The sequence below is a fragment of the Myotis yumanensis genome, unplaced genomic scaffold, assembly GCF_028538775.1.
Source record: "Myotis yumanensis isolate MYYU_CA2020_CCGP unplaced genomic scaffold, mMyoYum1.0.hap1 SCAF_16, whole genome shotgun sequence".
NCBI lineage: Eukaryota > Metazoa > Chordata > Mammalia > Chiroptera > Vespertilionidae > Myotis > Myotis yumanensis.
Genome location: NW_027223767.1, coordinates 10,328,898 through 10,399,826, shown reverse-complemented (window position 1 = coordinate 10,399,826; position 70,929 = coordinate 10,328,898). Strand labels below are relative to the sequence as shown.

The window sequence follows — 70,929 nt, the reverse complement described above, 5'->3', positions numbered from 1 at the left end:
TTATTCAATATATATTTGTTCAATGTCCACTACATGTCAGCCCTGCCCTAGCATAGGATGTTGCTATAAAAATTGGCAAAGCCCATGTCCTCAAGGCAATTTCAGTGAATGGAGGCAGACATACACAAACAAATAAGTCAATAAACAATTTAGCAGTAAGTGCTAAAGAGAAAAATAAAGCAGAGTAAAGGGGAAAGGGAGTATTGTACCAAGCCAGCTTCTACAATATGGTGACATTTGGGTAGAAGTTTGAGGGAAGTGAAAATACAAGCAGTATCGATATCTAGAAAAAGAGTATTTCAGGCAAAGGGATCAGAAACCGCAAGTCCCTGAGGTGGGAGTACACCTGTTTAAGGAATAGCAAGGAAAATGGGAGCAAAATGGACAAGGGGGAGAGAGTCGGAAATGAGGTAGGGAGAGTCAGATAATGTAAGATCTTATGGAGACTTTGGCTTTTATAATCTGACTGAGATAAACCAGGGAAGAAATTTAGGAAGTGGAGCAATGTAGTCTGACTGAAGGTTTAAAAGAACCACTCAGATTCCTGTGCTGAATGTAGATTTTAGACAACAAGGGGGAGCAGGGAGTAGGCAATTTCCATAATGTAGATGGAATATAATGGTGGTTTGGGACATGTTCCAGTTCCAGTAGCTACATAAAAAATTACCCCACACATAAGGCTTAAAACAATCTTTTTATTATGCTCATGAGTTCTATGGGTAAGGAAGTTGGAATGTGGAAGGGAGGCTGCAGTCTCTGTTCTATAATATGTGGAGATTCTGAGAGTCCCAAGTCTGGGGGAGATTCAACAGGTAGGGGCAAATATTATATCTCATAATAAAGGTTAGAGAAAGGATTGTTAAGAAGGGTGGCTAAATATGAAGTGGTATTTTGAAGTAGACATGGGGCCACGGGAAGCTTTTTTAAAAGATGGGAGAGACCATATTTGTGCTGAGGACAAGAATCCTAGAGTTAGTCAAAATGATGCAAGAGAGGGAAGGGATAATTGTGGGACACAGGCAAAAGAGGTTGGAGTCCAGAGGCCAGGTGGAAAGGTTGGACTCTGGTGGAAGCAGGGACACCTCATGTATTAGGCAAGAAGACAGAGAGTGAGGACAGCATGCATGTTAGTGGTAGATTTGATGGTGGAAAGATGAAGGAATTTCTATTTGCTTGCTTTTATTTTCTTAACTAGAGGCCCAGTGCATGAAATTTGTGTACTGGGTGGGGGGTGGTGTCCCTCAACCCGGCCTGCATCCTCTCCAGTCTGCGACACCTTGAGGGCGGTCCGACTGCCGGTTTAGGACATCCCTCTCACAATCGAGGACCTCTGGCTCCTAACTGCTCGCCTGCCAGCCTGCCTGATTGCCCCTAACTACTTCTTTCTGCCAGTCGAACCGCTCCCCTGCTGGCCTGATTGACGCTAACTGCTCCCCTGCCAGCCTTACCGCCCCCAACTGCCCTCCCCTGCCAGCCTGACCACCCCCAACTGCCCTCCCCTGCTGGCCTGATCATCCACAACTGCCCTCCCCTGCCAGTCCGATCACCCCCAACTGCTCTCCCCTGTCGGCCTGATCACCCCCAACTGCCCTCCCATGCTGGCCTGATCACCCACAACTGCCCTCCCCTGCCGTGACCTACCTCCTCTGTGTGAAACAGTGGAGACGCTGGGACCCGCCTCCTCTGCGTGAGATGGCGGAGACACCCAGACCAGCCTTCTCTGTGCCATGTGGAGCCATGGGATGCCCAGGCCTCACTGCGTGGAGCGACCGCTGGGCCCCACCTCCACTGTGCGTGCGGCCATCTTGTGGCGACGTCACGTGCAAGGGCATAAGGACCACTTAGACTTTTATTAGTATAGATGAAGTATGAGGCAAGATCTTTGGCTGAGAGAAGGGCAGTGGAGGAGATGTAGTGAATATACAGATAGAAGATGTGAAGTTCATTTTGAAGGCTTGCCCAGAAATACTGTTATAATCATGGAGTTAAATGAGATCAGTTCAGGAGACTTGTATGTTTTTCTCCAGCAACTTTAGTTGCTTGGAGGTGACCATAGAAAAGATGAAGAGTGGAATATAGGGAGAGGGGGCAAAGGAGTTAAGTGAGTGATTATAATACTAAACCATGAAAGTTAAGCTTGGAACAGGAAGAAATGAGAATATGAGAAGACATAGAACAATGAAAAAGTGGTATGGGTCAATGGATAGGCAGTTGTGATGATGTCAAAGAATTGCAGGGATGGAATATCTGGAGTAGGTGAGCTGGAACAAAGGAGATATTGGATAGAGATCGAATGAAATAAATCCTTCTTGGTTGTGGTGTGTAATGCTTTTTATATACTGTTGGATATAGTTTTCTAATATTTTGTTGGGGATTTTTGCATCTATGTTCATGATATATATTGGTTTGTAGTTTTTCTGCCTTGTAATGTCTTTATCTTGTTTTGTTATTGGACTCACAGAATGAGTTTGAAAATCTCTTTGTTTTTATTTTCTTAAAGACATTGTGGCAAATTGGTATAATTTCTCTTAAATGATTGGTAGAATTAACTAATAAAAACATTTGGGCCTGGTATTTTCTTGGGAAAGCTTATTAATTACTGATTAATTTCTTTAATAGATATATGCCTATTCAGATTATCTATTTCTCCTTATATGCTTTGGTAATTTGTGCAGAGGCTGAATGGCATGCTTGAAATTGGGATTTTTGTGAAGGTACAGATATTGATAATGATAAAGTCAGTGATGACTATATGACTTATCACTCTAAAATTTGAACTTGCTTTGAGTAACAGGAGAGGTAAGACATGTATTAACTGAAGAGGAGAGATAAGGTAAGATGCATTAACTGAGTAGGAGACATAAGATAAGATGGAATAACTGAACAGAAGAGATAAGACAGATGCAGTAATTGGAGAGGAGAGATAAGAAAGGATGCAATAGAGAGGCCCAGAAGCCACTGTGAGAGGTGCTGGGTGGGTGCCGTGGCAGGCCGCTCTAACAGTGCCTTTTTTTTTTTTTTTTTTTTTTGTTAATCCTCACCCAAGGATATTTTTCCATTGATTTTTTTAGAGAGAGTGGAAGTTGGGGGTGGGGGTTAAAAACAGAGCAAGAAACATTGATGTGAGACATATCCATTTTTTTGCCTTCCCCATGCACCCTAACCAGGGCTGGGGATTGAGGCAGTAACCAAGCATCCAACCAGATCAAGAAGTTGAACTCTATCAGCACCCAGGAAGCCCCGTTTTCATTGCAGTTGATGTCTCCTTGCCCCCCAGCTCCTCTGGGCAGTGGGAATAAATTATTAGCTGATCAATATTTTATCTGGGAGGAGCAGCTGCTGCCCACGACTGAGCGAGGAGCTGCTGCCCCACAAGCAGCCGCTGCCCGCAACCACCTGAGGAGCAGCTGTGCAACCCGCCACCATGCCCATTGTTGCAGCCTCAGGCCCCATGCGATGTGGCACCTAGATCCTTTCGTGAGAGCAAAAATGGGGAGAAAGAAGAAAAACCCCCAAAGGAAATAAAAGGAGAAATCGCCAGAAAGGAACTAAATGAAATGGAGGCATGCAATATGTCAGAAAAAGAATTCAGAATAAGGGTGATAGGATTCATAAACCAGATGGATGAGAAAATCAACAACCTGTAAGAATCAGAAGGAAATAAAGAGTGATATAGCTACAATAAAAAAAACAATATGGAAGCTTTCAACAGTAGACTAGAAGAAGCAGAGTACCGAATTAACGAATTAGAAGACAGGGAAGCAAAACACAACCTGAACTGCAATTGGAGAAAAAAATTAGAAGACAGAAAGAGAGCCTGAGGGAGCTTTGGTACAACATGACACGAAGCAACATATGTATAATAAGGGTGCCAGAATAACAAGAGGAGCAAGGGTTAGAAAACCTATTTGAAGAAATAATGTCAGAAAACTTCCCCAATTTTGGGAAGAAAAAGTTACACAAGCACAGAGAGTCCCAAACAAGATGAACCCCAAAAGACCAACACCAAGACATGTCATAATTACAATGGAAAATGTTAACAATGAAGAGAGAATCTTAAAGGCTGCAAGAGAGATACAGAGAGTTACCTACAAGGGAGCTCCCATTAGATTATCAAATGATTTCTCAACAGTAACACATCAGGCCAGAAAGGAATGGAATGAAATATACAAAGTGGTGCAAAGCAAGGGACTGAATCCAAGAATACTCTTTCCAGCAAGGCTATCATTCAAAATTGAAGGGGAAATCAGAACCTTTACAGACAAAATAAAAAAGGCTAAGGGAGTTTATCACTACCAAGCCAGCAATTCAAGAAATGTTAAAGGGACTGTTGTAAAAAGAAAAAAAAAGGGGGCGGGGGAGAAGGAACACAGGCATAAAAAATAAAAATGGCTACAAACAAATACCTATCAATAATAACTTTAAATGTAAATGTCCTAATTTCTCCAATCAAAAGACATTGAGTGGCTGAATGGATAAGAAAACATGACCCATATATATGCTGTCTATAAGAGACCCACCTCAGAACAAGAGACTCACACAGACTGAAAGTGAAGGGATGGAAAAATATTTTTTAGGCAAATGGAAATGAAGAAAAAAAAGCTGGGGTAGCAATACTTATATCTGACAAAATAGACCTCAGAGTGAAGGCCATAACAAAAAATAAGGAAGGCTACTTCATAATACTAAAGGGATCAATACAATAAGAGGATATAACTCTGGTAAACATATATACACCCAATGCAGGAGCACCAAAATACATAAAAAAAACTTCTGGAAGATATCAAGGGAGAGTTCGACTGCAATATGATTATAGTAGGGGACTTTAATACCCACTGACATCACTGAATAAATGCTCTAGACAAAAAAATCAGCAAATAGCAATCCTAAATGACTCACTAGATCAGATGGTCTTAATTGACATCTTCAAAACATTTTACCCCAAAGCTACAGAATATACATTCTTCTCAAGTGCACATGGGACATTTTCAAAGGTAGACCACATAATGGGTCACAGGCAAAGTCTCTCCAAATTCAAGATGGAAATTATATTAAGCATCTTTGCAGACCACAATGGCATAATATTAGGAACCAACTACAATAAAAACAATAAAAAAAGTTCAAACACTTGGAGGCTAAATTGCATGTTATTAAACAATTATTGGGTTACCAAAGAGATTAAAGAAGAAATTAAAACCATCCTGGAAATGAATGATAATGAAAACACAACAATCTAAAACCTATGGGACACAGTGAAAGCAGTTCTAAGAGGGAAGTTCATAGCATTACAGGCCTACCTCAAAAAAACAAGAAAAACTGGTAATTATCTAACTCTACAACTTAAAGAATTAGAAAGAGAGCAACAAGAAAAGCCCAGCGTGAACAGAAGGAAGGAGATAATAAAGATCAGAGCAGAAATAAATGACATAGAGACAAAAAAAAAATACAAAAAAATCAATGAAACCAAGAGCTGGTTCTTTGAAAGGATAAACAAGATTGATGATTCTCTAGCCAGGCTCACCAAGAAGCAAAGAGAGAGGTAACAACCAAAATCAGAAATGAAAGAGGCAAAATAACAACCAACTCCACAGAAATACAAAATATTGTAAAAAAAAAAAAAAATACTATGAACAACTCTACTCCAACAAACTAAACAACCTAGAGGAAATGGACATATTCCTAGAAAAACACAACCTTCCAAAACTCAATCAGGAAAAATAAAAAAATCTCAACAGGCTGATAACTAAGGAGGAAATTGAAGCAGTCATCAAAAAGCTTCCAGCAAACAAAAGCCCAGGGCCAGACGGCTTCACAGGAGAGTTTACCAAACATTCAATGAAGAACTAAAACTTATTCTTCTCAGACTATTCTAAAACAATTCAAGAGGAAGGCACACTTCCAAGCTCTTTCTATGAAGCCAGCATAACCCTAATCCCAAACCAGATAAAGACACCACAAAGAGAATTACAGGCCAATATCCCTGATGAACATAGATGCTAAACTCCTCAACAAAACTTTAGCAAATTGGATCTAGCATTACATTAGAAAGATTATACACCATGACCAAGTGGGATTTATTCCAGGGATGCAAGGCTCGTATAATATCTGCAAATCAATAAATGTGATACATAACATAAACAAATTGAGAGACAAAAACCCATAATCATCAATTGATGCAGGGAAGGCATTTGACAAAATCCAACACCCTTTCCTGATAAAAACTCTCAGCAAAGTGGGAATAGAGGGATCGTACTTCATCATAATAAAAGCCTATATGACAAACCTACAGCCAACATACTCAATGGGCAAAAACTAAAACCATTTTCCCTAAGAACAGGAACAAGGCAGGGATGCCCACTTTCACCACTCCTGTTTGGCATAGTACTGGAAGTGCTAGCCAAAGCAATCAGACAAGAAGAAGAAATAAAAGGCATCCAAGTTGGAAAAGAAGAAGTAAAATTGTCATTATTTGCAGAAGACATGATATTGTACATAGAAAACCCTAAAGACTCCATCAAAAAAATACTAGAACTAATAAATGAATTCGGCAATGTAGCAGGATACAAAATTAACACCCAGAAATCTATGGCTTTTTTACACACCAACTAGAGGCCCAATGCACAAAATTTGAGCAAGGGTAGGCCTTCGCAGCCCCAGCTGCTGGGACCCTCATAGCCCTGGCTGCCTCATGACTCCAGCTGCCTCATGGCCCCACCCCCTGCCTGTACCCTCCTTGGCCTGGTGCTGCCTGTGTCCACTGTCACACCCCCCTGGTTCCACAGAGCCCCCCGGTTGTTCGCCCCACAGAGGGTGGCCTGGGCCTCCCTCTTTGGGGTGATCACAAAGTCTCCCTTCCCCCCCATCGACTGCTCTCCAGCCAATGTCCTGGGCCTCCCTCTACAGGGCGATTGATCGCGGAGCCTTCCATCTCTATCGATTGCCCCCTCAGAGGGTGGCCTGGGCCTCTCTCTTTGGGGAAATCTCAGAGCCCCCTTATTGATCGCCCTGCTGGCCGATGTCCTGGGCCTCCCTCTGCAGGGTGATTGTGGGGCAATGGCAGCCGCCCCCCCACCAGTCACATTGCACCCGCCTTGGCTGGCCTGGCACCAGTGTGCGTCATAACGTGGTCGTCCAGAAGGTCTTCTGGACAGTCGTTCTACTGTTCAGTCGTTTGGTCGATTTGCATTATGCTTTTATTATTATAGATAATGAACTCACAGAAAGAGAAACTAAAAAAAATTCCATTTACCATTGCAACAAGAAAATTAAGATACCCAGGAATAAATTTAACCAAGGAGGTAAATGACCTATACTCAGAAAATTACAGGACGCTGAAAAAAAAAAAGATAGAGGAAGACATAAACAAATAGGAGAGTATAGTGTGTTCATGGATTAGAAGAATCAACATCATTAAAATGTCCATATTACCCAAAGCAATCTATAGATTCAATGCAATCCCCATTAAAATACCAATGGCATACTTCAAAGACCTAGAAGAGTGATGGCGAACCTTTTGAGTTCGGTGTATCAGCATTTTGAAAAACCCTAACTTAACTCTGGTGCTGTGTCACATATAGAAATTTTTTTATATTTGCAACCATAGTAAAACAAAGACTTATATTTTTGATATTTATTTTATATATTTAAATGCCATTTAACAAAGAAAAATCAACCAAAAAAATGAGTTTGCGTGTCACCTCTGACACACTTGTCATAGGTTCGCCATCACTGACCTAGAACAAACTCTCCAAAAATTCATCTGGAGTAAAAAAATATCCTGAATAGCTGCAGCAATCTTTAGAAAGAAAAACAAAGTTGGAGGGATTACAATACCAGATATCAAGCAATATTACAAAGCCACTGTTCACAAAACTGCCTGGTATTGGCACAAAAACAGACATCTAGACCAATGGAACAGAACAGAGAACCCAGATATTGACCCAAGCCATTATGCTCACTTAATATTTGACAAAGAAGGCAAGAGCATACTATGCAGTCAAGACAGTCTCTTCAATAAATGGTGCTGGGAAAATTGGACAGATACATGCAAAAAATTAAACTAGACCACCAACTTACACCATACACAAAAATAAACTCAAAATGGACAAAGGACTTAAACGTAAGATAGGAAACCATAAAAGTCCTAGAAGAAGCCATAGGCAGAAAAATAGCAGACATTTGTCGTAGCAATATCTTTACTGACAGAGCTCCTAGGGCAATAGAAACTAAGGAGAAAATAAACAAATAGGACTACATTCAAATAAAAAGCTTTTGCACAACAAAAGAAGCCATTAACAAAACAATGAGAGAGCCACTGCATGGGAGAACATATTTGCCAATGTTATCTCAGATAAGAGTTTAATCTCCAAAATTTATAGCAAACTCATACAACTTAACAAAAAGAAGATTAACAATCCAATTAAAAAAATGGGCAAAGGACCGAAATAGACACTTTTTGAAAGAGGACATACAGAAGGCCATGAGACATATGAAAACATGCTCAAAGTCACTAATCATCTGAGAGATGCAAATCAAAATGACCATGAGTTACCATCTCACATCTATCAGAATGGCTATCGTCAACAAATCAAACAAGTGCTGGAGAGGATTCAGAGAAAAAGGAACCCTTTTGCACTGCTGGTGTGAATGCAGACTGGTGCATCCACTGTGGAAAACAGTATGGCGTTTCCTCAAAAAATTAAAAATGGAACTTCCATTTGACCCAGTGATCCCACTTCTAGGAATATAGTCCAAGAAAACAGAAACACCAATCAGAAAGGATATATGCACCCCTATGTTCATAGCAGCAAAGTTTACCATAGCTAAGATTTGGAAACAGCCTAAGTGCCCATCAGTAGATGAGTGGATTAGAAAACGGTGGTACATCTACACAATGGAATACTATGTTGCTGTAAAAAAGAAGGAATTCTTACCATTTGCAACAGCATAGATGGAACTGGAAAGCATTATGCTAAGTAAAATAAGTCAGTCAGAGAAAGATAAATATCACATGATCTCACTCATTTGTGGAATATAATGAACAACATAAACTGATGAACAAAAATAGAACCAGAATCATAGAAACATCGAACAGACTGTCCAACCTATGAGGGAAGGCAGGGGTGAGGGGGTAAGAGATCAACCAAAGGACTTGTATGCATGCATATAAGTATAACCAATGGACACTGATGGGGTGTGTGTGATGGTGGTGAGGGCATGTGCTGGGGGGTGGGAGCAGCCGGGGAGTGGTCAATGGGGGGAAAAGGAAACTTATGTAATACGTTAAACAATAAAGAATTTAAATTTAAAAACAAGAAAAGAAAAGATGCAATAAATGAGAGGGAGGGAGAGAGAGAACAAGATGTAATAACTTGAGAGAACAGGAGAGATAAGCCAGGATGGAATAACTGAGAAGGAGAGATAAGAAAGGATGTGAGTTCAATCCCCGGTTAGGGTGGTTGGGGTGCATATAGGTGGAACTGATCAATGTTTCTTTTTCTCTCTCCCATTATCCCTTCCTCTCTCTCTAAAATCAATAAAAACACAGCCTTGTGTGAGGATTTTAAAAAATTAAAAAGAAGAGAGAATGACCAGATGTATAATATGCAATTGGAAGGTCGATTTAATTAAGGATTGAGAAGTATTCATTTGATTTAGCAGCAAAGAAGTCATAGGATCATGTGAAATCCATGTAGATAGAGTGGTGGGAGCAAAAGCCAGATTGGAGTCAGTAGAAGAGAAGGAGGGAGGTGAGTAAATGGAGACAAAGTGTTCCCACAATTCTTGAGAAATTTTGTTGGAAAGAAGGGAAATGAGACAATAACTAGAGAAAATAGGATTAAAGGAGAGCTTACGAAAGGGTCCAGTAGAGTGGGAAAGATTGGAATAAAAGTGAAGGAAAAGCATGGTCCATTCTATAAATATACTAAGTCTGAGAAAAGTGATGAAATTCAGAGGAGCTGGCCCTAAATTGGAGGAGAGACCTCCACAGTGAAAGGAAGAAGATGGCTTGGCAGTAGAAATGTAAGACCATTTTCATCCAATGGCATCTACTTTTTCTTTTAAGAAGGATGTGAGATTATTTTCTACAATCAAAGGGACAAATGGAAATTTGAAGAGGGTGGGTAAGATTTCAAATAGAGAGAAATACAGTGATTGAGCAGGCTGACAATGTAACTCCAGCACTGAAGGCCCAGTGGGTTAGTGGTTGGGAATATATAGTGGTACCATTTTCTCTGAAGTTTGGAATAGTAAATTATCAGATTCATTTAGCTGTAGTGTTTTTACACTCAAGTATAAATAGAGGGGTAGGAAATGGCAACGAATTTTACAGTGTTGTCAAGAAAGTAGACAAAAAGATAGATGATGAATGCGTCCTTACTTGGGAGAGAAATAAAAGTAAAATAGCGGCTGTTGAAAATGAAAAAAAGTAAAAGGCAAGGATAATGGAAGTGTCGATGGTGTTGAAGACCTGTTATATTGGGAATAGCCCAACAAGCAAGCTAGAAAATCAGGAAGGAGATGTTTGGTTTGGTGACTTTGAAGCTTGGATATTTTCGGGAGTAAGGTTGTGGAAGAGGAAGATGGAAGAGAAGGCAGTGGAGGGTGAGAGTCAGTGTTTCGGATGAATGATTCATGTGGACATTGAAGTCTCCCAAGAATGTGGTAAGACTATGAAGAGAGAAGAGGTGCCAAAATCTTTGATGAATGAAAAGTGTTATAGTAATTTTTATGGTACTTAATGTTGGGACCTTAGAATGTAAGACCTAAAGCATGTAACCCTGTGTGGACTGTTATAGTAATTATTATAGTGCCTAATGTTAGATATAGGAATACTGTGTGAGACCCAAGAATGCACCCTTGTAACCCCACTAGTACTGGTAAACAACCTATCTGATGGGAATGCCCAAAGCCTGTACACACTCATAGATTAGCAGATCCAGGGTGGATCCACATATGGCAGCCACTGATAACACACACACCAACGAAGACGATGTCTACAGAGGGGTATATAATCAGACAGTCTGATCGACCCAGCAGCTCATAGCTCTCCTGTCGCCAGAGCATGAGGACCTGTGTGTGCTCACGTCTGGGTTCCCAGCACAAAACTCTGCCCAATTAACTGTCAATCGACGAAGGAGCCAGCAGCCAACAGTGCCGTCTACCCCTTTGTGTGTGTCAGCAAGCACCGCTGGGTGGATCCTTCCCAGCATCTGAGACCCATCAGGAACTGGTAAATAAACCCCCTGTGTGCTTGCATCTAACCTGTTTGTCTGTGTGTAATTTCTCTGGCTCGGCTCAAATCTTGGTGCTGTCTCTGTGAAAGTGTCTGACCAGAAGGTATTGGCGCAAGCCTCAAGCGGATGGTCCAGACCACCTGTGCATGTCCCACTTAGGAGCAGCACCTATATGGGAACCCCCCGCACCTCGACATAGGTGACAGGCCTTAAATATATAAGAAATAGAAGCTTATTTGGGACAAAAAGTCAGTAGATGATAGCGATAGAGATGTGAAATAGCCAAATAGCATGAATCTCAAAGAAGGAAGAGCTTCTAAAACAGTTTAAGCAGCAGTGGAGACCGAGGGTGAGGCGTGATTTTGTGTCTAACTCAGGACTAAGGAGTTCTTAAAGCAGCGGTTCTCAACCTGTGGGTTGTGACCCCTTTGGGGGTCGAACGACCCTTTCACAGGGGTCGCCTAAGACCATCGGAAAACACATGTATAACTACATATTGTTTTTGTGATTAGTCACTATGCTTTAATTATGTTCAATTTGTAACAATGAAATTGGGGGTCACCACAACATGAGGAACTGTATTAAAGGGTCTTGGCATTAGGAAGGTTGAGAACCACTGTCTTAAAGCATGAGAGGATAATGGTTATCTCTTAAGAGAGCTTCCAGGGAAGCTTTGTTTTCAGGGAGGGGCAGATTTCAATGTAAGCCAAGCAATGAGGGCAATGTTCCAAGGAACGTAAGAAATCCCATGTTTTTCCAGGATGGTCAGTATTAGGTGAGGGTACAACTAAGATTGGCTACTGTTATCATATTCTACCTTCTTTTCCTACCTCTTGCTAAACATTTGCCTATTTATTCATTTCCTCATTAAATGAATAACCAAATGAAATGACAATGTGGAATTGGACTAATAGGTTGTAACTTTTAGCAGATAATTGGATAATATATTAAGGCCAGGTGTTTTATAAATTATTTTAAAGTTAGCTCAAGATGTAGTGTTAAAGCAATCAATCCAATGTTCACTACAAAATAAGGGAAGCCAGAGGGAAACTTCCCCAGGATCTGAAGTCCAGAAGTGTTCAGCTGAATAATTTAACCTATTAGATAACAAGATTTGATTCATTTTATATTGTTTCTCTTAAATAGGTTGTATAGTGTTCTTGTAAGATCTCTGTTAAGTTTTAATGGACAAGATTCTTGCTTGCTTCCTGTCTGCCAAAAAAAATGAGATAAATAGAAGGCCCATGCTACCCTCAGCACGTGTAAATCTGTAGTAGTAATGTCACAGATTATACCTTTTAATTATACATATAATGAAGGTTATTATACATTATAATCATGAATTGTCATAACACCGTAGAAAGGTACAATGTAGTGACCTAAAGACAAAATAATGAGAGTAGGAAACTGACTTTTAAAAAATATTAATTGGCCTTCTTTTGCTATCAGAAGTTCTATGAGGAAGCCTTGTAAAAGATGCAGCAGTTTTCAAAGAAAAGAACAAATACTTAAAATATGTTTATTCTTAATGCCTGTTTACCTTCTAATGTAATACCAAGAGAGGAGGCTCAGTATAATGAACAACTAAACATCTGCAGGTCACAAAAAAGAAAAATCTCATATTTAAAAAGGACCGGTGCCCTGGCTGGTGTTTCTCAGTGGTTGGAGTATTGGCCCATGCACCGAAGGGTCTTGGGTTCAATTTCTGATCAAGGACACATACCTGAATTGTGGGTTTGCCCCCTGCCCCCAATTGGGGCTCATGCAGGAGGCAGCCAGTCGATGTGTCTCTCTCACATTGATGTTTCTCTCTCTCTCTTTCCCTCTCTTCCACTATCTCTAAAAAGCAATGGAAAAAATATCCTCATGTGAGGATTAAATAAATAAATAAATAAATAGGACCATAAAATCTAGAACATATTTCCCCCTTAAGGGATTCTAATGTCAACTTAATAGTTCATATCATTATAGGGGAGAGTTTGTATTTTAAAGTGTCTTATCCAAATTTTTTACTTTCTGTTTTATTTTGTGTTGGTACCGTATTTTTACTCAGCTTTGGGATCAAGCCTGTTTACTTCATTAAGAGAAATCTGCCAAGTGAGGTTTAACAGGTACTCTGTGTTCTGTATGCCTAAGGTCTGCCTCTAGGGTTCACCTGCTCCCCACAGGGGCATGTATGGGTTAGAGCACTTACTAGTCAGGATTGACCTGGCTGCTATACTCTTATTTTTGGTGACTAAATCCTTCTCCATTAGATGCAAGCAAAATGTTTGTTTTTTTACTTGTTGCCTAAAATGGTAAATTTGATACTGGGGTGGGGGGGCGGGAAGAAACACAAATTCTTTGCAAATAAATTTTTTATTTGCAAAAACTGTAAGTACAAAACAGAGTGACAAAGATTTTCACATTCTGTGTATTTCTTTGGTCACCTTTCAATATTTGGGTGAATTACTCTTCACTTATGATTTTTGTGTGAACCTCGCGGCTCTTCACCCGCAGCTTGTTGACCTGGGACTCGGCAATGTCAGCCCGCTCCTCGGCCTCTTCCAGCTCGTGCTGGAGCTTGCGGAACTTGGAGAGGTTGACGTTGGATTGTTCCTCCTGAGAATGAATGGAAATGCATTCATGAGTGAATAGAGTTCAGAATTTCTAGTTTCTTAAGTGAGTGGGTCTTGAATTTTCTTTTCACTTCAAAATGATTCACTCCAGCAAACCTTTTTAAAAACCTAGAGAAATGATCTGGAACATTTTTTCTTTTGTATTAACGTCTCTCATGCATCTTGAACTCATGGATAACACGGAGGGACAGGTCTCCAAGGTGCTCTAAAAGTTCTCCTTTTAGAACTTCTAACATCTTAGAGCAGCGGTTCTCAACCTGTGGGTCGCGACCCCTTTGGGGGTCAAACGACCCTTTCACAGGGGTCGCCTAAATACATCCTGCATATCAGATATTTACATTATGATTCATAACAGTAGCAACATTACAGTTATGAAGTAGCAACGAAAATAATTTTATGGTTGGGGGTCACCACAACATGAGGAACTGTATTAAAGGGTCGCGGCATTAAGAAGGTTGAGAACCACTGTCTTAGAGCTACTCCTAAAGTGCCAACTTTCCAGCCTCTTCTTTCTTCACAATCCTGAGAATGGAACCAGACCTTTAAAAATGCAGACATGGCCCTGGCTGGTTTGGGTCAATGGATAGAGTGTTGGCCCGAGGACTGAAGCGTCCCGGGTTTGATTCTAGTCAAGGGCAACTACTTCAGTTGTAAGTGTGATCCCTGCCCTGGTGGAGGCACATGTGGGAGGCAACCAATCGATGTGTCTCTCTCACATCAATGTTTCTCTCTCTCTGTCTCTCTCCCTCCCTTCCACTTCCTCTAAAAATCAATGGGAAAATATCCTCAGGTGAGGATTAACAACAACAAAAATGCAGACATGCAATCTATATTATACCGAACCAATAGCCTTGAGTATAAATTATTGCAATTTAAGGCAGTTTGGGAATTAAACAAGAAGTTGATTATTTCCTAAAATAGAGTGGTCTCTGATTATGTTTAAATATATAGCAATGAATTTGAGAAGCCCAGTCCTGGTTTAGTCTCTAGTAATCATACTTTTTTAAAAGGCTCATTTAGAACCATCCAAAATATGTCATTCAAATTTAGAACATTAATAAAACTTAAATAACTAAATAATAGAGTTTGAAAAAAACCCTCAGATCTTCCTCTTACAGATAAAGAAAGTTGGAGCTAGAGAAAGGTTAACTAAGTCCTCTCTGTCTCTCTCTGACCTTAGAGGTTTAGAGGTCAAGGGGAAAATAAAAATTATAAATGAACACAAGAACTAATTTATGATATGTAATTCTGTATAGCCATACTTTTATACTTAGGACATTGATGTTACTTGATCATTATTTCCCATGAATCACAGGCTGGGGAAATGCGATAAGGTGGAATGCTAAGAATTCATGGTGTATATAATGATATTTCAAACAATGTTTCCAATATAGAATTCCTGTTTTCTTCTTGCCCTGCAAATCTGTTCTTCCCTTAGCTTTATATTTTAATAATACACCACCCACCTAGTTAATCAAACCATAACTTGACAAATTATCTTTGATTTCCTTTTCTCACCTCCCAAGTGCTACCTATTAGCATATCTTGTAGTTTCTACCTACAAAATAGCTCTACTTCTGTCTGTATGCGTCACTACTATCCTAACCCAAGCCATGGGACCACCTGAAAAGCCTCCTAGAATGTTTTGCTGTACCTACCTATGTTACCCAAAAATCATCCTCCATCTAGTAGCCAAAATACTCTTTAAAAAAATATAAACCAGGGCATGACTGACCAAATGCAAAAATCCTGTGGCTTCCAGTGTCCCATTATGCTTAGAAAAAAGCCAGACTTCTTATTATGACCTAGAAGACCATGTGATCCTCCTCCTGCCAGCTCTTCAGCTCTATCTCTCCTGCAACTTCCCTCATTATTCTACTTCTTGAACCAGTCTCTTCCACATAAAAGCTTTGCATTTGCTCTTCTCCATCCCTAGAACAAAAATTTTCCCTGGCTTATCAAGTGGTTGGTTTCTTCTCATTCTTTAGACCTTCATTGAACCATTTCCCTTTAATCTTTCCTCATTTTACCCTTTTTTCTTTCATCCCTTTAACCACATTAGCTTGGACATATCTGAGAACTGGAGGCTGCCTAATTACCATGAGAGATTGTGAACTCACCGCTTCCTCAGCTTGTCTCTTGTAAGCTTTCACCTTTGCTTGCAGTTTATCCACCAGATCCTGGAGCCTTAGTACATTCTTGCGGTCTTCCTCAGTCTGAAATGATTATATTTGAAAGAGTGAGTTTCTTGAAAGTACAAATACCATCATATTTTATTGTATATTTGGTTTTTAATCCTCTGTAGACAGGGGTGAAAACCTCGACAGGCCATTTTCCTTACTTGGTAAGTGAGTTCCTTTACTCTTCTTTCATGTTTGCGTAGACTCTTGACAGTTTCAACATTGCGCTTCTGTTCACCTTCAACTTCTGCTTCAAGTTCACGTACCTGCAAGAAAATGGGAATTTTAAAGACATTTATTACAATGCATTCATTTAAGGGATTTCTACTCTTCAAATGGCCTGTAGTACTTCTTTTACTCTGCTTTAATTGTAGTTATTGATACCCTAGTCTAATCTCCCCCTTATAAGCTCTTGGCAGCAAGGAATATCTCTCATTCATCTCTATGCCACACATCATCCAGTGGTGTTAGGTATTGAAAAATAATGCATTGGATAGGAATGAGATGCGAAATATGCTGATCAGAAGACCCACCCTGGCCTCCAGTTTCTGGATCTGCTTCTTCCCGCCCTTCAGGGCCAGCTGCTCAGCCTCATCCAGACGGTGCTGCAGGTCCTTCACCGTCTGCTCCATGTTCTTCTTCATCCGCTCCAGGTGGGCACTGGTGTCCTGCTCCTTCTTCAGCTCCTCAGCCATCATGGCTGCCTAATTAGCAGTAAATTAAAACCGTTCAGAAAGCTGAGATAGCACATTAAGATTCAGATTTGACCACCACTGTGTTGCCCTCTGCTCACATCAGTGATGGCCTTCTTGGCCTTCTCTTCTGCGTTGCGAGCTTCCTGGACAATGTCCTCCATCTCTCCCTGGATTTGGGAAATGTCTGTTTCCAGCTTCTTCTTGGTGTTGATCAGGCTGGTGTTCTGGTTAAAACATCACATTTAAAAATATTAAACACCTGAGAGAAAAATTAGGATGCCCGCTGTTCTAATGAAATCACAAACTAGTTAATTAACTAATTGGTGTCCCTCCTTCTTACATAAAGTATCTCAGGTGACAATGTATTTTTAAAAGACAGTCAAGACTTGATGTCAAAATTAAGATAAGCAAAATATTGTTAATCCAAAAATATTAAATGTTTTAAATTTTATCCTCCATGAAACATTATGAATAAATTTTTACATAATACAAAAATGTGAGCAAGAATTTGATTTTCCTTCTTCTGTATTTTTCACTCTTCTCCTATTCTATCTATTCACCTGGGTGTGCAGGAGCTGGACACGCTCACTGGCATCCAGCAGCTCCTGTTCTGCGATTTTTCTGCTCCTCTCCGTCTGCTCCAGAGTGGCCCTCAGCTCCTCAATCTCAGCCTGCAGCAGGTTGGCTCTGCGCTCAACCATGGCCAGCTGCTCCTTCAGGTCCTCCTGGCCCCGGAGAGCGTCATCCAGGTGTAGCTGGGTGTCCTGTGGGATGAAGGATCATTGAGACATCTTGTTCTCAGGGCTTCAGCACCCCACCTGCTCTGGGGCCATCTCTTGACCCCATTTACCTTGAGAATGCCTTGTGTGTTCCTGTAGTTCTTCAGGGCCTCAGCAGCCATGCGATTGGCATGGTTCAGCTGGATTTCCATTTCATTAAGGTCTCCCTCCATCTTCTTCTTGATCCTGATGGCATCATTCCTGCTCCTGATCTCAGCATCCAGCGAGCTCTGCATGGACTCCACCACTCTAATGTGGTTTCTCTTCATCTGGTCAATCTCCTCATCCTTCTCAGCAATTTTCCTGTCAATTTCAGACTTGACTTGGTTCAACTCCAGCTGGATGCGCAGGATCTTTCCCTCTTCATGTTCAAGAGATGCCTGAATGACAGCAAGGGTGACATTAGCAGGGAATGGAAGTATGTAGTATTCTAGAAATAGGAATGAGTTTCTACTTTTTTGCCACCATAGCATATCTTTATTCTATTATAGAAATTTCTACAATGTTCTATTGTAGGTTTTATATATGTCTATCTCCCCAGCTAGATAGTGCCCTTGAGGGCAAGGCCCTTAACTTCATCTTTGTTTTCTCAATGTCTAGCACAGTTCCTGACATACAATTATGCTACTTGTATACATGGTCAATTCTCCATCCCCATACTCATATGCAGAGAAATTAGGGTCGATTACACACAAGAATTGGTGAATCAAGAGTGTACAATAATATGTCTACCTCTGCCTCCTCTAAAGCAGCCTGAAGTTCAGACTTTTCTTGCTCAATTTGCTTCTTTAATTTTTCCAGTTCATGGATACGTTTCCCTCCTTCTGCAATCTGCTCAGTGAGATCAGAAATCTCCTCTGTTGGTGAACAAAAATAGAGAAAATTGTTCATTGAGGGAAAGCATTATTTAACTATTTGTTAAAGAAAAGGTGAAATGTGCTCACGTTGCAAATTCTTATTTTCCCTCTTTAAGGTTTCAAGATGGTCTAAGGATTCCTCGTAAGCATTCTTAATTTTGAATAGCTCTGTGCTGAGGGAGCGGGACTCCTTCTGGGAAGCTTCAAGTTCAGCATGAGTTTCTTCATACTTCTGTTTCCATTCAGCCAGGATCTGAGGGGCGAGGAATGGTCAAGAAATTTAGTGGAGAAAGTTTAATGTAATGAAACCATTTATTCTAGCATCTCTGAGAGTTGAGATGATCTGGGACTGAAAAATTATGATGAATGAGAACAGTGGAAACCACAAGAACATATCCCTCCCCCCACTCCCCCAACCTACCCATGAAGCAGGAGCTACTGAGAATAGTCCTCAGATGCTTTGAATAAGGCACACTGACGGTAGCATGCTAGCTTGAATTATATGTTGGATGCTGAGGCAGAAGCTTCTGCAGAAATTACCTTGTCAAAGTTCCTCTGCTTCTTGTCCAGGGCTGCGCAGGCAGCATTAGATCTCTCCACATCAAGCATGAGGTCCTCCACTTCATTCTGGAGCCGCTGCTTGGTCTTCTCAAGGGAGGCACACTTGGCATTCACGGCTTCTACGTGTTCCTCGGCGTCCTGCAGACGCTGGGCCAGCTTCTTCCTGAAAAGTGAAATAGGGACAATAGAAGTGAATGGTCATCAGCAGAACTCGGTGTTCAAAGTGGGTACAAGAGAGTGATTTCCACAGTCAGACTCTTACTACCATGCTTTTCAAACTTGTTTTGGAGGTCCAGTTCTGTATTAACTCCTTCCCACTCTCTTACCAACCAAATGCTGAAAATAACCCAAATTTCAATATCTCTGTACTTCATACTAGTAGTCTGACTTTAAGGCAATCCATGATCAGCCCAATGCAACATTTTACCCTTCAAGGTAGCTGATTCATTACTCCTTTATAGAATCTTAATATCTACCTTGAATTACTGTTATTTATATCTCTTCTCCACTGAATTTTGATCTCCAGAGGGTAGAATCTATATTTTGCTAATCTTTGTGCTAGTATTCTTGTAGGCTGTCATACATTTTAAGTACTGAGATGTTATATTAATTGAATTTAAATAAAATATACTTGATTTTTGTCTAATTGTATCCCCTATTTTCTTAGTTTTTCATAAATCCTTTAATAAAAAGCTTTCCCAAATCAATATAAATTTTGCTTTGAGAGCTCAACTCAGAATCTCTTCCATAGCATCTAACAAAGCATTGTAATTCCAATGATATGGATGTACATTAGCCATAGAGTAAATGAATAGATCTCTTCTTAAACTTTCTGTTGAATAAGTAAGTCTATTCTGTCCAGATTCTCCCTCTTATAGTTCAGTGTTGGACTTTATATTGCATTGTATATTTATGAAACAGTTTTCTTTCTTATTAAGATATTTTACCTACTTTTTATTTTATTGTCTTTAACAATATACTTATGCCCCCACTTTTTCAATATAGCCATATTTTCACATCTCAAAGGGAGGAGCTATGCTTTAAAGCCTAATTATTTTTCTTTCATAGGCCTATCATCTTGGAGCAATATTTTTGTTAGTTGCTCAGAAAGAGGAGAGGCACAAGAGAGTATAATTAATTGTTATTCTATCTACAACTGTCCCCCCTTTTAAAAACAACCATTCAGCTCCCTCTTCCCTTATGTCCTTTCTAAAAAAAAACTACTTTCCCTTCGTTTTTTTCTTTGTTTTCAGAGCAATGGATATTTGCTCACTTACTAGAGGTAGCAGATGCACTCTGTTAAGAGAGATGCTTCATTTTAACTAAGTCTAGAACATACTTGGCCTCCTCCAGCTCCTCTGTGCGCTGGATGGCGTCCGTCTCGTATTTGGTCCTCCACTGGGCAACTTCACTATTGGCCTTGGACATTGCCCTCTGCAGCTCAGCCTTGGCTTCCTGCTCCTCCTCATACTGTTCCCGCAGCAGGTCACAGTCGTGGCGGGAGGACTGCAGGGCGTGGGCCAGAGCACTCTTGGCCTGAAAACATAGAGATTGGCAATTTAATTATATATGTTTAAAGTTATATTTAGTACCTACATTCCTATAGGTCACCAGAAGAAAACAATGATAATGACCAGAACAATAAAAATAAGGCTTACCTTTATCTCCTCTTCAAGTTGCCTTTTTAGCTCCTCAATCTGTTGTGTGAATGCTTGTTTGCCCCTTGAGAGCTGAGAAAGCATCGAGTCCTTTTCATCCAGCTGGCGTGAAAATTCACCTATAAAGACCAAGATCCAGAAAATTCAACTGTACTGTGGAAATTAAAGCTCTACATTAAAACTGGAGCAGGGCAAGGGAGCTGAGTCAAAATATAATGGAAAGCATGCATTACAACAAACCACCAACACCCACTTCAACCCTGACAAGAAAGTTTATGTAAATATGAGAAGTATGGAAAACCTTGAGGCAGATTACATGCTTATGAACAACACAAAGATTTTCTTGATCTTTTGATCACCATAGAAATTGTTAAGAAACATGTGAAAAGTAAATCAAACCAACAGAACATTCCAGTGCCTTTTGTGAAAGGCAATAGTGTTGTACTAGTTTTTCTTCCATTGAATCAAAAAATTTTTCTGTAGAAACAGGAGGCTTTGAGTAGTTCCCTTTGTAAGTAGAAGTGATGTTCAAAAGGAAATTATGGAATTATTTCTATATTAAGAAATGGTCAAGTATCCTTCCACTCCCAGAAGGAGTTGATGTATGGGATAACTAATTGTATCATAAACAAAATGGCATTTATTTCCAATTCTTTAAGCACCATAATTCAGAAAATACATTATATTAAATATAGAGAAAAAATTTTCAACACCACTATTGAACTGGTTACCTGGAAGCCTTATCTTTGACATTTAATAAGAATCACAACTTGCATATTTTATATACCACTAAATTACTAGCAGTAAGCATGTATTGAGGAAGAGAAACTACAAGGAGCATTTTTATTCTTTTAGAATACAGTTTTTCTTTTTCATAAGTGTACTTATCATCTGTATAACAATAATAAAACCCCCACTTTGAGCTTTGTTCTTGAAAGAACAACATTTGAATAATATGAAAGTGAAGTGGTTCCAAATACTTTGATCTGCATATTGCTTTAATAGTCCAGATGACCTATAAAACAATTTCCTTCATGTTACCCAGGGGATGGAGAACTGTAGTAGAAAGATGGATAAGTTGATTGGGGGAGGAATGAATGCAGAAACTCCCCAGTTTGGATATTCAAAGTGCTCTGAACCTCACTGAATGTTCCTTGGCTGGGTTGTGGTCCTGAATATTTCCCTACTTCCCCGGGGTTAGCTACTAGCAATTGGAAAGACTTCAGGAAAAAGACTGCAGTAAGCCTCTTGGACAGGTCATTTCATCACTACCATAACTTATCATCTTTAAAATTGGGATAACATTCTAAGGTAATGAGGATAATAAAGTAATAACTTGTTGGAGCATCTTGAAAAGTGAAAATAAATATTGTGAGGATACAGTTTTTATTTAATGATTTTCATTAGAGTCAAGTCTGCTTTAAAATGTTAAAAAAACAAAAAGCCTGAATCTCTTTATTATTTAAAAACAAAAAGGAAGAAAGCTGTTCATGCCTGTGGTCAATAACGTGCTCATATGAGTGAGCACCTCTCAGGAAGAGAATATATGATCTCAAGTAAGTCAGTGCAGAGTTGTTGTTTGCGTTTTTTGTTGTTGTTGTTGTTGTTTTAACAAATTGAGCATCCGAGGTAAATTTGTCATTGAAGGTCAACACTAGTAAGTGGCCCACCTGATTCCGTCTGCAGGCGAGCTCGCTGAGCCGTCAGGTCGTTGATCAGCCGCTGCTGCTCTTCTTCCTTTGTCTTAATTTCACTCAGTTGATCCTCTAGAGTGCGGCACATCTTTTCAAGGTTTCCCTGTGTTCCAAAAGTGGCGGAAGACATCATAAGCAAGTATTTGGACCATAGAAATTGTTATTAATCCCAAGCATTCCGTAGGAGCTTCAGTACTCATCTATTTTGAGAATCAACTACTTTTACAAACAAAAAAAACTTAGGCCTTAGACTCTGATGGAAAGAGTAACAAGATACTACTTGGGAATTTGTCTTTACTCAACTGGCTTACTTGTAAGAGAGTAATTATATTTGATTCAGCTCATGAGTTCTTTTTGAGAAGCAAATTATGTATTTGTGCTTAAAAGAAAATCAAAAAGCCTAATCAAGGTGAGATGTTTTAAAAATCTCAAAATGTATAGTTGAATTGTACTTTTTATTTGAAAGAGCTTCAGTTTTCACTATGCACATTCTTTGGATATGACTCAGCTCCCATAAAGAGTGAGCACTTTGCCCTGTCACACCTGAGTTGCCCCTCCCTCTGACCAGTCTCTTGCCAATGAAAGGCTCATTCACGTTTCTTACAGAAATCTCTTAAAGATATTATTTCTGCTTTGCCTGTTAGCTCATTTTGTTCAATAGATTCCACGTATGAGTGAAATCATATGATATTTGTCTTTCTCTGATTGGCTTATTTCACTTAGTATAATGCTCTCCAGGTCCATCCATGCTTAAATCATGACTGTACCTTGGCTTTGGAGACACTCTCCATGTTACTAGAGAGGTCATCGATTTCCATCTTCATCTCACTCTTCTCCTTCTCTAGTTTCTGCTTGACCCTCTGCAGGTTGTCTATCTGCTCCCCAAGTTCAGCCACACTGTCCGCGTGCTTCTTCCTCAGGGTGGCTGCCGTGGCTTCATGCTGCAGGGTGGCCTCCTCCAGGTCCCTGCGCATTTTCTGGAACTCAGCCTCCCGCTTCTTGTTCATCTCGATCTGGGCTGAAGTTGCCCCACCAGCTTCCTCCAGCCGCTCGCTGATCTCCTCCAGTTCCCGGGAGAGGTCAGAGCGCTGCTTCTCTGCTTTGGCCCTAGAGGCCCGCTCTGCCTCGATTTCCTCCTCCAGCTCCTCAATGCGGGCCTGGGAGTGATGAAAAACACAAACTTAGCTTGTGTTAGTAATTTTATCATGTTGAATTTCACTGGTGGAAACCAAGTATATACCTGTAACTCCTTGATCTTCTTCTGCAGCTGCATCCCAAGGGCCTGTTCATCCTCAATCTTGCTTTGCAGATTGCTCATTTCAAACTCTTTTCTATTAGAAAAGCACTTGTTGTTAGTCACATAAATATTGATATTAATTTCCCCCATTAAACTTTTGTCTTTGCCGCTTACTTTTTAAACTTTTCATCAAGTTGCTGTTTGTCATTTTCAACATCCATTATGGATTCTTGGGCCAATTTTAGGTCTCCCTCCAGTTTCCTCTTTGCTCTTTCTAGATCCATCCGGATTTTCTTTTCTTGTTCCAAAGATCCTTCAAGCTAAAAGTTAATAATCCATGAATACAGTTCCTGGCATGTTACCACCTTTTGTCCCAAGTTGAACTTATAAACATTTAACTCATGTAATCAGCAAATTATTTTGATTTTTCTTTGAATTAGACAAATTTATCCCATCTATTACTTTTTATTGCTATTTATCTAGTCCAAGGATTCATCATTTACAAAGTGAAATGCACCTCATTACAACATTGTTATAGTAAACTACTAGGGAGACCTCTTGTCATCTCTGTCTCCCCACTGGAATTCATTGTGTTTGATGCTTTACCACATGGGATAAACACCATAGCAATATATCCAAACCATGACCTTTGTCAAGTCCTCCCTTACTCAGACATTTACAGTGGATTCTTCATTCAATATCAGAACATGTTTGAAGCCAAATTTATCTCCCATGTTCTCCTTTGTCACTGTGAGAGAAAATCTTATGGATCATTATTGCTTCTTTGCTCTTGCTACACTTCTCATTTAGAGAACATTCTCTCTTCTATATCTTCATAGCCTCTCTTCTTTCAAGCTCAGATAAAGACCCATTTTGTTTATACAGTTTTTTCTTCCGTCTTTCCCCCTAATTTATTTTACCCATATTATCTGTTACAACTAACTTTCTTTCTTTATTTTTTTTTTTTTACTAACATGTCCATATTAGTTCTTATAGCAGGAGTAGAGGCCCGGTGCCCAAATTCATGCATGGGTGGGGTCCCTCAGCCTGGCCGGCAAGCAGGGCCAGTGTGGGGGAGGGACTGCAGTAGGTTGGCTGGCTGTGGGAGGTTGGCTGTGGGAGCACACTGACCACCTGGAGGTAGCTCCTGCATTGAGCATCTTTCCCCTGGTGGTCAGTGTGTGTCATAGAGACTGGTCGACCGGTCATTCTGGTTGTTTTGGTCACTTGGTCGTAATGGTCGCTTAGGCTTTTATATATATAGATAATGTCCTATACTGTTTATTCATTGAACACTCCTGAAAGTACTCATTACACGGTAAGAATCCAAACTCATGCCCACTTAGTTACAAAATTAAAAAAAAATAATTTTACATGATGTTAAGCTTACATCATCCACTTGTTGTTCAAGCTTGGTTTTAGCTTTGGTCAGGGTGTTGACTTTGTCCTCTTCTGCCTGCAGGTCATCCAGCGTCTGCTGGTGGGCCTCTTGGAGGGCCTTCTTCTCCTTGGTCAGCTTAGCTATCGTTTCGTCCAGGCCTGCCATCTCTTCTGTGAGGTTTTTCACCTAGGAAGTCAAGGAAGAGATTATTTCTACTATAAAGCAGCTAATTGGATGGTAGAACCTCTATAGAGTATAGCAGAATATGTCTCTTACCTTGTTCTCTGTGGCATGTTTCTCCTTTTCAACCTTGGCCAGTGTTAGCTCAAGGTCATCAATGTCTTTCTTCAGTTCAGAACATTCGTCCTCCAGTTTCCTCTTCTTGGCCGTCAGCTCAGCATTGATCTCTTCCTCATCCTCAGCTCTCTCAGTCACCTCTTTGATTTTGGCTTCAAGTTGGATTTTGGTTTTGATCAGCTGGTCACACCTTTCCTCTGCATCAGCCAAGCTATCTGCTTCCTAAGAAGGAACAATAGACACTTTTCTATTTTAGTTCTCTGCATATTTTCAGATTATATTAATATTTTGAAAGCAAAATTAAATTGTGTTTTAAAACATTAGGTTAATTTTTATTAGCTTCCCATCATTTAGGAAACATTTATTGGGCACTTACCACACTGATGACAAAATAAAGGAATTTAAGTCATGGTTCTTGGTGAAATTATGACACAGTTTTATTTCCAGTGATGGTGTTCAGGGCACACCACCTCAAAACATGGCCCTTTGGCATACTGAAAATCTTAAGCTGAAGGAGTTTGAGAAGGAAGGTCGTTTGACCTCATCCCCTCATTCTTCTTTCCATAAATTTCCCATGTGAGGAGGAAAGGAGACATTTTTATCACCAGAGATGGGGATTTGGGAGCTAACAAGGCTGTATACATAAGCCTTATTAAACTGATCCTTAACTTGCTAGTTACTTCTTCGCCATTAACTACCCTTAGCACAAACCCGTGTATCTTGTTCATTCTTTTAGTAATATTGTATATGAAAATTTATAGAACATTCTAAGCATTTGTGAATTAGGAAAGATTGATAATAAGTCTCTTGGTAAGGTGGAATCTAGAATTTCCCCTAGCAATTGCTTAAATAAAATTTTAGCATCAGATTACAAAAATGGGTTCTGACACTCACAGATTGAACCTGGAGTTGTAGTTCGTTTTTCTCTTGCATCAGAGCAACCATTTTTTCTTCCAGCTCTTTTCTCTTGGCCTCAGCCTTTGCAAGGTTTTCTTTGGTTTTCTCAAACTCTTCCTTCATGTTGGCCATCTCCTTCTCTGTCTCAGCACTCTTGAGGAGGGGCTTGATCTTGAAATACAGCTTCATCCAGGGCCAGTGCTTCACATTCATGAAGGCGCGGACATTGTACTGGATGCAGAAGATGGACTCTCTGTGATAGGAGCAGAAATTTTCAGTCAGGTTATAACAGGAATCAGAATTACAAGGCCTATGCTGATGGAGTTTAGTAAAGTACCCCTATTAATACCTTCTTTCCACCATCTTCTGGTACTCCACTCTTGCCAAGAACCCTCTGCACCTGGCCTGGGTTCGGGTAATCAGCTGGGCCAGCTTTTCATCTCGCATCTCCTCTAGGAGCCCCAGAAGACCAGCTTTGAAAAAGACCTGTGCATGAGCAGAATTGTAGATCAGAAACTTTACATCAACTTCAAAGCGACAGGAATAGCGTCAGTTAGACTTCAGAGACTATTACCTTGGTGTGACCAAATTTATACTGAGTGTGGTCAATGTCAATGGACCCAAGGAGCTTCTCAGAAGCCTTCTTGCTGTCAATGAATTGTCCTTCAGGGATAGCACTTGCATTTAATACCTTGTATCTGTTTAACAAATAAATGATATAGCTGTTGTCATGAACAAGAAGTCTTCCTGCCTTATTATAGAAACATAGCTGTTGAGTAGTATAACAAACATAAACAAGAAATCATATCTACTTCTTTATTCTCCATATATTCAAAGGGTGTCAAACTTTTGGTATTTCAATACAGAGTCAGTTAAATTTGTTTCATATATATGTATATTAACGTATCTTTGTTGTTGAAATTATTACAGATATCCTCTTTTTCCCCATTGACCCCCTCCACCCTACTCCTTCCCACTTCCCAGGCCTTCACAGAACTATTGTCTGTGTCCACTATTGTCAATGCATATAAGTTCTTTGGTTAATCTCTTCCCACCCCCACCTCCTTCCCTCTGAGGTTGGTCAGTGTGTTGCATGCTTCCATGTCTCTGGATCTATTCTGTTTGTCAATTTCTTTTGTTTATTAGATTCCACATATAAGTGAGATCATGTGATACTTGTCTTTCTCTGACTGGCTTATTTCGCTTAGCATAATACTCTACAGGTCCTTCCATGCTGTCTCAAAGGGTAATAGATCCTCTTTTTATAGCTGCATAGTATTCCATTATGTAAATGTACCACACCTTTTTTATCCATTCACCTACCGATGGGCAGTTGGTATGTTTCAGATCTTAGCTATTGTAAATAATGCTTCTATGAACATAGGGGTGCATATATTTTTTCTGATTAGTGTTTTGGGATTCTTAGGAAATATTCCTAGAATCAGGATCACTAATGAGCCTTTCACTGAAAAAATAACATATATAAGAGAAATCTCTTAAAATAATTCATGGTGAGAAAGTCTGACCTCTGTTTGAAGTCTGCATAAATGATTCTGCTTGGGAATCCCTTCCTACAGATGCGGATGCCTTCCAGCACACCATTACACCTCAGCTGGTGCAGGACAAGTTCATGCTCCATGGCCCCTAAATGAAAGATACACATGCCTCATTTCATGGTCTAGCACAAACACACCAGCTTGTCTGGATATCAGAGCTGTCTTACCGGGAGTTTTGGTTTCATTGGGGATGATGCACCGTACAAAGTGGGGGTGTGTGCTCCTCAGGTTGCTCATCAGCTTATTCAAATTCTCCTGTGAAACCATATGAATATTTGGTTTAAAAAGTACACTATTTTCAGACATTCATATATACAGACATAATCATGCTCCATGGCATTCATTTAATACTTCTTAAATTTTTAATTATTTTTACATTTTATTTTTCAATTACAGTTTATATTCAATAATATTTTGTCTTCTTTTTAGGTGTACAGCATAATGGTTAGACAAGCATATACTTTACACAGTGTTCCCCCTGATATTTCCAGTACCCATACAGATTAGAATTTGCAAAGAGTTAACTCTGAAATTTCCACATTCCTAAAATGGTCTTTTATTGCCTATATTTGTGCATTATATATAGAGATTTTGTGTCCTAAATGTTGAAGTGGTTGTTCACTGATGTTGAGTGTGATAGAATACGTTGTCAATTTAGTATGACATTCTAAACATATGGAAATACTTCCAGCCACTCTTTTTGCCTAGATAGGTGATCTGGTTTTACAAATAAGTCAATATCTTTCTCCAAATCTCCATTTCTTTCTTTACCTGACTTGCATTTGTATCTCCTTCCCTATCACATGCTTATTCCTTATCATAGTTAGAGAGCTCTGTCCTCCTTCTGGTTCCACAGTGAGTAGCCTTCTAATGCCTTGTTCTGGAACTGGCAGAAAACTGACAGCCATGTTACCAAGTGTGAGATGTTTTCCAAGGAAATCCTGGTTTTTTGGAATAACTAGAGCTTCAGTTTTTGCCAGCTGGATTGTCAAAAGAAAAGTAAATTTTCCTTAAAGGGCTATTTTTTAAATCATATCTGGGTTTTTTTGTGTGTGTGTGTGTGTGTGTGTTTTTAGATCAGCTTCCAATTCCTACCACTATTCTATCCTCAGATTTTGAAATCTCTTCATTTCAGTCTATGCCAATATTCGCCTAAGCACCTGCATCATTTGGAGGCTCCCAAAAGCTCAAGAAAATGGCATGTTTTGCTTAATCCTACCCCATTAGAAACTTATGAGTGTCAAATGACCTCATTTCCTGGCCCCCAAATTGAATTTTACCATCTGATACTTATTTCTGCAATTCACGCTCATCCCTCCTGAGGCCTGTGTCTCCTATGTTATACTGAGTATCTCTTCCAAAGTGCCATAAGACTCAGTTCTACCTGCTGACCTCTCTCCTTGAGTCATACCCAGTATTATAATCCTTGAAACATTAGTTCCCCTTTCCCACACAGTAAAGTTAAGTTTAATTTCCTGAATCTAATTAGAGAAAATGAAGTTTGTACCCTGAAGAGAGCAGACACGGTCTGAAAGGAAGAACCCTTCTTCTTGGCAGCTTTCTTTCCAGCAGCAGCATTAGCCTCTAAGGGGAACCGAGAAAGCACAACGTTCATAGTACAGGCTTCCTCACATGAGGTTTCAGACATTCAGTAAAAGAGAATTCTATCGAAAATTACCTGCTTCAGCGGCGGCTGCTGCCCCAGAGAAGAGGTAGGCTAGAACCTTCAGGGAACACTTCTGGTACAGCCCGAGCACAGTCTCATTCAGGGGGTCCTTGTTCTTGTCAAGCCAACCGGCAATGTTGTAGTCCACGGTGCCCGCGTAGTGCACCAGCGAGAAGTGGGCCTCAACCTTGCCTTTGACGACCTTGGGCTTCTGGAAGTTGTTGGACTTTCCAAGATGCTGCTCATACAGCTTGTTCTTGAAGGAGGTGTCTGTGGCCTTGGGGAACATGCACTCCTCCTCCAGGATGGAGAAGATGCCCATGGGCTAGAAGGAGCATAACAGGCTGTACCTCAGTATTCAGTACCAGTCTATTCCAATGACTCCATTGTCTGCAGGAGCCAAAGCCACTTTGGTGCTGCTGCTCTGTTACTAGAACACTGGACTGTAAGTGCTGTGAGAGCAAGGCTCTTGGTCTGTTCGGTGCAATGACAGAGCAGCACTAGACATATGGTATGTGCTTAATTAATATTTGTTGAACAACAGTACATGGAATGAAATTATGTGTATATCAAACAGCAGTGTGGTGGTTGCCAGAGGGAAGGGGGTTGAGGGAGAAGGGGGTCTTAATATAAGGTGACAGGAGAAAAATGGACTTTGGGTGGTGGGCACAAAGTGCAATATATAGATCTTGTAACATAGAAACCCACACCTGAAATCTATGTTCATATTGACCAATGTCATCCCAATAAATTTAATGAAAATTTTTAAAAAATTATGTGTATATAAATGTAGCTCACTTTTAGCAATAGGTTTACCAAAAATTTCATGTACATAGACATCAAATAATATAAGTAATATTTTAAACAATCATATCTATATTTCTCAGTAGCCACCCCCTTTGAACATTTGACCAGTGATCAAAACGTCATGGGAAAAAAATTTTAAGTTAATGTTGTTTTTACAGTGACATTGAACCCCACTGTTCCATGGGTCTTTGGACAAACCAGAAGGGTATGAAATGCCACAGTCCCTGCTGGGCTCCCATCATATTCTTGGGGATAACTGAGCCCTGGGGTCTTAACCACCCAGAGACCTCTCTAGGAGCTTTCCAAACACTTAGCCTTTATGCACAAGGGGATTCTACTATTAGAGGGCTTACAGCCTGGGGCAGTGGGCTTACGGGCAGCAGTGTATTAGCAGGAAAGAGTTAGAGCGAAGAGGTGATGGCCCCACGTAAAGAGGAGCTATCCCTGTGGAGTAGTATTTCTTTACCTTCTCGATGAGCTCAATGCAGGCAGCCAGGTCCATCCCGAAGTCAATGAACTCCCACTCGATGCCTTCCTTCTTGTACTCCTCCTGCTCCAGCACGAACATGTGGTGGTTGAAAAACTGTTGCAGTTTCTCGTTGGTGAAGTTGATGCACAGCTGCTCCAGGCTGTTGAACTAAATATAAGTATAAAATACAAATTACCATTAATTTTATAATAAAAGCTTCTATTGGATAGGGGCTTTTCTGAATTGGTAAGCCCAACTGCCCTCAGGATGGTATGGTTTCATCCTGCCTGTCTTTTTTGCTGCTGTGGGTGAGGAAGTGTTAGCACCCTCGTTGGAAGTATCTCCTAAGTAGGAATAAACAGGGTCTGAATGATACTCTTTATGCAATAAAACAATTATTTGGTTTTCACAATATATATTTTTACTTATAGGTTTCATAGGAAGTTATCTCTCTGATTATGTCGTATAACTAAGGTTGATACATCTGAGTCACTATGGTCTATGTGTTGTTATTAATAATAGGAATAAAAATTCAGTAGCTAACCTTTGTTGAACGTTTACTATATGCTAGACACTGTGCTAAGTGCTTATATAAATTATTGCATTTGATCCTCACAGCTGCCTTTCAAAGTGGTACTGTTTGTCCATTTCATGGGTGAGGAAACACTGAGAGAGGTATGTAACCTGAGCAAGATCCTGCTGGTTAGGGGCATGGTGGGGCTCCAAAGCTTTGACACCAGAGCCAGTGTTTGTACCCAGTACTAGAACTTGAGGAGATCTGCTCTGCTTTACCACTCAGGACACCTAGACCTAAAAACAATTGTGAATGCTATTGTGTTAGAATAGTGTCATTATACACAGAAGTTGAGGAGGTTCTACCATACAGAAGAACCTTGCAAACATTATACGAAGTGAAAGAAACTGATCATAAAGGGCCATGTATTGTATGGTTCCATTTCTATGGAATGTCCAGAATAGGCAAATCCATAGAGACAGAAAGGACATTAGTAGTACCAAGGGCTGGGGGAGCGAGAAGTGAGGAATGACTTAATGGAATAGGGTTTCTTATTGGGGTGATGAAAATGTTCTAAAAATGATTATTGTGATGGTTGCACATATCTGTAAATACATTAAAAACCATTGCGTTAAATAGGCAAATTTAATGGTATGTGAATTATATTAATAAATCTATTAAAAAACATAAAAGACATTGCAAGTATGCAGTGTTGTTAGTTTTCTTATTTTAAAAAAGTGTGATAGGTTCTTGTTCCTGCTTGGTGCCAGATTATTCCTTCCCATGTGGGCTTGGGAATTTCTGGAAATGCTCTTGTTCCTAAAACTGAGAGAGATTCCTCCAGTGTCTACCAGACAGGAAAAGGTATAGGAATTCGACTCATGGATCAGACACATCTGAGATATTGCTATCAGGTAGAGGACTTCACTTCGGTACCCTTGTTTCCTAAGCTATATTCGAGGTATTCTCTCTCAGGCAGATGAATTTGAGTTACTTTGCAATACCACATTCATCCTCTATACCTGGATATTTCAGGGCAGATAGGAGCCTTGAAATCTCCCTTTGAATTTGTCATTGTCTTCCCCACTGGCATCTTTGTTGTCCTCATTACCTTCTTTATCACTTACCGAGTACTATGTGCTTGCAGTTTATGCTTAGGGATTAAGATACAACAAGCTCGTAACTGGCATAATGATCTCAGAAGTAAGTGTGCTATTTGGAGTGATATGTGATTTACCTATCGGTCCTAGTTGAATTTGTCCTGTGATTGGTCAGATACCATTCCCATCATCCAAGTTTACTTAGGTAGGAATTGACAGAGTTGGAGTTTGAGTCCAGACCTGTCTCATTCCAAGTTCGCGCCCTTTTATGGACTTTCAGTCTTCTTTCACATGCCTATTTAGTGTGTAGTACAGCTATTTCTCATAGACCTTTTTCGATATTGATTGCAGCAGCATGATTTGTAAACTTCCCTGCTCAAAGTTTCTGATGACTCACATCAAAGATCTCAAAGCCAGCGATGTCCAAGACCCCAATGAAGAACTGCCTGGGCTGCTTGGTGTCCAGCTGCTGGTTGATGCGGGTGACCATCCACAGGAACATCTTCTCGTAGACGGCTTTGGCCAGAGCACCCACCGAATTGATCACCTTCAGAGTAATAACTTGCTGTTATTAAAGACATGTTGGGAAGGCTTAGGATATGTGTCATTCATTAAGGTCGTGGGCTTACCTGCTGTACAGTTTGGCCTTTGGTGACATACTCGTTGCCGACCTTGACCCTGGGGTAGCAAAGGGCTTTGAGCAGATCAGCAGAGTTCAGACCCTGGAGATAGGCCGCTTTGTCAGCAACTGTAGAGACACAATTTAGGAACACAACATGATTTGATGTGCACCCCACTAGTCAGAGTAGAGAGTGCATCACTATAGAAAGTCTGTGCAGGAGTACATTTCTGTATGTCCATCAGAAGCTCAGTTGTAAATGAGACATGAGTTAGGAATGGGCTTTTTTGCATAGACTCTCCTGTTAAACCCAGATGTAGCTACATTTTTATACCTTCAGTGCCATCTGGCTCAGCTTGCTCCTCACGCTGCTTTTGCTTGAATTTCATGTTCCCATAATGCATTACTGCCCCTGTGAGCTTATAGATGGCACCTCTTTCTTCAGAAGTGAAGCCCAGGATGTCAATGGCACTCTACCGGGAGAAATGAGAGGGTAAAGATTAGGGCAGAAGAGACTAACTTATTTAGGAGAATTTATACTATATACTTACCACACCTACAGTAGGTTGCTATTGTCATTCCCATGCATAATGTATTTTTATAAAACCTGCATGTGTCACTTACATCCGTGGCTATCAACTCTTCTTGGTCATCAATGCTGGGGACTGTGATCTCCCCTTGACTGACAAAGGCATAGTCATATGGGTTCGTGGTGATCAGGAGCATTTCTGGGTACATAGAATTCAGGAGATACATTGTACATTACAGGTTGTTGTTAATAAAAAAGATTAACTTCCATCTGTGAATTTAAGGTCTTTCTTACCAATCAGTTCTGGCTTCTTGTTAGACATGATCTGATAAAAAATATGATAGCTTCTTTCTGCCTTTAGCTGGAAAGTAACTCTGGACTTCTCCAGAAGATCTGCAGTGGAAAGTAGATATTAGATTGGAGGGAAATTGTAAAGTTCCTGGGGTGATTTGGCATTATGGTCATCAGTTATATTTTATTGGCCCCTTGCGATTTCAGCTGAATGTTCCCATGAGGTACCACATAGTACATCTCTACAATGGCAGTTGCTCTTAAATCTCTAGAAAGAAACTAAAGCTTGCTGGCCCAAGGCATATTCATTTCTCATACAGAAGAAGCCGGATGCATGAAATATAATAGATTCTTTAACTCCTCCTCCCCAGGATCTCTTCTCACTTTATAATAGAGGGAATACTAAAAGTGAAATTTGTCAAGGCTTGAACTGGGAAGCAATCAGACATATTCCACCCAGAGGCAACTCATTTATCCATAGTGTTAGTTTTGGTTTTTTTCTTAGAAAATTTTGAGGTCAATTCTGAGTCTGGAATAATTCAGACAAGCCTAACAGCTCCTGGTAGTTATTACAGAATCATTAGCTCATGACTGACGTGAATAAAGTACACTGTGGACTCTGGTTAAGATTGGCATTAACTGTGGGCATGTTTGGCAGCAGAATGGTATTAAACAAGCTCTAGGCTCAGCAGGAGCTGCAAGATGTTCCTCCAAACCATCATTTGTCATTCTTGGATTCTATTTAGGAGGTCCTGTTACTCACATGTTTCAATATCGGCAGAAGCCAGTTTCCCCGTGGTACCAAAGTGGATCCTGATGAATTTACCCTTGAAAGTAAAAAAGATATTATGTGCAAAGCTTGCAGCACACAAGAAAGATGAGATTGAAATGAAAATTCAGACATGCTTTCTCTGGCATTTAAAGACTGAGAAAACCCCTCTGTGACCAAGACACTTACAAAACGAGAAGAGTTGTCATTCCTCACGGTCTTGGCATTGCCAAAGGCCTCCAGCAGGGGGTTGGCACTGATGATTTGATCTTCCAGTGTCCCCTGCAAAGGCAAGCGCAGTGCTCACATCTGAGGCTCCCCACTTCCTGAGAGCCCCGACAGTCTTGATTCTGACTGTGGTATTGGACTCACCTTCATTTTGCCAGAACCTTCCTCCTTCTTCTTCTCTCCAGTAACTGCAATTGTTGCAAAGTACTGGATGACACGCTTGGTGTTCACAGTCTTCCCTGCACCAGATTCTCCGCTGTCAAATGGTGACCAAGCAAATATGAGAAATTAAGCCATGAAACTATTTCCACCATAAGCATTTACTACCTAAGCATCTATTTTATGCCTTTATTAGAGTCTCCTAGATCTTTTTCTGTGCCTACATAAAGCTCATATTACTTCTGTTGCTTGTCATTGACAAGATATAAATTCATTAATCCATTATTCATGTAACACATATTTCTTTAGTGCTTAAAATAAGCCAGGCTCTCTTCTAGGTGCTGAGGCCTGGGCATGAGTGGTCCAAAAAGCAGCCACTCAACAACTAGGCAGGAAATTAAACTATTGGTTTAAAAAACTATGAAAAAATGCAAGTGTTCTTCAGTTTCCTTAGACCAAAGATATGGCTCAAGTTAGGTCTTGGAAGGAATAGACATTCCTCAAGTAGGCCTTAAAAACCACTGGTAACATTCCCAAAATGCTTAACCTTCAGAAGACTATACATTGCTCACTGAGCTGTACCGGGTTTAGGCCATGTCCAGAGAATGGATTTTGTATCTCCTTCTCCCAGGTAAGTCCTGTGGAACTTTCAAGACTGGACTAGAATGATGTAATTTGCGGCATTGTTATTTTACATTCTGATACATTCTAAAATCCTACAATAAAGTGAAAACAATATCTAGTTTTAGGCTGATTATGCTATTGCTTTAGTATGTGGGCTAAATTTCTTCTTTTGGTTTTTATTATCCCAGTGAGAATAAAATACTAATAAGACTCAGAATAGGAATACATACGTGATTAGGATAGACTGATTCTCCCGATCTGGAAGAAAAAGAGTGGACAATCAGCATCTTTACCAGTTACCCAAACAAAACTTTGTATAAGGAAATACTTAGGACATTGAGCATAAGTGTCATATCCAGTGAAGTTTTTCAATATATTATTGTAAAGTTATATATGATATTATTCTTAAGTTGAAGAAGAAAATATAAAGTGTTGTCATATCTTAAATTCCTTAAGCCCCCACAGGAATTGTGTCCTTCTGGTTTACAATAAAGAATAGTACTTTGCAAAGGCAGATAGATACATTCCCTAGCTGTCATGTGTGGATTTCAGTGTCATGCTGAGTGCTGATAATGCATGCAACTGGAAAATGCACAATATGCTAAGGATTTGGGCTGTAGTTTAATTGGTTAAAATAGTATTAAGCTAAGGTTGAGATTTACTTTCTAAATGGATACATTGGACACACACACACACACACACACACACACCTTTGTGTCATGGCCACAGATTGCAACCCTAACTGCTCAGTCTTCCCAAAAGTATGGCATTGGGTCAAAGAAAGAGCAAGTGAAAGAGGGTGCTTCAATCAGAGTAAAACCTTTTTAAAGGGGAAAAATAACAATTTCTGTTTATATGCCTATAGCCCTTAAACACCCCTTCATTCAAAGAAAGGATATCATATCTGAAGTGAGCTCTGATGATTTAAAGAGATAAAAGTACTTCTAAAAGCATCAACAAGAAACTTAGGCACTGAAATGATTGAATACATTTTTTTATTTCTATTCAGACAGTTATTACTTCATCTTACTCTTGCTACTTAAATATATAAAATAAATCACATCTTTTCAAGCAGGGAGACTAACTAAGCAGACTAATAGGGATGGGACAGTTTCCTGCCCTGGTAGGATCATGGAGGTAGAATCAGGAGAACTGAGTTTTAGTCCCCACTTTTACAGTATGTACCTCGTTGTGTTTTAGTCTCCTCTTCTGGACAACTCGTGGGTTTGATTAGATTATTTCTAAAGGTCTTTATAGTTTTAACATTTTCTGACTATAGGTGGTAAAATAATTCATAGGAGAACCAGCTGAGCTACTCACCAGTCAGCATGAACTGATAGGCATTGTCAGAGATGGAGAAAATGTGGGGCGGGGCCTCCTGGCGCTTTTTGCCTCGGTAGGCGGACACCACCTCTGCATTATACACTGGCAGCCACTTGTAGGGGTTGACAGTGACACAGAACAGGCCCGAGTAGGTCTGCACCAAAAGAAAAAATAATAATTATTTTATAGAGACCTTAATTACTATTTTTAAAAAAATATTAACTACCTGTATGAGCAGAAGGCCATGATAAGGCACTCACGTAGATCATCCAGGCTGCATAGCGCTCTTTGAGGTTGTACAGCACAGCGGGCTCATGCAAGTGGGTCATCATGGCCATGTCCTCGATCTTGTCGTATTTGGGAGGGTTCATGGGGTACACTTGGTCATCTTTCACAGTTACCGTCTGCGAAGTAAGAGAGGCCAGATCAAAAAATCAGTGTCCGCTCACCTAAGCCAAAATGCAGGCCAGTCTCACCATCTCCAGGTAATTTACTCACAGCTCCTTTTTCAGTCTTGACCGTCACCTTCCCTGCTTCCCTGCTCTGCACAACTGCTTTCACAAAGGACTCTTTAGGGTCCACCACAAACACTGATGACTTGGCATCAAAGGGCTTGTTTTGGGCCTCAATTCGCTCCTTTTCAGACTTTCGGAGGAAAGGAGCAGCCTCCCCAAAAATAGCCATCTCCTGGTCGGAACTCATGGCTGCGGGTTAGTGATGGCAGCACAGTGGAAGACGTTGCCTGGCATAAGAAGAAAAGATAGTATAGAAATTCAGAAACTGAACCATTAGGTTCACGTTTAAAAAATAAAACATCATCTGATTTTCTAACTGCTTGGCTGTATGTCTGAAGCTAATACAGAATAATATTGAAAGTAAACTAACTGGAAAAATGCTTTTTTTTTTAATTTAAGAGAAGAAAAAACATTTTTATTCGCTGGCCAGCTGAGCATTGAGTATGACCACCTCCCTGGCTTGGCTAGAGGAGAAATGTCAGTGTCTGTGTTCCATGCCAGTGCTGACAGACACTTAATCATGCATTTGGAAAGAAACTATTGTAACCTGGCTCACTTACTCTTTGATATTGTAGTTGCTTTCTTTTTTTTTTAAATATATTTTATTGATTTTTTACAGAGAGGAAGGGAGAGAGATAGAGAGTTAGAAACATCGATGAGAGAGAAACATCGATCAGCTGCCTCCTGCACATCTCCTACTGGGGATGTGCCCGCAACCCAGGTACATGCCCTTGACCGGAACCAAACCTGGGACCTTTCAGTCCGCAGGCCGATGCTCTATCCACTGAGCCAAACCGGTTTCGGCATGTAGTTGCTTTCTGAGTTCCATTACATATGTATATTGATTTTTATAAGCTGCCTATTATTTATTGGTTTATACAAAACACAAAGCAAGATGATGGCAGGGTGTTCTCCATCTCTTCCACTTACTGTTCTCATCTTCCAATTGGATGATAAGTACCTCGCAGGCAGGGAGCACCTTCCCCTCTGTGGCATCCTTCACACCTCTCAGAACACAAGGTGGATGCAGCACATAGCTTAAAGCTGGCTTTGTGAGTAAAAAGAACTATAGAAATAGGTTGCAAAAGTTCTAGGAACTATTTTGCCTGTGGTGAAAATCTTTTCATTCTAGATTTGAATTTTCAGAGACTAATAAAGGAAAGCCAAAATGTGAGGGCTTTGTTTTGCATCATTTTGTTAAAATAGATTCTATTCATCAATTGCTCTTGTTCCTGTACCATACTTTTGACAAACTAAGCTCTTTCACCTGTCTTTAATGTGTATCAAAGACTTAAGATAAAATGTTATTACTTATATTTTCTTGCTTTGTTACTAATATTATAAAAATTTCACAAACATTTTCAAGATCAGTCTCTTGCCACTTTAACATTCATTAATCCTGTCCGTAATGATAATAGGTAATCCATTTTATAATAACAGTGATATCTTTCCAGGAAAACTTAAAGCACTTGAGCAGACTTTTCCACATTTTCCCAGAGTCCAGTGATTAGAGTGACACAATTAAAATGCTTTGTCTTGCTGAAATTATTCATCATTTTTCATATTTTAAAAATTTTCCATTTTACAGATTATGAAACAACATGCAGATTTAAGCCACTTTCCAAGGCAAGGATTCAATCCATTTAGACAACATCTCTAGTTTTTTATATTATTTAGTGCTGGGTAAAAGCTGTAGTATAGGAAATTTACATCTTCTCTATAAATTAATAACACTGAGATGTATTGCATGTTAGAATTCAACTAATTAAAAGACAACCTGCAGTGTTGCAAATAGAAAAATTATGTATAAAATGCCTAAAGACCTGAGAAAGCATTTTCATATATGACAAAGGACATAAATGCATATGGAATCAGTTTCTAAGTCCCCCTCAGAATTTTTCAAGGGAAGTCTGACCATCCATGGAATTGAAATGCTTTTATTTGATAACTCCTGAGCACTCTCCAAACCACTGCAGAAGGTTTTTTGCACCCTTGAGGAATGAGAAAAAAATCAGTCTCTTACCTTAGAGCTGCAATCTGGAAGTGGATCAGAACTGCAAGAAAAAAGACAAATTTATTCTGCATTACATTCTAACAATTCCCAATTATAGCGTGCATAATTCTTAAGTCGGGACCAGAAAATGACTGGGGCCACTAAAACGTCTAATTAAAATTGCTCCGGAGTACGTTGGTGCCTCACTGGCAGGGCTGCCAGGGGCAGTGGGAGCCAGGATATGTGGCCTGGCATGTGTGAGGGCAGCCAGGCATCCCTTACCGTCCTTCGCACAGAGCCCTGTCCTCCCACACACTTACCTTGAAGCTTTATGAGGAAAGACGAGGCATACTCATTCCAAGGGCACTTTTATAGCTTTATGAGGAAAGACAAGTCAGACTCATTCCAAGGATTCTGTTATAGGATCAAATATGGAAAACACGTAGCCTCCTCCTCTTTCTTAAAACATGTTTGGCAAAGCATGTTTTTGGCAATGAAGGTCTCCAAACATAATTCCCTTCATATTAAAGATGTTTGGATATAATTAGAAATATTTCCTCTCTCATTGGGTTAAGTATATGAATCAATCTCCTATAAATAATTTGAGTTGTTGGCAACCTGAAAGTGAGGTGCTGTTTCAGAGGCGCTATGTTCTGCAATCCCTGGACTTTTTTGCCTGCTGCTCTTCTGTTTCACTGTGTCAACTGTGGGAAGTCTTGTCAACTGCCTGCACAACTGCAGATACTACACCAGGGAAGGACGATTCTGCTTTTTACCAGAGAATTGTGAAAAAATCCTTAGTTCCTCCCAAGAATGCATGATATTTTTTTATTGGTTTTGCCTGGAAATTTAATTTTAAAATTTGCTTCATGAAGAGCAGCCAAAGATAGCTTCATTTGTTTTCCCGAGCCAGTCGTCTCGGATTCATTGTCACATTATACCACTCCCACTTCAAACTTGCTCCAAAACTGGATTATCTCTCTGAGCTGAGATGTCCTGCTTCTCTCGTTTTTGTTTGTTTGTTTGTTTTTAATACAAGTTGCTTGTGAAATCCTGTTTCCTCTATGAAACTCAACATAGGAAAATATAAGAAAAAAAGGGCTTTTCTCTGTCTATAAATCAGCAACTATGACTTCTCTTCCATCAACTACCCATGGTATATATTTCACATTTTGCTTACAAACAATATCTGAACATTGTTTTCTATTCTAATTTTTAATTTTAAAAAATATTTGTGTTGTTATCTGTGTGACCTGCATCTCTTTATGTCAGCATTGTCTATCTGGAACTGACATCAAATTTGCTTAACATTCCCTGTTTTGCTATCATTCCTGTAGTATTATTGTGCTTATATTTCTATCGATTTAGTGGACAGAGGTTGCCTTATGAAAGCAGATGCCTGGAGATACTGGTTGTAATGATCACATGATAGTATTAGTGTAAGAGACCATCTAATCTATATCACTCATCCTACTAATTCTGCAACTGAAATCCAAAGAATAGAAGAGAATTTTCACAAATCCCACAGTGATCTAGATGCTGGTCACCTGATGCAATGCAGTGTGATTGCTGTAACACTCTTCTCCCTGGGGTGGATTGAAGCCATCGGGGAAACGGTCTTGAAGGAGACATTCTTCTGAGAGGGGCTTCCCTAACCAACTCTTAACCCACTTCGTTACCACAGGCACATCATTTTATTTTCTTACATGTCCGTTTTCTTTATAGGGCATCTGGAAAATATGGGTAATGATTCTCAGGAAGATAAAATATTTTAATAATGCTCTCAGTAGGATTTGATGGGAATTTTAAGAGCCTTTTGACCTGCTCTGGATAGATTTTTCAAAAAGTAGAATGTAAGACACCACTTCTGGTCATTGTTGCCAATTATGATGCCCATACACAAGTGAAAGAAGGGCCATTGCAGTGAGAAGGACAATTACACACCCTAAGGCCAGTGCTACCTGTTAAACTGCTCACATTCAATTTGAGTTATTGTCTCACGGTGCCGTTTACACCAGTGTACACTTCCTTTCTATTTAGATGGAAAGTTACCTGTTAACTTTTCATTTATGCTGCCAAGGAAGGTTATATGTTTGGCTGTGGTCTTAACTGAATCTAGTTTAAAAATCAATCCTCCAGGAAAACCCGGAGTAATTATGAGCGCCACCATTATCTGTTTTTTGCACCAAACTCATACTCATCATTATGTGTGTTGAATATATAAATAATCTATTTTGAGATCTATATTTTATTTATTACATAGGAGGCCACAAAGTCTGGAAACAGAGGCCAATAAACAGCTTACTGATGTTAAATATTCTCTTTGTATCCAAACTGTATAATCAACCTGTAACTTCCATAGGGAGGTCACATCAAGCTCTGTCATGTCACACCCATTACCTAGTGCACACACTGTGAATAGACAACATATTGGTAGTGATGATGAAAACCTTCATGTGCTAATAATACTTTGTATTTGTATTCTTGATAACAATTATTAAGCAAGGAGAATTAATGATATATTTTAGCCTGAATCCCCTATGTGAGAATAGAGCGAGTGCCATTCTTTGCATAGACCTGGAAAATTAGGTTCATATTAGGGGAAGCAGGAGTTTTCTAAGACCCTACTATACACCAGTATTAGGGAAAGGTTAGAAAGAAATACAAAAGAACTTCCAGATTTCTGTTCATCAGAACTGGCTTCCCTAATTAGCGACAACTTTATAGTTTTAAAGTATTACTATAGACCTAAAATAAAAGTAAATACATAACTACTTCTTAGTGGTACATTGAAGGGTATTGTTTGATGGCCTTGTGATTATTCAAGCTTTGACATCCATTTAGGAGAGAGAGAAAAGACCAGTCTAAGGACATTGTTTGCAAAGCACCCTACGCTTTTATTTCCGTTGCATAGGGTGGAATAGACAGTAATTACAGATAGACATGACCAAAGATTTCACATTTTGTGCTTCTCTTTAGTCACTCCCATAACATCAGGGCACAATCACTCTTCATTTATGATTTTTGTGTGAACCTCGCGGCTCTTCACCCGCAGCTTGTTAACCTGGGACTCAGCGATGTCAGCCCGCTCCTCGGCCTCCTCCAGCTCGTGCTGGAGCTTGCGGAATTTAGATAGATTTGTATTGGATTGTTCCTCCTGAGAATAAAAATGGAATTGTAAGGAACCCATACTGTGCATCTTTCTAGACTGTATAAGCCTAAGGGGAGTACAGACTTGGTATCTACAAAGAAATTAAAACACTCAACAAGAAACATGATTGTCTTACCTTCTGGATTCTTCATATCATTGGAATTAACTTTATGATTTATTTGGGATTTGGTATCTCATAAATAATCGCATCCATATTTTTGCAACCAAAACGTATTAAAAGATACATGCCACAAGTAGAGCAAGAAAAAGTTTAAGAGCGGAGAAGGAGGCAAGAATATTGTCATGCTTGTTAATGCTTGCTATAAGATGACTGTCTGCACGAGTTAGATATTCTTTATCATATTAAGACTGAATTTCTTTTAAAAAAAGATTTTTTTAGAGAGAGAGAAACATCCATGTGAGAGCAGAACATCTAACAGCTGCCTCCTGCATGCCCCCTACTGGGGATCGAGCTCACAGCCCATTGTGTGCCTTGACCAAGAATCAAACCGGCAACCTTTTGGTGCATGAAACAATGTCCAGCAAACTGCGTCACACTGACCAGAGCAAGGATGAATTTCTCTCTCTATTTTTTATTAACTCTCATCCAAGGATATTTTTCCATTGATTTTTAAAGAGATTGGAATGGAGAGGGAGAGACAGAGAGAAACATAAATGTGAGAGAAACACATTGGTTGCCTTCTGCACATGCTGCAACCAGGACCAGGATTGAGCCTACAACCGAGGTACGTGCCCTTGATGGACACTCTATCCACTGAGCCAAACCAGCTGGGGCAAGGATGAATTTCTTAATAGTTTCTTTAACTTGAAAAAATGTTTAATTTCATGATATAGTATTTTGTCACATTTTAATACAATTACTCACTTTTTTTTCTCCTTTTCTGGATGTAATGATTCTATTGAGAGATTTCTCTAATATTAAATATTCCTTGCATTATAAGAATTGAACCTATTTAATCACTAATGGACAATATCTTGAATAAAGAGTTTTAGCCTTGCTGGCATGGCTCAGTGATTGAGTTTTGACCTATGAACCAGGAGGTCACCTTTGGTGCACATGGCTTGATCCCCAGTGGGGGGCATGCAGGAGGCAGCCAATCAGTGATTCTCTCTCATCATTGATGTTTCTATCTCTTTTTCCATCTCCCTTCCTCTCTGAAATCAATAAAAATATATTTTCTAAAAGTAAGGGTTTCCGCAGCTTAGTAATTTATTTTTACTATAATTATATTCATTAGTAACACTGCCTTTAGTTTTCCCCCTCTTTCTCTCTTGGACAGGTTTTGGTATGAGGGTTATGTGAGCTTCTTAAAATAATTTGGGAATCTTTTCATCTTTTCCCATGCTCTGCAACAGCTAACATAGCTTGGGGATTATCTGTTACTTGAAGTTTTGAAAGACTATCTGGAGCTGAGCTCATCTTCAGGAGTAATTCTGAAATAAATTATTTAGCCAACTTACTAATTTATGTTCTTCTATAAAAATCACCAATTTCTTCTAGATTTCAACTTTGTTGACAGGTTTATATTTTACATTTTAAAAATGTAAACCTACTTATATGGTTTGTCTATCTCATTTCTAATGTTGAGAGTTTGTATTTTTTTCTTTTTTCCCTCAATTAAGCTAGATATAAGTGTATTTATTTTATTACTATTATTTTATTAACTCCCTAGAGACTATCAGATAGTACTGAAATTATCAAATTAGAATATAACACACTCTTGTTCATCAATTTCTACCTTTATTTTTATTAGTACTTCTTACTTTTATTATTATTTAAAATTTCTTTATTGGACTGCCAGTTTGTTCATTTATTTTTATTTTTATTCATAACAAAAGCATATGAAGCAATGACTTGTCCTCCAAGGACAGCTTTGACTATATTCTATAAGTTTGTGAAAATAGTATCTTCCTTGAAATATTATTTATAATGGACAACTATTCAGTAATTATGTTTTTGATTTTGGATTTAGCCCAAAATATTTAGGAAAGGTAGCTTCTTAATGATTAAGCATTTGGGAATTTTTGTTTATATCTCGCATCACTTTACAATTTTACATGCTGTGATGAGAAAATGTGGCCTGTAATATTTCTGTTTTGAAAATTTTTGAGATTTCTTTGTGGATTGAAAATTTACTTTTTAAATCAAGCTATTAATGTTATAATTAATGAGCAATAAGTATAAAAGGGCACAAAAGTTTTTAAGAAGTATATAGTCTCTATAAAGCAAATAGCTTATTTACTACAAGGAGTAGTAAATCTAATTATTTATTAACTTTTCTTAACCAGGGGACTTGTCTCCTCCCTTCTAGCTTAAGGATACTTACAGCTTCCTCGGCTTGTCTCTTGTAAGATTTCACCTTTGCCTGAAGTTTATCTACCAAATCCTGAAGCCTGAGAATATTTTTCCTATCTTCTTCCGTCTGAAAGAATAAAAAGCATAGAGTTTTATTTCTAAATAATATGGTTGTTATATCATTGCATATGAGCATTTCACGTATATATGAAGGAGAGCTTAGCTGATAAAAATTATTGCTGTACCTGGTAAGTGAGTTCCTTCACTCTCCTCTCATGTTTGCGCAGACCTTTGACAGCTTCAACATTACGCTTTTGCTCACTCTCAACCTCTCCTTCCAGCTCACGCACCTGTGAATAAATAGGCTCTTAAGAACTGTGATCCAGTGAGGCATTGGGAGCAAATGGAAATAGATGTTGAGATACCCACTCTGGCCTCCAGTTTCTGGATCTGCTTCTTCCCGCCCTTCAGGGCCATCTGCTCAGCCTCATCCAGACGGTGCTGCAGGTCCTTCACCGTCTGCTCCAGGTTCTTCTTCATCCGCTCCAGGTGGGCGCTGGTGTCCTGCTCCTTCTTCAGCTCCTCAGCCATCATGGCCGCCTAATTAGCAATAAAACATAATCAGTTGAGGGAGCTGAGATAGCACATCAGTCTGACCACCACAGCGTTGCCCTCTGCTCACATCAGTGATGGCCTTCTTGGCCTTATCTTCTGCGTTGCGAGCTTCCTGAACAATGTCTTCCATCTCTGCTTGTATTTGGGTAATGTCTGTCTCAAGCTTCTTCTTGGTGTTGATCAGGCTGGTGTTCTGTTTAAAAATAAGTTATAATTTTTTTATCATGTTACCTAAGAACTTAGTGGTAGCTATTTTTTTTAATTCAGATAAAAATATGTAAGTCAAATGACCTTCAATATGATTTTGTTATTTGGTACAATTATATAAAATAGAAATGTTATAGAATATTCAGCATCTTCAAGTACATAGTTCATAATTACGGCAAATATCTCTATAATTTTATAACTGCTATTTACCAATGAGACCACTCACAGGCATAAAATGATAACAGATATTCAAACATTCCATTTCTCCACAATAAAACTGTCAATACTGATAACTAGGGTCAATAATGATGTTGACACAAAATAATATGAGTAGCCTTAGAATATTATAGGAAGAAAAAATAACTTACGCAAAATAAAAGAGCAAAAGATTTCTTAATAATACAGTGGAAATTTGGTAGAAACATAAAACCTAGCTGTCAGATATAAATTTAAGCTTATATTTTCTGGGATATATACACATTTATTAAAGGCGAGTCCTTTGTGCTGAATCTCACCTGGGTGTGCAGGAGCTGGACACGCTCACTGGCATCCAGCAGCTCCTGTTCTGCGACTTTCCTGCTCCTCTCCGTCTGCTCCAGAGTGGCCCTCAGCTCCTCAATCTCGGCCTGCAGCAGGTTGGCTCTGCGCTCAACCATGGCCAGCTGCTCCTTCAGGTCCTCCTGGCCCCGGAGAGCGTCATCCAGGTGTAGCTGGGTGTCCTGTGGGATGAAGGATCATTGAGACATCTTGTTCTCAGGGCTTCAGCACCCCACCTGCTCTGGGGCCATCTCTTGACCCCATTTACCTTGAGAATGCCTTGTGTGTTCCTGTAGTTCTTCAGGGCCTCAGCAGACATGCGGTTGGCATGGTTCAGCTGGATTTCCATTTCATTAAGGTCTCCCTCCATCTTCTTCTTGATCCTGATGGCATCATTCCTGCTCCTGATCTCAGCATCCAGCGAGCTCTGCATGGACTCCACCACTCTAATGTGGTTTCTCTTCATCTGGTCAATCTCCTCATCCTTTTCAGCAATTTTCCTGTCAATTTCAGACTTGACTTGGTTCAACTCCAGCTGGATGCGCAGGATCTTTCCCTCTTCATGTTCAAGAGATGCCTGAATGACAGCAAGGGTGACATTAGCGGGGAATGGAAACATTTGGAAGTTTTTTGCACACCTTTTCTTTCACAAATTTTGTGCTTTTTATCTTTCTATTCAATCTGTAGTGGATGGGCCTACTTCTTTTCTGAATTTATTTGTAATGCACACTTTGACCTGTACCTCTGCTTCCTCTAAAGCAGCCTGTAGTTCAGACTTTTCTTGTTCAATTTGCTTCTTTATTTTCTCCAGTTCATGGATACGTTTCCCTCCTTCTGCAATCTGCTCCGTGAGGTCAGAAATCTCCTCTGTTGTTTGGGTAAAAGACAGGTAGAGATTTGGTCAGACAGAGGACATAAGAGAAAGGTTTCTTCATCACTGAGAGTGAAAAGAACTCACGCTGCAAGTTTTTGTTCTCCCGTTTCAACGTTTCTAGCTGATCCAGGGATTCCTCGTAGGCGTTCTTCATCTTGAACAGCTCAGTGCCAAGAGAGCGGGCCTCCTTCTGGGAGGCCTCGAGTTCAGCATGGGCTTCCTCATACTTCTGTTTCCATTCTGCCAGGATCTGAAACACCGAGAGTGGTTACGTGCTGTAAAGGATGGAGGGAAATAGTGGAGAGCAAAGGCGGCTGCAGAAATTACCTTGTCAAAGTTCCTCTGCTTCTTGTCCAGGGCTGCGCAGGCGGCGTTAGTTCTCTCCACGTCAAGCATGAGGTCCTCCACCTCATTCTGTAATCGCTGCTTGGTCTTCTCAAGGGAGGCACACTTGGCGTTCACAGCTTCTACGTGTTCCTCGGCGTCCTGCAGACGCTGGGCCAGCTTCTTCCTTGAGGATTACACATATTTGTAGAGAGAAGTGAACCAAAACAAGAATTGTGAACTATTACCACACTGAAAGGTATTGGAAACTTTATATTAAAAATCTTCATATTAAAAATATCCATTCATTCATTGGACAGATATTGATGAGCTCCCTTTCTGAGCCAGACACTGGGTACATGGCAGTGAACAGGATAGAAAAAGGTCCTTGTCTCATGAAGCTTCCAAACAAGTGAGAGAGAAGCAATAAGCAAGTGAGAAAATGCATAGTTACATTTGCTGATATAAGTGCAATGAAGGGGAAAAAAAGAGGAAGTGGTGAGCAACTATTCTAGGTAATCAGGGAAGGCTCCTTAGAGGAGGTAACATTTGAGTCAAAATCTAAAAGAAGTCAGAGTGTGAGCTGGAGGGAGGTTGGGGTAGAGTATTCCAGACAGAGGGACCAGCAAGTTCAATGCCCTGAAGCAGCAATGAGCTTGTGTGCTTGACCAACAGCAATAAGTCCTAATTATCTGTCGTTCTTTATTTCCTTAACCAGATTTTAGACGAAGAGGGCAGAGATCATGTTTGTTTTATTCATTCTTCACAGAATGCCTGGCAAATAGCAGCTAATTAATGACCATTTGTGGGCTAATTCATGAATTCTTCAAAGATTGTAGCTTTCTGATTTAATATGCAAAGTATTTTGTACATTTTCTCATATCAGTGCACATACTTGGCCTCCTCCAGCTCCTCCGTGCGCTGGATGGCATCCGTCTCGTATTTGGTCCTCCACTGGGCAACCTCAGTGTTGGCCTTGGACAGAGCCCTCTGTAGTTCAGCCTTGGATTCCTGCTCCTCCTCATACTGTTCCCGTAGAAGGTCACAGTCATGGCGGGCTGACTGCAGGGCATGGGCCAGGGCGTTCTTGGCCTGTGGAAATAGTTACATCTTCATTTTACTGGATATTTAAATGTTTATTAAGTTTCAAAATCTTTTAAAAGTTGATGTACTGGACTCCAATTAGAGTCAGATCGTGGAGGAAAAAAATGAATCTTATAATAATAGTTACCTTTATCTCCTCTTCAAGTTGCCTCTTTAATTCCTCAATTTGTTGAGTATATGCTTGTTTGCCCCTTGATAACTGAGACACCATCGCTTCTTTTTCATCTAGCTGACGTGAAAATTCACCTGAGCGGCAAAAGAAATAGTACCATTTTTTTAAGTGAAGAAAAATTTTGCAAGTATATATTAGAAATAAATTTTAACTCCCACCCCCCCAATTGAGTGCTCAAGTGATTGAGATATTTATTGACATCTTCATGTGTAATGTTAATTTTCTGATGTTTATGGTGAAACATATTAATCTGAATGAATAAATACACCTTAAATATTTTTGTTTTCTCCATAATTTAGTCTTTCAGGGTTATATGCTCCTGTGTAAAACCTGGTGATAACTTTCAGAGAAGGGCGCTAATGTACCAAATTGTACCTAGTCCCATTTTATAAGACTTGTTAGAGACTGGGTTATCCATTGCCCTACTCGATATAGATAAAAAGAAGCTTGGTCTAAAATAGAAGCTCTGGACCCATATTGGAGTCTTTCCTAACCCCACACCCTCTCAACGTGGCCAAATACTCAAGGGCTCTCTGGAGCAGAACTTAATGCAGTCCTTTGAAGCCTCTATCTCCAACCTTGTCCCCAAGCGACCTTGCAAGTTTGAGAGTCTGAGCTGTTCAGTGAATCACCCACTCTCAGTTGCTTTGATTAGGTTTTCACATCACCAAATCAGTTGTTTTTAACCACATCACCTCCCCTGTTAGGCGGCATAGAAGAGGAGGGAGTTACCAGATTCAGTCTGCAAGCGGCCCCTCTGGGCGGTCAGGTCGTTGATCAGCCGCTGATGCTCTTCTTCCTTTGATTTCAGTTCACTCACTTGGTCCTCTAGAGTGCGGCACATTTTCTCTAGGTTTCCCTGTGTGAGGAAAGCACGAAGGAAGAAATGAAGACATTGTGACATCATTTAGCTGCAGCTGCAATTTCTTCTGAAAAATATTTATTTTTACAAATGAAATAAGTCAAATTCTCTTATATGCAATATGATATAGACAGTCTATTTTATGCTGTCCTAAGTTGAAAATATACATTGGGATTTTTAAAAAGCTAATTGTGAAGCTCCATTCAATATTATAAAAAATTTCATGATTATGGTCTAAATTTAAGATTTTGTAAGAATTTTTGGTATATTTTCTAAAAGCATGTTCAATATTTCACTGCCTTTATGTTGCTTATTGGATAATTGAGAGTATTGGAGACCTAGAGAACACAGATGGTCTATGTTCAAAGTTGATGCTTTTATTCATTATTGATGTGATGGGGCAAATGTACTTAACTTCTTTGATTTCAGTTTCTTCAGATGTTCAGTAGAAATGATACAAACACTAATGTCTTTCTTACAAAACTCCTAGATTACTGCATAGAACAACTGTCATAATGTGTGTAAAGTATCCTGTGCCTTTATGACAGTGGTTCTCAACCTTCCTAATGCCACAACCCTTTAATACAGTTCCTCATGTTGTGGTGACCCCCAACCATAAAATTATTTTCGTTGCTACTTCATAACTGTAATGTTGCTACTGTTATGAATCGTAATGTAAATATCTGATATGCAGGATGTATTTAGGCGACCCCTGTGAAAGGGTCGTTCAATCCCCAAAGGGGTCTCGACCCACAGGTTGAGAACCGCTGCTTTATGATGTGTACATAAAGGATTATTGTCGTTAACAACCAATTTTTCAGACTCTGTAGTACCTTGGCTTTAGAGACTATTTCTACGTTACTAGCGAGGTCATCGATCTCCATCTTCATCTCACTCTTCTCCTTCTCCAGTTTCTGCTTGACCCTCTGCAGGTTGTCTATCTGCTCCCCAAGTTCAGCCACACTGTCCGCGTGCTTCTTCCTCAGAGCAGCTGCCGTGGCTTCGTGCTGCAGGGTGGCCTCCTCCAGGTCCCTGCGCATTTTCTGGAACTCAGCCTCCCGCTTCTTGTTCATCTCGATCTGGGCTGAAGTTGCCCCACCAGCTTCCTCCAGCCGCTCGCTGATCTCCTCCAGTTCCCGGGAGAGGTCCGAGCGCTGCTTCTCTGCTTTGGCCCTAGAGGCCCGCTCTGCCTCGATTTCCTCCTCCAGCTCCTCAATGCGGGCCTGGGAGTGATGAAAAACACAAACTTAGCTTGTGTTAGTAATTTTATCATGTTGAATTTCACTGGTGGAAACCAGGTATTTACCTGTAACTCCTTGATCTTCTTCTGCAGCTGCATCCCAAGGGCCTGTTCATCTTCAATCTTGCTTTGCAGATTGCTCATTTCAAACTCTTTCCTGTTTGAAAAGTAGCAAAAGATAACAATTTAGTCCATATCCACTATTGGAAGCAAGTTCATAAGTAATTCTTTTATACTTACTTTTTTAACTTTTCATCAAGTTGCTGTTTTTCATTTTCAATGTCCATTATGGACTCTTGGGCCAACTTGAGGTCACCTTCAAGTTTCCTCTTAGCCCTTTCTAAGTCCATGCGAAGTTTCTTTTCTTGCTCTAAGGACCCTTCAAGCTAAACATAAATAATATTGAGTCAAAAGGTTTGCTTAGCCTTTCTTTAAAAAAATATTATTTTCTTGGTAATCCTAGACTTACATCATCCACTTGCTGCTCTAGCTTGATTTTAGATTTGGTCAGGGTGTTGACTTTGTCCTCTTCTGCCTGCAGGTCATCCAGGGTCTGCTGGTGGGCCTCTTGGAGGGCCTTCTTCTCCTTGGTCAGCTTAGCTATTGTTTCGTCCAGGCCTGCCATCTCTTCTGTGAGGTTTTTCACCTTAGGAAGTAAAAATACTTTGCATTACATGTTATATTTTGGTGAATTCAGTTTTGTACTTGTATTCCATAATAATAAAAACAAGCTTTTCTTGTATATATTTCATACCTTGTTCTCTGTGGCATGCTTCTCCTTTTCAACCTTGGCCAGTGTCAGCTCAAGGTCATCAATGTCTTTCTTCAGTTCAGAACATTCGTCCTCCAGTTTCCTCTTCTTGGCCGTCAGCTCAGCATTGATCTCTTCCTCATCCTCGGCTCTCTCAGTCACCTCTTTGATTTTGGCTTCAAGCTGGATTTTGGTTTTGATCAGCTGGTCACATCTTTCCTCTGCATCAGCCAAGCTTTCAGCTTCCTTGATTTGGGAACAAAATCAAAATTGGGAAGAATAAATGAAATATTTCCAATGATAACAGTGTAAATTCCTGCTATTCTTTGAATTTAAACTTTTGTGAACCATCTGCTGTGTGCAATGCAGGATATTCTACATTGTGGGAAAAGAAAAATGTATCAGTTATTGTCTTGTGCCTTTAGTAGAGTATACACTAGTTCCTTGGTATCCATGAGGGATTGGTTCCAGGACCCCCTCATGGGTACCAAAATCCATGGTTGCTCAAGTCATTTATATAAAATGGCATAGTATTTGCATATAACCTACAAATATCCTCCCATAGACTTCACATCATCTCTAGATTACTTATAAAACAGATATAAGGTAAATGCTATATAAGTAGTTGATATACTATATTATTTAGGCAATAATGACAAAAAAAAGTCTGTACATGTCAGTAGAAACACAATTATCACAGGCCTGTCTATATAGTACATGTCAGCAATAATATAACATTTTTCCTAATATTTTCAACTTACAGTTGGTTAAATTTGTAGATGAGGAACCCATGGATATGAAGGACCAACTGTATTCTATAATAGGTTAGAAAGCCTATCCCCTAAAAGCTACCATTAATTCAGAAAGCGATCAGTGACATAAGAGTTCAGAGAAGTTATATCAGAGATGGTTCTGTAAATGAAATGGAATTTAAGTTGGGCCTTGACAGATGAGTAGGATTTGGTTTTTAGAAATCAATTTATTGAGGGAAGGAGCAGGAAGAGAGAAGGCATTCCATCAGGAGACATTCGGGATGCAGCTGCTACTAGACTATTTCTCTTTGTGATACTGTAGGATGATCCTGATCATGCTCTAAATTCAAGTTGAGGCATAAAGTAATCAAGAAATTCCTGGCAATCTCCTATGTTAAGAAGGTTGGGGGTATACAGGAAATGCGAGAGGAATTGATATGCACATTTATCAGTGAGCCTCCATATCAGCCTTTGAGTACATAAAGAATAAAATGTGCTCCTTAGAGCCATGTGGTGGATATAGTGGTGTAGGACAGATTCTAACTAATTCTTAAAGGACGAGAGAAAAATTCAGGAAAGATTTGAAGAGTGTGGGGAAAGAAAAACACCTCTTTTTCCTTCTGTAATCTAGAAGAAGGAGTCGTTACACCCCAAAACTTGACTAAAGAGAACAATCTTAACAGGAAAAATATATGATTTTGTGATGAGTAAATTATGCCAGACCAAATCAATTCAAACCAAGTGAAAGGCAGTCTTAAAAATCATGCAGTAGGGTTGATGGAAGCATTTCTAAAATGATTGGTTCAGGAGTGAGCAGTGAGCAGGCTGGATGGAGGAAAAGAGAGTTGGCGGCAGGCAGAGCAACTCGGTGCTGCTGCAGAAATCTGGGTATGACATGGTGGGCACTGACTATGGAGGTGGATAGGAGAGAGAAAGTCTGAGTTTTGGAGATCAATAACAAGCAATAATTTAATAAAATTCGATGTAGAATACTGCAGTTGTCAGCTGTATGTATTGTGATTCATGATCCATGGACATCTAGAAGTTGAAGAAACTTTCAGAGAGAAAATCACTCTCTCCATGCTATCCTGCCCTTAATACTCTATTTGGGATAGTTTTATATGAAAATCACTTTTAAGAACTGTCTTCAAAGGAAAATAAGTCATAAATTCTATAGTTTTATGAAACTGCAAAATGGAAGACAACATTCTACCTCCGTTCTACCTCATTGCCCCGGTGCTGGTGCGGGGGTGTTTATTGGGCAATAAAGGAATATTTGGACTTTATTAGTACAATCAGAATGCTTTCACTTTTTCCCTACAGTGTGTCTCTCATGCTGACTACCCAACTTAATGTTGCTCGTGAGCATATTTGTAGCATTTGTATCCTGATTAGCAGTACCCAGGATAATACCACTACTTACAGACTGAACTTGGAGCTGCAAGTCATTTTTTTCTTGCAGGAGTGATACCATCTTTTCTTCAAGTTCCTTCCTTTTTGCCTCTGACTTGGCAAGTTCTTCTTTGGTCTTCTCGAACTCTTCCTTCATGGTGGCCATCTCCTTCTCGGTCTCCGCACTCTTGAGGAGGGGCTTGATCTTGAAGAAGAGCTTCATCCAGGGCCAGTGCTTGACGTTCATGAAGGCGCGGACGTTGTACTGGATGCAGAATAATGCTTCTCTGAAATGACACAGAAATACCCGTGTAGACTGATGCAAATTGGATATTGTATGGATGATAAAATTAGATGAAATCTTGGCAGTGAGAGTTCGGGGTGCTGCCCCACTGTTTTCTCAACTATTTTCAAAAGCACAAATGAAAAACATTGATTTTGTGGTGTTGGTCCAGGACTTGCTCATCACTTATTCTCTAGTTCAGTGCTTCTCAAACTTGGCTGTACACAAAAATCATCTAAAGGGCTTGTTAAAACATTGGTTCCTGGACTCTATCCCCAGAAATTCAGATTCAGAAGATCTGAAGTGAAACCTAAACATTTGCATTTTTATCAAGTTTGCACGAGACACTGATGATGCTGGTCCAAAGACCACCCTTTGAGGAGTATGGCTCTGCCTCAGCGCTCTCAGAGTTTTCTATGAGAACACCAGTAGGAGCAGGGAAGGGCAACTAGCCTCTCAGGGATGTGAGACATGGGATAAACAGACTCATTAAAAACTGAATTTCTTTGAAATTCTCTGGTTTTATATTTTAATATTGTGTGAATTTTGCATTCTATTCTATAATATCACATTCGTTTTCATCTAGATTATTTTTTAAAAAATTAATTATCCTCATATTTAGGCAATTAACTGCCCAAATATATATCTAGAGGGTCATGATACTTATTATTTTTAATTAAATAGAATACAATAAACATATTAGCATAACTAGAGGTGATAGAAATAAAATTTGTTTTATGTAAATTCTTTATATATTTACACATACATACATATATGTATGGGTGTATAGATGACAAATAGAAAATGCACTTCTCACTGTGAGTCCTATTCATATGCATCCTGCAGTTTGAGATATCTGGCTCTTTAGTCTTGAAACTGTCCCTGCATCATATTAGATCACTAGAAAACTATGTACCTGGTGACATTGGCTTAGCTTACTGAAGGGAAAATTTGCACAGATAAATGCCCTTAATATTTTAAATCATGATAGTTTGATAATAGAAATAATCAGATGGAAGAAGTTGTTTATGTGACTTCTTGTATAAAACCACTGTTGAAAATAACTGTCTGCTATGCAGTTCAATGTAACTTATTTAGTAATCCACCCAATAAATTCATTTAGAACCAAGTGCTAGGGCAAACTTTGTCTCTGTTTACTCACTGGTATATTTCCTCTTGTTGGTAAATTTTCATCTATATCTATATCCATATCCATATCCATATCCATATCCATACCCATATCTATATCTATATCTATATCTAATCTATACCCAAAACATTCAGCATGTATTCCATGTGATGATCTCTACCTAAGTCTTCCGGTACATGTATCTCTTCACTTCAGTGCAGGACTCAGATTCATTCCTTATTACTTTGGTCGCCTTATCATATCTGAGTCTTAACTGTAAGCCTCCTCAAATGTGTTTCTGAAGAAGGAAGACATGAATAAACAATATATTTACATACCTTCTCTCCACCATCTTCCGGTACTCCACTCTTGCCAAGAACCCTCTGCACCTGGCCTGGGTTCGGGTAATCAGCTGGGCCAGCTTGTCATCTCGCATCTCCTCTAGGAGCCCCAGAAGACCAGCTTTGAAAAAGACCTGTGCATGAGCAGAGCTGTAGATCAGAAACTTTACATCAACTTCAAAGCGACAGGAATAGTGTCAGGTAGACTTCAGAGACTATTACCTTGGTGTGACCAAATCTATACTGGGTGTGGTCAATGTCGATGGATGCAAGGAGCTTCTCAGAAGCCTTCTTGCTGTCAATGAATTGTCCTTCAGGGATAGCACTTGCATTTAATACCTTGTATCTGTTAAAGTACATACAGCTTTTTTTAAAACTTGGTTTATTGATAATACTAGTAGTAACTAAGCATTAAATGATCCATTGAACAATCAAAGTTTCTGTTTTAAAATTTATTATGCTATTTCGCTCACAGGAAGGACATTGAATATATGGATAGTCAATCTAGCATTGACTATTCTTATTCCATTTTACCTTCCTGCATAGTTGCAACTTTCTGCCTCATCAGACCTTGTTCTCATGAAAGGGTTCTATAATCTTATTCCCATTAAGGTATAGATGTCTAATAAAATATAGCATGTTATCCTTGCTAGATGCATTTGCTTTTTAAGATCCTGAGTCTTAGAAAGCAAGGTTTAATGAGGAATCTGGTAGAAAGTTCTAGGTACACGGAACTGTTCTAATCACCTAAAATCAAATAGGAGTGCTTTAGGTCTTGGGCACTGGAGTTCTCTGTCAATTCCTCCAGACCAACTCCCTATAGCTGTTACTCAGCCTCTTGTCCACTTTGCCTTTATTTGATTCTAAAGATGGACTTATCTAGGGAGGAAAAAAGGGAGCTGAGGAGCTGTTATTGTGACATGATTCTGCAAAACTAGGAAATTAGTGTATGAGAGAAAAAGATGAAGATACAAAAGAAGTGACAGAAAATGACTTACTGATAGCTATATATGCGTGAGCAAGTTCCTAACTCAACCACTTAATAGCTATGTGACTTTGGGTAAGTAACTTAATGTCTTTTAGCCTCAGTTTATTCGTCTATAAAATGAGGTCCTGATAGTACTTCCTCTGCTGAGTTTTTATAAGCACTAAATGAGATATTACAAATATATTAAGCACTCAAAATTATAGTATTCATAATTATCAAAGTTAAGGTATACATCTATGAGCTAACCCAGAAGCGTGGTAAATTCTACAAAAAGTTTGCAGAGTACTTAAATATGTAGTCTGTGTTTATTTTAAAGGTGTTTTGAGGCATATGTTTTTTTACTTTTTGTGGAAAATTAATATAACAAAAGCATATTTTCACTAAACTGTTTTGCCTGCATTAAATATATTTATGCTAAACTTTGAGATGCATCATTTAGGAGAGTCTGACCTCTGTTTGAAGTCTGCGTAAATGATTCTGCTTGGGAATCCCTTCCTACAGATGCGGATGCCTTCCAGCACACCATTACACCTCAGCTGGTGCAGGACAAGTTCATGCTCCATGGCCCCTAAAAATAGATATTTATTCATTGAAGAGTTTGCTTAAAAGGAGGTATGGCCATCATGCCTTGTGCCTTCATTCTAGAACTTCTTACCAGGAGTTTTTGTCTCATTGGGGATGATACACCGCACAAAATGGGGATGGGTACTCCTGAGGTTGGTCATCAGCTTGTTCAAATTCTCCTGTAAAGTCAGGAAAAATCCTGTTATCTCAGACTTTAGACTAAGCATTTTGATGATGTCTATAAAATCAGTGTCTATGGTGGAGTTGAATGACCTACATGGAGCATTTTCACTTAAGGTAACACCTTGATATGCTTCTCCTGAGATGCAGTTTCTGCCTCAGTACTTCCTTCTCCACTTGAGTGGCCAAGAGTTGCACACATAAAGAATCTGACACATGATGCTTTTTATTGTGGACAAGTACTGTCTGTCTTTCTACCCCCTGGTCACCCACATACATTCACAAGGCCATTGCCTTCCCATACTAGATGGTCACACTTTCTTCTCCTATACCCCATGGTTTTCCAAATAAGAAAATACAAGCCTGCACCACATTTGGACTTTTTTCTTATAAAAATGGTTCCCCATTTCCAATTATATCAATGTTTAGGGCATAAATTATTTTTATAAAGGGAACAATTCTACCAGTTATATTTGAGAATTGACCAGATTAAGAACAAGGATACCGTATTACATTGCTTATAGGCTAGCTGTTAGATTTTCATTAGTCTTACTGATTATTTTGTCTCTCTGAGTACATGCCATTGCTTATTTTTGTGACTCAACTAAATTATGAATTAAAGAGTATTAAGTTTTATAAAATTTCCTATAAAATATTGTTTATTATTTGACTTAACATGAAAGATGAGCTAAAAATTTCTGAGTAATTTAAAGCTCTTCTCTCCAAAGCTAGATTAACACATGTCACTAGTTAATGTCAGCCCTTTTCTGAACACTTGTGAAAAGAAGACCCTTTGATTTGAACAGATTCCTAAAGTGGCTGGGGAGTGTCAAGAACAGTTTCTCCCTTACTCTGAAAAGGGCAGACACCGTCTGGAAGGAAGAGCCCTTCTTCTTACCACCTTTCTTGCCACCACCAGTTGCCTCTGGAGAAAGAATAAGAAAAGATGTCATTCAGATACAGTTTTGAATCAACAGGGCTATTTCTTGCCTATTTGCTGATTTTTGTGCTGAAGTGAACATTTCTTGACACCACTAGGCTCTCTGTTGGACTCGAAAGAATTGTTATGCCAACCATGTTTGCATCCACTTTTCTGTAATTTTATTTCATCACTAGGAAATGAAGGGGAGGGCATTTGTCTCACTGGATAGAGAACTCCTCAATATTAGGACACTTAGGGACACTATAACTTTAAAAATCATCAATAGAAGCTAGAATTGAGAGGCAGAAGTTTGCCATTATATTGCCTTAAATATCCCCAGATACTCAATATTCAGCAGATGTGGAGGGAGAAGCAGGAGAGAATCATGGAAGCCAACGTTTTGCTATGGTTGAGATCCTGGCAGTTCCTCTCTGGCCCTTCGCGATAGGCCTCTGTCAGTGCTGGAGGGAGCCACAAGCTGTATTACAATACAGCCTCCTTGCTCAAAACTTGGAGACACAATGGGTTTGGCCAGCAATTCTGCGAGGACTCTGAGATCACCAGCCTCAATCTAGCACCGCATTTTGTAACACCCAGAGAACGTGTTAGATTTTTTTGAGCAGTACCTGCTTCAGCAGTTTGAGCCCCAGAGAAGAGGAACGCTAAAGTTTTCAGTGAAGACTTCTGGTACAGCCCGACCACGGTCTCATTCAGGGGGTCCTTGTTCTTGTCAAGCCAGCCAGTAATGTTGTAGTCCACGGTGCCTGCGTAGTGCACCAGCGAGAAGTGGGCCTCAACCTTGCCTTTGACAACCTTGGGCTTCTGAAAGTTGTTGGACTTTCCAAGATGCTGCTCATACAGCTTGTTCTTGAAGGAGGTGTCTGTGGCCTTGGGGAACATGCACTCCTCTTCCAGGATGGAGAAGATGCCCATGGGCTAGAAGCAGACCACACACAGTTATAATTCTATTTAAACACTTTTCTCTGTGCATAGAATTCAAATAAGATGCAATGAATAATTTAATTGCCAGAAAATATGGTTTCTGAAATGTAAAAAAGACCTTCTCAATGAGCTCAATGCAGGCAGCCAGGTCCATCCCGAAGTCAATGAACTCCCACTCGATGCCTTCCTTCTTGTACTCCTCCTGCTCCAGCACGAACATGTGGTGGTTGAAAAACTGTTGCAGTTTCTCGTTGGTGAAGTTGATGCACAGCTGCTCCAGGCTGTTGAACTAAATAAATAGATGTGTTTACTCTCCTCTTTCGACATATAGGGCTTTTTAATTTAAAAATATGTGTCAAATAGCCTTTAAAAATCATTGGGGGCCTGAGCAGTCGAATGTTTTCTCTTCTACCATTTATGCACAACCCTAAATCATTGTTCATACACTTTCCTGCACTGGCATAAGTCTACTCAGGTATTTTTCTGACTTCCTACTTAATCATTCATGTGTATTTGCATTAATTTTTACATTTTCTGTTGACTCATTTCAAAGATAATATGTGAGCCCTTGGCAGCTGGCAGAGAGGATTTCTGCTGTCTGCACATCCTGGTCAGCATTACAGTGAGCAGTGATTGCCACCCACATTCTTCTTTAATCTGAAGTGAAATAAAAATCAAGATACCAAATATTATGGACAGTATGTTAACTCACACTTGTATTTTATTAAATGCCAAAACATTAATATTAGCTAGATATAAATAGTGGAATGAATGTGGAATCCTTTTCCTAGATCTTCCATATTATCTGCAATGCCCAAGTTTTACTTTAAGAATTTGAATGAAAAATATGAACTTCTTCAAAACTATAAACCAGAAAGATTTATTTCATATTCACATATGAATCTTTATCCCATGATAGTACATTCATGAGAAATAAAAGTTAATTGCAAAGAGTTTGGGTTTTTTAAAATATATATTTTTATTGATTTCAGAGAGGAAGGGAGAGGGAAAGAAAGATAGAAACATCAATGATGAGAGAGAATCATTGATTGGCTGCCTCCTGCCTGTGCCCTTGACCAGAATCAAACCCTGGACCCTTCAGTCCGCAGGCCTATGCTCAATCCACTGAGCCAAACTGGCAAGGGCTGCATTAGTTTATTGATGCTTACTCTAAATTGCTAACCTTTTCTCAGACCTTATTATCTGCCTTATTTTTCCACCATATATTTAGGGCATATTAGGTGTTGCATAGGTTAAACTCATTTTGCCTTGTCAGATTTTTAGAGTGCCCCCTGACACTACACCATGGTGGTGTCTGACTCCCTTTGGGCCATGGAGCAAGTTAAAGAGTTGTCATAAGGGCATTATTTCTCATAAAGTAAAATCGCCACTACAGTAAATGATGAAGAGCTGCCCAATCACACTCTTTTAAGTCTTAGCATAATTTTTTGACAACTTAAGAAAAGGTTATTAGATTCACAGGTTTCTTCCTGTTGATATTTCTATTGCCTTAATATAAAATCCCAATAACCAACCAGCTCTCAACTCACATCAAAGATCTCAAAGCCAGCGATGTCCAAGACCCCAATGAAGTACTGCCTGGGCTGCTTGGTGTCCAGCTGCTGGTTGATGCGGGTGACCATCCACAGGAACATCTTCTCGTAGACGGCTTTGGCCAGAGCACCCACTGCATTGATCACCTTGAAAGACAAAGATATATTGAGGTTATTAGAGGACTGTAAAATTCTTGCATCCCTGACAGTGCATTTGAATTGTGCACCTACCTGCTCTACAGTCTGGCCTTTGGTGACATACTCGTTGCCGACCTTGACCCTAGGGTAGCAAAGGGCTTTGAGCAGATCAGCAGAGTTCAGACCCTGGAGATAGGCCGCTTTGTCAGCAACTGTAGAGACACAATTCAGGTACCCAACATGACCTACTGTGCACCCCACTGTTCATGGAGTGTGAATCACTATAGGAAGTCTGTGCAGGAGTACATTTCTTTATGTCCACCAGAAGCTCAGTTGTAAAGGAGACATGAGTTTGGAATGGGCTTTTTTTTGCCTAAATTCTCCTGTTAAACCCAGATGGAACTACATTTTGTACCTTCAGTGCCATCTGGCTCAGCTTGCTCCTCACGCTGCTTTTGCTTGAATTTCATGTTCCCATAATGCATTACTGCCCCTGTGAGCTTATAGATGGAAACTCTTTCATCAGCAGAGAAGCCCAGGATGTCAATGGCACTCTACCGGGAGAAATGAGAGGGTAAAGATTAGGGCAGAAGAGACTAACTTATTTAGGAGAATTTATACTATATACTTACCACACCTACAGTAGGTTGCTATTGTCATTCCCATGCATAATGTATTTTTATAAAACCTGCATGTGTCACTTACATCCGTGGCCATCAGCTCTTCTTGGTCATCAATGCTGGGGACTGTGATCTCCCCTTGACTGACAAAGGCATAGTCATATGGGTTCGTGGTGATCAGGAGCATTTCTGGGTACATAGAATTCAGGAGATACATTGTACATTACAGGTTGTTGTTAATAAAAAAGATTAACTTTCATCTGTGAATTTAAGATCTTTCTTACCAATCAGTTCTGGTTTCTTGTTAGACATGATCTGATAAAAAATATGATAGCTTCTTTCTGCCTTTAGCTGGAAAGTAACTCTGGACTTCTCCAGAAGATCTGCAGTGGAAAGTAGATATTAGATTGGAGGGAAATTGTAAAGTTCCTTTGGTGATTTGGCATTATGGTCATCAGTTATATTTTATTGGGCCCTTGAGATTCCAGCTGAATGTTCCCATGAGGTACCCCATAGTACATCTCTACAATGGCAGTTGCTCTTGTATCTCTAGAAAGAAACTAAAGCTTGCTGGTCCAAGGCATATTCATTTCTCATACAGAAGATGCCTGATGCATGAAATATAATAGATTCTTTAACTCCTCCTCCCCAGGGTCTCTTCTCACTTTATAATAGAGGGAATACTAAAAAGTGAAATTTATCAAGGCTCAGACTTGGAACTAATTGCACACACTCAACCCATAGTGTTAATTTCTTTTTCTTAGAAAATTTTGAGGTCAATTCTGATGCTGAAATAATTTAGACAAGCCTAACAGCTCCTGGCAGTTCCTAAAGAATCAGCAGCTCATGACTGACGTGGATAAAGCACACGGTGGACTTTGGGTAAGGATGGCATTAACTGTGGGCATGTTTGGCAGAAGAATGGTGTTAAACAGGCTCCAGGCTCGTCAGAAGCTGCATGATATTCCCCCCAAGCCATCATTCTTGGATTCTATTTAAGAGGTCCTGTTACTCACATGTTTCAATATCAGCAGAAGCCAGTTTCCCTGTGGTACTAAAGTGGATTCTGATGAATTTACCCTTGAAAGTAAAAAAGATGTTATGTGAAAAGCTTGAAGCACACAAGAAAGATGAGATTGAAATGAAAATTCAGACATGCTTTCTCTGGCATTTAAAGGCTAAGAAGACCCCTCTGTGACCAAGACACTTACAAAGCGAGAAGAGTTGTCATTCCTCACGGTCTTGGCATTGCCAAAGGCCTCCAGCAGGGGGTTGGCACTGATGATTTGATCTTCCAGTGTCCCCTGCAAAGGCAAGCGCAGTGCTCACATCTGAGGCTCCCCACTTCCTGAGAGCCCCGACAGTCTTGATTCTGACTCTGGTATTGGACTCACCTGCATTTTGCCAGAAGTAGTTTCCTCCTTCTTCTTCTCCCCAGTAACTGCAATTGTTGCAAAGTACTGGATGACACGCTTGGTGTTCACAGTCTTCCCTGCACCAGATTCTCCACTGTCAAATAGTAACTAAGTCAAAAGAGGTCCCAAAGCTGGCAGCTATTGCAGCCAAGAAAAGAAAGCATAAACCTACTTACGTGATCAGGATTGACTGATTCTCTCGGTCTACAAAAGAGAAATTATAGTCATTTAGTACTCTTCTCTCATATATTTGTAACTGGCAAGTAAAGTAAAATGTAATGACCCTAGTGTTACTTTCAGCTATCGCTAGGGCTTGATGGGCCTGAGGTCTATTCCCTTTTTTAGTCTCTTCTCTTTTGCTCTGTAGGGCACCCCCACCTTCCACCCAATTTATCATACATATAACCATTTAAACAGAACACTGCTGGGAAGCACCAGGCTAGTTAAATACTCTATCACTAAACATCGAAAGTGGGCTTGGGTCTTCAGTTGGATTTAGATGGCAAGTTATTGACTTATTTATTGTAGGTAGAAGAAGTAATGAAAAATAGGTGTTAAAGATATTTTAGCTTGTGAAAAGGAATAACTATAGTAAACATGGTAACTTTGGAAGTAATCATGGCTTTGGTCATTTTTTTAGGGAAAGGTAAAAGTTCGTTTTCATGTTTTACTCTGCCTAAGGAGGACTTCTCTAAGCTCTTTCCCCAAGGTGTATAGTACTAAGGAGTGGTCTAGCTGAGACAATATTATAGGAAGAAGACTCATGGTATAACTGTTTTTATACCAGAAACACCTTAAAATCTGGAATGTGTTTGCGTTGGTTCTAGGAGAAGGGCAATAGCATTTATGCCATCCTTAATGTAAAGAGTCTGTTCATTAGTCCTAATTGTAGATATGAGGATAAGACCAGAGAGGCAAATTTTACTCTTCTGTTTTTTAACTCTTGGTAATAGAAACACAGTGTGTTTGTGTGAGTGTGTGTGTGTGTGTGTGTGTGGTTACATATATGTAGATATGTTCATATTTTTGCTCAAGCTCATTTAGTGTCTCAGTCATTCAAAAGTTAATTATCTAACTATGGCCAACATCTTTTGATTTTCAAAAGTTTAACGGATCATTAGCAATTATGGAATAGTAGGGATTGCAAGCCATCTTTTACACTCTCTCCTTCCTGGACCGTCTCTCTCATAAACACATCAACCTCAACTGAAGGGGACCATCTCAAAGAGTGTTGAGATGTTAGAGCTTCTTCCTCCTATGGTTCTGCTCTAAAAAGATGCACATGTATAGCATTCAGCTCACCAGTCAGCATGAACTGATAGGCGTTGTCAGAGATGGAGAAGATGTGGGGCGGGGCCTCCTGGCGCTTTTTGCCTCGGTAGGCAGCCACCACCTCGGGGTTATACACCGGCAGCCACTTGTAGGGGTTGACGGTGACACAGAAGAGGCCCGAGTAGGTCTGTGCAAGGGAATAAGAAAGAATAACTACTCAAAGGCTTTTTCCATTATTTGTACAATTCACTTATTAAATGAATTTTAACTAAAAAGAGCATTTAAGTAAAATGCTGATGCCGTTCTTCTTCAAGACGTCAGCGTGAAAACTAGTTAGAAGGTTCAACAATAGGATAGCAAACTTTTTGAGGGAAGGGACCACAATTTAAATTTATTCCCGTTGGAATTTATCGGTGATTTTCACATAGCAGAAGCTCCAAAAAGATTCTTTATGTGTAATATGAGACATTTTTACTGTACTTTAGGAAAGAAGGGTATATCTCTTTTATAACATTAAGATAGTTCAAATTCATAAAATCATAAATTTGGACACAACCTAAGTACCCAACAATACAGGAATGATTAGGTGAAATAGGCTAAATCTTCTTAAGACAATATATTACAGGCATTTAAAAAGGTAAATAATTAAACCAAACAGAAAATGATGTAAGTGCATCATGATTACGATAGGATGATTTTCAAATCTTTGACAACTGATCAGGACAGGTACCCCCCCCCCGCCCAGAAACAATGGATGCTGACTGAACACCAGGTTTGTTTGCATAGTGTGTCCAGCTGAACATCAGCACTGACTAACCTATACCAAATACAGTGTAGCATAACTTCAGCTGGAAATCGGTACTGAGTGTGTATTATATGTCAGGTGTCTGTGAGGCACCAGGAATGAAGCCTAAATAAGATGATGTTCCTTGAGGAAGTCGCAGATGGTCAAAAAACATGGTCAGTGTTATTGCAGGGACAGAAACAATAGGGCAGAAAATGTAACTCTGCCTGGGAAGTTGGAAAGGTTTCATCAAGACATTCCACATAGAAGGGTTGAAAAGGCATAGACACATCGCTGTTATTTAGGAGGAGTGAAAATGAGTGAAATTTGGTCTTTAAAGGCATTATGTTTAAGTGCTACAACATAAGTTTATCTTTTCTCCCTGGATGATTTTGCTGCTGGAATAAGGGAGGGTTGAAATGGAGGCATGTGGTTGAGATATGAGCAGCTGCTCCAAGATTTGTTTAAAGGATCTGCTGCAAACTCAGTGTGTGGACAATGGCCATGCCCAGCTTGGGATGAGAAGATAGTATAAAGTGCCAGCTGTTGGCTTGTGCCTCCCAATAGCAATAGCGACCCTTTTAACTAGTTCCACTACTAGTGAAAGCACAATGGGTCACTACCTGTGACCCATTCATACTACAGTGAGAGCAATGGGCTGGGGTCCAAGTGATGACCACTCGGAAGAAGGCACTCACGTAGATCATCCAGGCTGCATAGCGCTCTTTGAGGTTGTACAGCACAGCGGGCTCATGCAAGTGGGTCATCATGGCCATGTCCTCGATCTTGTCGTATTTGGGAGGGTTCATGGGGTACACTTGGTCATCTTTCACTGTCAGAGTCTGGTGAACAGAAAAGATAACTTTATGTCAACTGAGTGACCAAACAAAAAAATCAATTAAATGTCAGCTCCTGGGACTCAACTCACCGCTCCCGCTTCAGTCTTCACGGTCACTTTCCCGCTCTCTCTGCTCTGGATAGTCCCTTTGACAAAGGACTCCTTGGGCTCCACCACAAAGACAGATGTCTTGGCATCAAAGGGCCTATTCTGGGCCTCAATGCGCTCCTTTTCAGACTTTCGGAGGTAAGGAGCAGCCTCCCCAAAAGCAGCCATCTCCTGGTCGGCCGAACTCATGGCTGCGGGACTCTGGGGCCCTAAGGGAGGAGAGGAAACGTCACCCTAGAGGTAGATGCTGCCCTGTCAGGCAGATCAATAAATCTCTACATTGATGATATCTCAAGAACCCCATGAGAAACCCCACCAGGCGCGTCTACCAGACACTGTGCTCTAGTTACTGAAACAAACATAATCACAAAGACTCCAATGCATCTGGGGTCCCTGTGCACCCAACGCCGAACGTGCGGCTTTACATCCATTATCTCCTTTTATTCTTCGAGACTGGCATTCTAATCAGGGAGCTGGGTGGTAGGCTCAGCAGCTGCGGAGGAGCTCGTGGCCTTGGCTAAGGCACTTAACCTTTCTGAGCCTCGGTGTCTCCATCTGTAGAATAGGGACTACGATATCTTGCCTTTTTAAAAAATACATATATATTTTGCCTTGACCAGTTTGGCTCAGTGGATGGAGCGTCGGCCTGCAGACTCAAGGGTCCCAGGTTCGATTCCGGTCAGGGGCATGTACCTTGGTTGTGGGCACGTCCCCAGTGGGGGGTGTGCAGGAGGCAGCTGATCGATGTTTCTCTCTCATCGATGTTTTTAACTCTCTTTCCCTCTCGCTTCCTCTCTGTAAAAAATCAATAAAATATACATATATATATATATTTTAAAAATATATTTTATTGATTTTCTAAAATATACATATATATATATATATTTTAAAAATATATTTTATTGATTTTCTACAGAGAGGAAGGGAGAGGGAAAGAGAGTTAAAAACATCGATGAGAGAGAAACATCGATCAGCAGCCTCCTGCACACCTCCTACATGTGCCCACAACCAAGGTACATGCCCATGACCGGAATCGAACCCAGGACCCTTCAGTGCACAGGCCAATGCTCTATCCACCGAGCCAAACTGATTATTAGGGCATATCTTGCCTTTCTTAATTCACAGGCCTGAGACATAGTGAAGACAGTTTTTTAAAAGTTAGAATGCTGACTGAGGAAGCAATTTGAAACAGTTCAGGCTACCATGTAGATATAAAGTGGCATCTTGCCAGGTGATGGTGAACTTAATTTTCTCCTTTGGGTGTTCATCCAGAAGTGCTCACCTTCAGTGGATTTGGGGGGTTGTAATCTTGTTTACCTTTTTTTTTGTTTGTTTTAATTGGGTGCTCAGTAGAATTTCTCTGGCATAATTCTGTGTATATAATATCCACTTACTCATTTAACCGAGGTAAACTAATTGAGGCTAAAAGCCATAGCAAACGTTATCCTCATTCTTCTCCCTTGAAGACCTCCCTTTGCTTTCTCAAATTCCCTCCTGAAAAGTGCAGGCTCGGCTGCCCATCCTGTGTTATCTGCAGGTTGCCGGTGGGACCGGTAGAATAAAAGATTTGGCAAAGGATGCTCCTGTGGTCATTACATGATCACATTACTTGAAGCTCCTTTTAACCAGCTCTCCCCCAGCTCTCTCTCTCTAGACCTGCAGTCTGCAGCAGCAGGGCAGGCTAATGCCTCTACTGTATAGGCAACAATTTCATGGTGCTTTCATTTCATACAACACTCAGCACTGGGTAAGGCAGCGATTTCTAGCCTTTTTCATCTCATGGCACACATAAAAGTAATTACTAGAATTCTGAGACACACCAAAAATTATATTTTTTGAAGATCTGACAAAAAATAGGTATGTTTCATTCATTCACACCAGACAACTATCGTTGTGTTGGCTGTTGTCATTTCCTTGACAATCTAAGAGAAACGAGGTCAGTGCCCCTGACTACATAGTCAGGTATTGCATATTTTAAAATTGTTTGCAGCACACCAGTTGAGAGTCGCTGGAGTAAGGTACCATTTAAAAAAGATTTTAGAGAAGTTTAAAGGAAGCATTTTCTTAGGTACTTCCTTTCTTATTTGTTAGATATCATGTTTCCTAAAGGAATCCTAATAGCAGGATACATCTTTATCAAATTTGAGATTTTTAGCAAGGGAATCTCAGTGCAGACTTTTTCCCAAACAGAAACATGTAGAAACAAAATAATATCTTGCTAATGTGTCACCCACCAATGCCTGAGTGCTCAGTGAGGATGTGTGCACAGCGCTGAAAGGCTAGTCCTTCCTGCCCCTCTCCTTTCCTGGAGAGCTGTGAGGTGTTTACTGAGGCACCGCTTTCCGAAGGTTGCTAAGAGACACCGATCCATCCCTCAGGCCCTTGCCTTCTCCTCGAAGGACTGCTTCGTCTAAATCTTACCTTGTTAGCCAGAGAGAAGATGTAGCCTGGAAGCGAGACCGTTCTGTAAAAGAAAAGGGAAAAGCACTGGATTAGTTAACCAAAACCAAAACCAAACAAAATCTCATTCGTGGCCTTAGTTGCTACTGTACACAGAAGGCAACGGGAGCCTGGCTGGGAAACGTGCAGGAGCAGAAGGAGCAGTACCAGAACTGGCAGCTGCAAGCAACACGGGCAGAGTGGCCAGTGTCCTTCTTGAAAGTCCTGTCCTGGTCCCACTTACCTTGGAGCTTTTTAAAGCAGGCGGAGTCAGCCTCCTTCCAAGAACTCTTTTATATGCATAGCTATGAAAACAATGCAGCTGCCTGTTCTTCAGTCAAAAGAAGTCCTTTGGCAAAAACCTCTTGGCAATCTCGCATCCCCGCATAATTCTCATTCATATTAAGAATGGCTGGATATAATTAGAAATATTTTTGTTATTGAGTATGTGAATAAATCTCCTATGGATAATTTGAGAAGATGATTTGGATGGGAGGTTCAGGCTGGTGGATGAAGACAGTGACTGGGCAGCCAGGATACCTGGCTTCTCTCACAGATTCTTTCTGGCCCTGTTGGGCATGCCATCTGGGTTCGCCTTCACAGCCAACATACTAAATGATAGACATAAAATGCAAATACTTATTTTAGTTTTGTGAGGGTTAATTTTTACCTGTTGATTTGTCCTTTCCAGCCCTTGCCGAACTAGCGACGAGCCTTCAACAGTGGGAAGAGAAAGTCCTCTCTTTGTTCCAATGTTGTTGTGGTTTGGGGGAAGATCCTTACTTTCCCACTGTTTTGCTTTCTCCCAGCTGGTTCTTTATACAGTACAGTTTCCCGCCCACCTACTTGTTTGACTTGCCTACAATAAGAAGGGCTTCTAGTAGGAAAAAGTGTGTTTAGGGAGTACTGCCCAACATTTTCCATCAGATATACTAGAGTGGTATGCTAGAGTAACATGGAAGTGATTTGGCTATCTCTATAAAGGGCTTGGTGAGAACTTTTCTTTATGTGATATAAATATAGTAAATATAGTCAACATGAAGGAAAATATTAAATACTGAATGTGTCTAAAACTTCCAAATAACATAATTTTTAAACTTTTAAGGAGAAATTTCAGCTAGATTGAAAGGACAAAAACTTATTTATACCTGGTTTTGTTCTTGAAATAATGGCACACATTTTCTGATCAAAAATTTAAAAGATGATCCCATACGGTATTTGCATTCTTGGTAATTACCATTGTGGGAAAATTTTGCACAAGAAGGCAATAAAAATATAGAACCATGTTCTTCACAACTGTTGAATTTATATTTTTTAAATGTACCTGCCCTCTTTTTTCCTTCTTTAGCAAATATAATGTCAAAATTTCTAGGATAATGAGAGTAAATTTTAAATCTACTTGAACCCTTTTTTATATCAACTATTTCAAAAGATGGTGAAGCTCTAATCTGTGTTAGAGTCACCCGACTGCTGGGTCGGTCCCCACTAGAAGGGGACATCAGCCACAAATATACAGAGGTGCGTGATCCGTTCAAAGTCCAAGATCCGGAGCTCCCACCCTGAGCTGTCTCTACCAGGACAAACGACTTGGCCCTCTAGGTTCCTCACGCTGGCTGGTGGCACTCTGGCGGCATGCCCTGTTTCAGGCATCCTGAAATACCAACCCTCCCAGCAACCCAGGGGTCTCTTGCCTGCAGCTGCCAGCATCACACTCCCAGCTGGCTGCTGAAGTAATTGCTCTTCTTGGCTCCACTTAGCACATGGTCAATGCCACTGTTTTTGCTTGTCTCCTTTAGGGATCTAGGGTACACTGTCAAACTCTAACTCGGCCCAGGCCACCCTCTAGGAACCCCAGTTGAGCTTCTCACAGCTGGAGACCATCTCCAGAGGCTCTGACATCCCCTACCCACCCAGCCACCCAAAGACAGAAGGCAAGAACATTCCATGGCACATCTGTAACCTTCTTGATGCCAAGACACACTGGCTAGGCAGCTCTGCTAGAAGGAGAGCTGTGGTTCTATTTCCCTATGCTGTTTCACTCAAAATGCAGCCCTTTTAGTGCCCAAACTAAAAACTTATTCCCTTCCTCCTGCCCATGGGCACTTCCTTTATACTTTTAAAAAATATTTATTGTTTATATTCTTTATAAAGTGCCCTTTAATTTTAAGTCATGTCATGGTTATATATTCTTCTTTCTCAGTTGTTAAATTCCTTCAATGGATACCAAGGCAGAAGCTGTCTAATATATTATTTTTTAATGTGAAGAAGAAAATGCAAAGCCGCCTTCCTAGTGTTTGAGAACTGCACCATCTTGATTGTTCCCTATGCCTTTCGGCTCATGACTCGTGATTGGCAAATGTTAGGGGAGAATTTGCTGATGTTATGGAAATGTTCAGGATAATTTGCTTTTCCACTCTGCAAACAGGTGAAGATATAGCATTTTTCTTGATTTCATCAATATTTTGACCCCTGCGCTAATGAGTCAGGGGCTTTCTTCTTTCCATTGCTTGCCCCTTGGGACATCTGCCACATTTAGTTTTGGTAACAACTCAGGAACAGAGGGAATTCAAGAATAAATACTGATATGCATAAGACATGTAAATGGTACAAGACTTGTCTTTGCAGTACAAGGAGGTTCAGAGGGAACATTAACCACTGACCCTGTCTTCGGGAGGCTGTAATGTAACTGAAACATCAAGAGAGCACTAATGAAGTAGCTCAGGTCACCTTCAAAACAGTGTCACATCAGATTTAAAAACATACAGCATACAAGTTCTTACAGGAAAGGAGACATATTTTATGCACACATTAGGTCCTCATCAATACCTAGAATGATGTGACATAGAGGCAGTGTCCCCCAAA

The 70,929-nt window shown here is 40.0% G+C and overlaps 2 protein-coding genes across 2 annotated transcripts; both read right to left on the bottom strand.

The window, feature by feature from the left end:
- Positions 1-13,586: 13,586 nt before the first annotated feature.
- LOC138994246 (myosin-1) lies at positions 13,587-39,334 on the bottom strand. Its single transcript, XM_070394027.1, has 39 exons — positions 39,284-39,334; positions 37,244-37,487; positions 37,006-37,149; positions 36,743-36,899; positions 35,653-35,680; positions 34,784-34,895; positions 34,601-34,693; positions 34,406-34,469; positions 33,646-33,744; positions 33,447-33,550; positions 33,157-33,295; positions 32,833-32,951; positions 32,601-32,750; positions 30,587-30,757; positions 29,326-29,638; positions 29,155-29,231; positions 27,815-27,902; positions 27,618-27,735; positions 26,666-26,789; positions 26,441-26,577; positions 26,089-26,344; positions 25,174-25,416; positions 24,907-25,083; positions 23,691-23,836; positions 23,520-23,610; positions 23,047-23,436; positions 22,256-22,382; positions 20,586-20,704; positions 20,267-20,463; positions 18,907-19,090; positions 18,454-18,619; positions 18,242-18,366; positions 17,581-17,889; positions 17,291-17,494; positions 16,829-16,954; positions 16,569-16,739; positions 16,197-16,301; positions 15,976-16,071; positions 13,587-13,838 (listed from the first exon to the last, which is right to left on the bottom strand). Exons 2-39 carry the CDS (start codon positions 37,445-37,447, stop codon positions 13,686-13,688), a joined length of 5,826 nt encoding a protein of 1,941 aa, XP_070250128.1. The 5' UTR covers positions 37,448-37,487; positions 39,284-39,334; the 3' UTR covers positions 13,587-13,685.
- A 2,792-nt stretch (positions 39,335-42,126) lies between these two features.
- Positions 42,127-68,281, bottom strand: LOC138994245 (myosin-2). Its single transcript, XM_070394026.1, has 40 exons — positions 68,236-68,281; positions 68,050-68,092; positions 65,611-65,837; positions 65,381-65,524; positions 63,929-64,085; positions 62,803-62,830; positions 62,606-62,720; positions 62,423-62,515; positions 62,228-62,291; positions 61,496-61,594; positions 61,297-61,400; positions 61,007-61,145; positions 60,685-60,803; positions 60,451-60,600; positions 59,019-59,189; positions 58,585-58,894; positions 57,888-57,961; positions 56,948-57,035; positions 56,743-56,860; positions 55,527-55,650; positions 55,302-55,438; positions 53,583-53,838; positions 51,411-51,653; positions 51,126-51,302; positions 50,897-51,042; positions 50,723-50,813; positions 50,250-50,639; positions 49,287-49,413; positions 48,510-48,628; positions 48,174-48,370; positions 47,282-47,465; positions 47,039-47,204; positions 46,823-46,947; positions 46,349-46,657; positions 46,059-46,262; positions 45,404-45,529; positions 45,151-45,321; positions 44,967-45,071; positions 44,753-44,848; positions 42,127-42,410 (listed from the first exon to the last, which is right to left on the bottom strand). Exons 3-40 carry the CDS (start codon positions 65,815-65,817, stop codon positions 42,258-42,260), a joined length of 5,826 nt encoding a protein of 1,941 aa, XP_070250127.1. The 5' UTR covers positions 65,818-65,837; positions 68,050-68,092; positions 68,236-68,281; the 3' UTR covers positions 42,127-42,257.
- Positions 68,282-70,929: the final 2,648 nt, after the last annotated feature.

Coding starts and splice junctions, on each gene's coding strand:
- LOC138994246 (XM_070394027.1), bottom strand. CDS start 37,447: ATGAGTTCCGACCAGGAGATGGCTATTTTTGGGGAGGCTGCTCCTTTC. Junction 29,639..30,586: donor GCATTGAGCTCATCGAGAAG/GTAAAGAAATAC, acceptor TGCTCCTTCTAG/CCCATGGGCATCTTCTCCAT. Junction 17,495..17,580: donor ACACACAAGGCATTCTCAAG/GTAAATGGGGTC, acceptor TTCATCCCACAG/GACACCCAGCTACACCTGGA.
- LOC138994245 (XM_070394026.1), bottom strand. CDS start 65,817: ATGAGTTCGGCCGACCAGGAGATGGCTGCTTTTGGGGAGGCTGCTCCT. Junction 64,086..65,380: donor ATGCAGCCTGGATGATCTAC/GTGAGTGCCTTC, acceptor TCCCTTGCACAG/ACCTACTCGGGCCTCTTCTG. Junction 60,804..61,006: donor TGAGCCAGATGGCACTGAAG/GTACAAAATGTA, acceptor GTGTCTCTACAG/TTGCTGACAAAGCGGCCTAT.